Raw genomic sequence first — 62,269 nt, 5'->3', positions numbered from 1 at the left:
TCGCTAGAATATGCTGAAACGGATTTGTTCCAAAGAGATTATTTCGACTAGGCACGTTTTGGCCGTATCAAGTGATATACTCTCTGTAGCCATATGGCTGAGGGTATAAAAATAAGTTTAGTTAATAAGGGTTTTTCACTTCAAAAAATTTTGCATGCAAACGCACTGTAAACATACTTCAAATTGTTCAAATACAACCTGCTTTAAAAATATTTATTTGAAGTATGAGTAGTGGATATGACAATTTTAATCCAAATCCAGTGGGTTAACCCATTTATATGTAAACGTACTGTAAGGGTACATTACAAAACATGGTAGAAGAATACAGGTAGTCGCATCGAAACAGCTGCTGGGACAATGAACTGTCAAACTAATTTTAGAATTGAAAATTTTAAATGAAAAATTATTCAAATTTGTAAAGATTATTAAAAAATTGCATATTATAACCTCCGATTGGGGTCCTATAGGAAAACATATACAAATCTACTTCGTTTTGAAGAAACATTTTAAAAATTTTGTCACATCAATGTTCCCAAGCGTTGATGCATCTACCTATATTCTTCTACCATGATTACAAAACATGTAATAATACGAACATATTATTGCATACAATTTTGTAATTGAACTACGTTTTTTTTTCATTTTGGGGCTCAGTTACAAAGCAACTACACAATTTTTTGTCGTATATATAGAAATAGAAAGGGTTTGAAGTTATTGCAAAATATTTTCAAACATTTTCGTTGGAATTTCATAGAAATGTCTTGAAATTGCAATCACAATATGAAGATGTAAAAGACATCATTTGTCGTTGTGTTCATTTCACATTGCAGTGTTATTAAAACAAAGAAATGGTCGTGTGTTAAGACTTTTCAAAGGATTATAGTCATTGGATTTTTAATGGCTACTGTAACACGCACTGAATGTTGGATAAGAAACACACACCTATTAACAAAGACACATATGGATAAATGTGAGAATGGGTAATAGAATGGGATCATTAAAGATTGAAAAAAATATTTTAAGAACGTTTTATATTAAAGCTTTTTTACAAGTATTTAAAGAGCCGCAGGTGTATGACCCAGCCAATGCCCATTTGGTTGGCTGGCTTCTTCGTAGATGAACAAAGGAGTTTTAGCTTGCCTTAGTTCTATTTTGGCCCTAGGATCCTTTGTTCATTTCCGAAGAAGCCAGTCGATGACTTAAACCAGCCAAATAAGCGCTTTATGTTTTCCCACCTTAAGTGTGCGCGACTTCTGGCAATTTAGTGTATGTATTTATTGATTTAAAAAATGAAAACAGAATAATTTCAAAATCCATGATTGGAAGATACGTACATTGCAGCTCGCGCATTAATATCTTTATCCATGAAATTGGCAGATTTAACAGTTTGGATCATATGTTTCACAGAAAAACCAGGCATTTCATTCATTTTTCGCGCTATTTAACTCATTTTAAAAATGAGGAAAAATATAAAAAAAGAAAGAAACGTGTATATAATTTTGAATGAGACATGAAGCGGGCATAGCCTCAGGGCTGTATTTTTGTAGTTAGGCGAAGCTGTTCTACCTTCTTATTGTACCAAGGCTAGATCTACTCAGCTCGGCGAGATAGGACGATCTATATGTTGAATGAAAAATTATTTAAATTTTTAAAAATTGTTGAAAAACCCTTATTATAATAACCTCCGAATGATACGACGTCATTCATATTTAAAAACATATTTAAACATATTTAATCTATTTAGTTTTAAAGAAACATTTAAAAAATGTTGACATTATCAATGTTCCGAAGCGTATGTATTCTTCTCACATTTGTTCAGAGTTGTGTTTTTTATATTTATTCAATCTGCCCTACCTTGTAATAATTACACTATGCATGGCTCAATAAGAAAAGTTGTTCAACTTCATAACATCAGGTTGTTCAACTTCATATTTTTGACGTTAATTGGGTATTAATTTTACAAGTTTTGGGATAAAACTATGATGCACTCATGGTAGAATCAAGGAGGTAAAGTCATGAAATCATATGTTTACAATTTTTTCAAAAATCATTTATATGACAATATCTCATTGCATGTAGAAGAATATAGGTAGACGCGTCGACGCAGCTGCTGGGACAATGAACTGTCAAACCAATTTTGGAATTCAAAATGTTGAATGATAAATTATTTAAATTTGTAAAAATTGTTGAAAAACGCAAATTATAATGGCCTCCGAATGACGTAGTATAAGAAAACATATAAAAATCTACTTATATTTGAATAAACATTTAAATTTTGTTGACATATCAATGCTCCCAAGCGTTGATGCATCTACCTGTATTCTTCTGCCATGTCTCAAGTTGTGTTCCAGTACTTTTTTAGTAGTAAAACCAGCAGAAGAGAGAACAGTTCGAAAAGTCATTCTCATTTAGGTTTGCTCAAAAAATAAAGGAACGGAAAATTAGCAGAAATGCGATAAAATGTCAAAATTCAATATTCCAAAAGTAAACAGCCTAAATCGGACTGGTGAAACCTTACTGAAAAGAGCGCCAACATTTAAAAAATGAGTATTGAAGACGATAAGTTAAAATTAATAATTTATAATAATAATTAATAATCTGATTCCTCATTCAGCCAGTCCTCTTCACTGCTGGAATCATCCAAAAGTGAATACATCAGTTGCTCCATATTTTCTCTTTTTGTTTTTTGCACGACAAATGTTAGTTTTTCCTTTAGTTGAAGTTGATCATTTTCTTTATTGAAATGTATCAATACATTTTTCAACCTTGTTAGCCCTGCCAATTCAATGTCAAATTTACAATATGCACATTTCTGCTCGGCCAAATTCATGTAGCTAAAACGAGCAAAAATGTGCACCACTCAGCGCCATTTTTTTCTCGAGAGAGCAGCAAGTTTTGCTAGTTTTTGGAGTACGGGAACGCGTTGTAGCAGAATTAGTGCTAATTAGTACTAATTTGCAGGTTCTGGAACACAACTTCATTGTCAAATTTTGTGTTTATAAATCCATTGCACATACATAAATCAGAGATGGGAACCTGTTTTTATGCAGTGAATTGTGACAAGGTAAATTACAGAAAATGCAATTGGATGTACAATTGGATCAAGATTACCATATGTTCCACCTGAAGATAAACGCTGTTTATTGTTCATTTGTCACATCTACCTTATGGCAGTCTATGAAGCAGACGATAATAAGGGATATGTGATTGATAATATGGTTAGCTCTATTGTAATTATTCATAATTTTTCAACAATTTTAAACATATTACTTTCTAATTACAGAATAACAACATACGTTTCTATTGTGACAAGGTAAATTACAGAAAATGCAGATACGGGAATGCTTTTTTAAAATCATTTTATTTGAAATGACTTTACCTTTCTCAGTTTACCCTTTAAAAACATATACACAATTTGCATATGTCTGTGTACTGTTTTTAATAAAAAATAATTTGATATTTGGTCTGTTTTTTTTTACTACGATCACGGATTTTCTCTTTATGATATCGAAAATAACTGCAAAACTAGTAGATTCTTACAAGTTTTGGAACAGAACAATTATTTCAAATTTTGAAGCAAGATAAATGTATATTTGCTACGTTAATGGGCAACAAAATGCATAATTTTGGAATGAAACAATATTTTCTTTCTATCTTGGATTCAATTTTGTGGAGAAAACACAATTTTCTATTCATGTTTTGTGGGTTTCCCCCATTTTGTGTTTTTTTTTTTTAATGTAAAATAAACAAAACCAATTATTACATGTTTAAAAGTCTATTTGACACTTTAAGACTCTGAGACAGAGTTGAATTTTTCTAATTTTATTGAAGTTGAAAATCCTTTCTTATTGAGCCGTTTATTGTCCTGTAAGGAATATAATATTGTGTTTGAACCCATATTTTCTATTCATGTTTATTCGCAAAATTCAAAAAATTTGTGAAGATATTGTCAAATAATTCAAACAAATTGTTGCATCCCTTAAAAGTTTATCTAAAAGAATAAGTTTCCAGAACAGAGGTGCATTTTCCTTAGTGCCTTTGATATTTTTTAAATTTAATATAAAATTTAATAATAATAAAAAAATTACCTTTTTCTGAAGAAATAATTTCTTTAAGTCTTACGGCATAAGATGGGGTAAAGAAGCATTGATCAGAATCTGCAAGTATCTATTAGTTTTTATAAATTGTCATTTATTCAAAAAATCATATAAACAAAATATTCTGTTGTTGTTTTTTTTTTCAATTTCTTGACTTTCTCAAGCGTATCTTACCTTTGATGCACTGTATTTTATAAAATTTTACAATCAGTAGATACTTCATTTGTCGTAGCTGATTTACCGGACTAGTGAAAGAACTCATTTTGATTAGAATCACGGTATGAACGATAAACAGTAAATAAACGTAAAGTTTGACATTTTCTCTGATCTGGTACAACACCTTATTATTCCGTCACGTTACAAATCAAGTGGATTTGATTAACATGTAAACAAGATTTATAATCATGGTAGAAGAATACAGGTATATGCATCAACGCTTGGAAACGTTGATATGTCAAAATTTGTGAAATGTTTTTTCAAAAATAAGTAGATTTTTTATGTTTTCGTATACGATGTCAATCGGAGATTGTTATGATATTCGTTGTTCAACAATTTTTCCGAATTTGAATAACTTTTCATTCAAAATTTTCAATTTCAAATTTAGTTTTACAGTTCATTGTCCCAGCAGCTGTGACGATGCGACTACCTGCATTCTTCTACCATGTTTATAATAAAATACATATTACACGTTTATGTTGAACCAACATACCCTTCCTTGTGAATACCCCTTGTTGTATTTGAGGCTTATGAACATATTGACAACACTGTTTGTCAAAAACAGCTGAACATCTGTTTATATTTAGTCGGCGTCCTTCCACGGCAAAGCAGAGAAAATTATTAACAAATTGCTATTTTCTATAAAATAATGAGATTTTCCCATAAAATAAACGAAATAATCAAATAAAATGGATGTCATATTGCCGTTCAAAGTCAAGAACGAGAAAGATTTCTTCGAGTGGGCCTTTAAAATGGGCATTGATGAAATGTCGGCGGTAAGGGTGCATACGAAAATTTGCACATACAAATATTTTATTTATGGAGCGGAACAAAATACTAAAAAACAATTTAATTTATTTCAGCACAAATTCCTCTTTATAATACACAAAAGTGATGTTGATATATTCCCCAAAATGGGAGAGGAGCGTATCAATATTTTGCTATACTATTGGGAAATGTGTGAAGATTACAAGCTGAAAATGAAGGATGATGAATATGAGTTGCCGGAAGAGTTGGAGTCTATTGTAAAGATACTGGTTGCCTGGAGTTTGGATATTTGGTTTAGTAAAGAGTGGGATCGCTGCAAGCTATTGTATAAGCATGCTCTGATACATTGCCTGAATCGGGCGCGCACGTTATTTGCCCGTATGCCGGATATGTTGCAAATTAATTGGGATTTTTTGCTCTTGTTCAACACAACACCCTGGCAGGTTACTTATTTGAAAGCGCTGAACGTAAAAAAAGAGAAAACACTGGAGGATGGTGCTTTGACTATTGAAAAGGAGGAACAAATGGCAACAGATGAAGGTATGTATACTTGTTGTTAAAGTGTGTGCTAAATTTTTTAATTGTTTAGGGTATTACAATACACTATACCTTGGGTTATCATAGTTATAAGGTAAATGCCTCTGAGATAAATTTCGATTTCTGAAAAAAAAAACTAATTTTGATTTATTAAATATTTTTCGAAGTCATGCTAATCTTACAAGTTTGCATCCCATCTACCTTTGGAATTAGTAAACCTAAAGGCCTACTACTTGTAGCAGAAGTAATATCAATATTAGAATGTCTGAATTTGTATAACATTTTTGAAATCTTGCAGGAGATTTTTGGGGCTCATTGAATTTTTTCAAAACCTATTTTTCGTTTTTTTTTCAGATATGGCATATCTTAAAATGGAACAATTGCCATTAATTGTATTGCGACTAGTTAAACTTTTTGATCAGAGCTCCATTGATATGGTTAAAACGCTATGCATGAAAGTTATTGCCGCTTGGAATAAAGTCTATTACAACGAAATGAGTCAAACAATTGGATCAAGATTACCATATGTTCCACCTGAAGATAAACGCTGTTTATTGTTCATTTGTCACATCTACCTTATGGCAGTCTATGAAGCAGACGATAATAAGGGATATGTGATTGATAATATGGTTAGCTCTATTGTAATTATTCATAATTTTTCAACAATTTTAAACATATTACTTTCTAATTACAGATTAACAACATACGTTTCTATAGTCAGGGATTACAAAATTCATATGCCGTGGAAAATATGAAATACACACCGGCACGCTTTATAGCCTTAACATGTACGCACTTGCGTGTACAAAAGAAAGAGTTTTTCGATTTCTTCATATGGAATCCATTGGAAATTTCACCGGTTAATCTATTCGGTGTCATAGCCCAGACATATAAAAGCTATCTGTTGGGAAATATTTTAATGGAACTAAATAATATGAACAATGAAGATTTCGCTTTAAACGTGGCTCTATACAAAAGGCTTATGAATGCCTACATTAATGAACGTGAAAGAAGTGAACAGTTTATTTTGGATGAACTGCAGAAACAGGAGGCCCAACATTATGCACACAATATAATTCAAACTGTTACAAATATGACAGATTTTAAAAGTAAAATATGTAAGGGAAATCGTATGAGTAACATTGGAAACTATGAAAATACAGATGAACGCATTGATGGCAGTATTGAAGTTCAAAAGGCTTTGAAGGAAGAAGAACAGGATGATTTGCGTGCAGATCCAATTTTTCAAAATATTCCCAACAATGAGGAAATATTGTATTATGTCTATGAGGCTTTGTCAAAGAAGGTAATTATCCGCTTTGTCAAGATTCATGTTAAGATGATTTTAAAATTATAATTTTTATTTTTCGTTTTACAGACCTTCCATGGTTGGCATTTTGCCAAAATTGTTTTGCTTTTCAAAATCATAAGTCATGAACTGAATATGATTGAAACCTGGCGCTATCATCCAGGATTGACAACCAATTTTATGTTAAATCTGGAAACAAAATTGTCGCAACATTACACAGATATGGCGAAAATATTTCTAGATCATCCATTTATTGAACAAGAATTTTGGTTAACAGCCTTCTATTTGAACCCGACCAATTATAACTATGAAGCCATTAAACGACTTGGCATACGCAACAATAGAAAACGTACCGATGAACAAGGTAGATGGGTAACGGGTAAAGATAAAATCGAGGCCAAGTATGGACTTTTGAGTTCAACAATTGATGTTAAGGCCATTAGCAGTCTGTCCAATCATGATGAAGAGAAACGGGATTATGAACCGTTGTTTCAGGCTTTGACTTTGCTACGTTTACCATCATCGATGATAAAGGATCTATTGACGGTGATATTTTTGGCACGCAACAAAAGTTTTTCCTGGGCCGTTGAATGGAATGAGCTACGGCGACGCTGTAAAGCTCTAATGTCAAATGCTGAGGAGAAGAAACGTTTCGTCGAGCTGAATATGGCCGAAGCTAATGATCGTTTGAAATATTTACACATTGATTATGAGAAATATAAAAATAGGCCACAGTTGGACTATGGTTCCATTGAGCAGGGTTATGAAAATCTTATCAATGCAGCTGATATGGATGATGACACTGAGGAGAGTGAAGAAGAAGATGACTTTGAAGACGATGAAGATGTCTATGAAAATAAACGTGGTAGAGGGAATAAAAAATCAACAGAAGTTATAGAAGGTAAGGAAATTGATCCATTTAAAAATATGAAATTATTTATATTTTGCTTTTTTTTCAGATGACAATTCCCAGGAAGATGATCCATACTTAACGGGTAAAAGACGTACACGAGCCACTGCAGCTGCTGCATTGGCCAGTTTTCTTTACAACTCTGAATTGGGTCGAGGGAAACGTAGAAAAAAAGCCGAGGAGGAAGCGAAAAAATTGGAAGAAGAATCCAAGTTACAGGAAAATGAGGAAAAATCGAATGAATCCAAATCTGTAGGCGAATCTGAATCTACAAATATTTCCTCAACGGCAGCTGTTTTAGAGGACGACAATTCCAAAACATCAGACATGATAAAAAGGAATATCAAAGAATGTCTCAAAGAACGGCCGGTATTAATAAATCCCACATATGGATTTCAACCGCTTATTGATTTGTGGAATATGGAAAAGGCCGATTTGGATACAGTAGATAGTGAATGCGTTTCCCTAGTGGAGAGTTCAAAAGTTCTAAATCGTTTTTCTAAACTGAAAAATATAACAAGAGAATTAAACCCATCAGAAATGTGTGTGGAAGATGATGTACGGGAAATGCAAATGTTTACAGACTATAGAGACATAACTGAGGAAATATGTCAAACATCTAAACCTGCCACTGCAACATTTAAAGCCATATGCCTGAGGGCTAAACCAATAGAAGAACAAGAGAAAGATGAGAAGAAATTTGTAATGGATATTAAGATTGAGGATAATCCTGTAAAACTGGAACCCAACGAGGGAAAGGGTAAGATCAACATTCTTATATTAAATTCATGTTTATGAAGTTTTATTATTTTTACTGCAGTTACCAAAGGAGAGAAAGAAAAACCAGCATTGCAACAGTCTCCGAAAGCTGCCACAGGTCCGAAAGGAGTGGAAGAATTAACAGAATCGAAAAAGTCTCAAAATGTCGTCACTGGATCACATCAGTCTGAAGAAGCAATAGATAAAGCAATAAGTAGCACAACGAATAAAGAAAAATATATAAAGGAAAAGGAACGTGTGCAAATAGACACTGAAATAGCGAGGCAAAATGAAATTTTAAATCAAGATTTAACAGAAAAGACTACCCGCCCTCAGGAAGATCTTTCTTCATTATTATCTAAAGCTCAAACTGATGAACGGCGGTATGTAATTGATAACAAGTCTGCAGAAAAGGAAAACAATATGGACAGTGAAAAAATTTCTGATAACGATACCAATGAAGAATGTATGGACAAAAGTGATAATCAACCAATTGAAGGTTCAGATGAAAGCAATCCCAAACCAGTTGAAGTTAATGATGAAAATTTATGTGAAATGCTTGATCAAGTTAAAACTCAGGATCCTAATAGTTCTCAAACGATTGTGTCACATACTTCTTCTTCTTCCCCCTCAGCTGAGAATTCAACAACACAACAAGGGAAACATACTGCCACGGAAAATGTACAAGATCCGAGTGAACATATTCTAACATCTCCTAAAATAGATGAAGAGAAGATCATCATTAATGAAATCTTATCATCTAACACCTCTCTGGGAACAAATATTGTTGAGTTATTGGATACCAATCATGAACATATTTCAAATACTTCTAAAAAGAACTCTGAAAATGTTTTGAAATCGAAGGAGCCGGAATGTGAGAATGATCAAAATATGGAACATAATGAGGAACCAAAAACAAAACCAAAAAATGATTGTTCATTGGAAACTATGGGAAAGTCGATAGAAAGTGAAACTGAAGTAAGAGGAAACCAAGAAACAATAGAGGACATGGAACACATTCAACCCGTCTCAGGCAATGATGAGAGTAATGAAGAATGTATTGCGAAACAAGAAGAACATGATGAAACGAGATTTATTGATGAAAGTAACACATCATTGGAGAGTGAAAGCAAACCAGACGTCAATTCAAAATCCAATAAGTTGGCTCAAATGACAGATAATGACTACATTTCAGAATTTAAAGGATCATGTGAAACGCAGAACGATGATACAGCAGATGAAAAGAAACGTACATCTAACGAGTCCTTAGAAGTGTTCAACATCAGTTCTTCAGATAGCAAAGATCTAGAAAATAATGAAATAGCAACTCCCATTATACTCGAAGAAAACCTGCCCACTAAATCTCCAAAAACGTGTACAAAGGAAGCTGATGGCGAAACGAAAATCACGTCTCAGAATGAGAGCGATATTGTTAAATGTTCAGATTTTAAACTAAACAATGACACGGAGAAAAGCTCAAACGTAAAACAAAGTAAAAATGAGCGAGGTGCAAAAGATGGAGCATGTCCCGACTCAGATATTATTAAAGACAGCATTTGTGACACTACAACAAAAACAGCTGTTCACGATTCATTTATGGTTATCAATGATATGCCGGAATTAGATGATAACTTTAGCAATTCAGGTTATCTACATGATCCTGATATGCCACTTTTGGACTCACAAATTTCGGATGGTGAGTGTGACAAATATGAGAGGCCAGAGTGTTCTACAAGGCCTTGTAAAGTACTGATACGAAAACTGAAACCATCTGATGTCGCCAATTTGCGACAGCCAAAAGTCAAGGTGAAACGCATAAGAGATCCTGAAATGTTCCTCAAAGAGTTTAATGCAAAACGGAGACGTTTTCATGCAAAAAGTAAGTAATTCAGTAAAATTCATCTATTTACTTTAATAAAATGTTTGCCATTTTCTTTTAGTCTTTATTGAGTTGGAAGATAGCTCAGACAGTGTTATGTCAAATTCAAGTTCATCCGATGCATATCGTCCACCCAAAGGATGCAAGACCAAACCATTGCCTAGACGGCACATTTTGCGAAAGACTCGTACATCAGAGTCGGAATGTGATTCTATTCCATCTCAATTTGATGGGAAAAGACGACGCCTAAGCACATTGAATACCTGCTCGCAACAATCAAATAATTCAAGTCGTTCCTCATCGCGTCAGCCATCTGTTGGTGGTGATTTGGTTGTAACGCCGCGCAGTGCCAGCGGTTTGAAATTACGTATATCACATGCATTGCGACAATCTCCGGTATTGCACACGAAATCCAATACAACATCTGCCGATGAAATTATACAATTGTCCTCCAGCGATTCGAATACAATGGATTCCATGGCAGAGGTAATTGAAATTCCCGAAGTTGGCGATCCACTGTTCGAGGAGGAAATTATCATATAGCATGGTTGGAAACATCATCGTTGTTAATACACAAACCCCCCACCCTTTAGACTAAAAATTCGCATAGTTTTTAACCTAGACCTATCATAAAACTCATTTTGTCCCACATGCTGACTGGTCAGCTTTACTGAAGTTACAGTATTTTCCTCATGTCATAAAATGTCATTTGTATGCCATCCTTTCGATCGAGGCCCCTTTTTGTTTTCATTTTAGAAATTCGCTGGTACTGCACTTGTCGTCTTTTTTAGATATTTATTAAACATTGTAAATATTGCCATAAATCAATCATCGTATTTTGTTTGACACAACTAAGAATAATAACAAATGTCAATCTCTATTTGAATTAAATTTTAGTTAGATTAAGGAATATAAGACAAATTAATTTACACAAATTAATAAATTTGAAAAAACAAAAAACAATTTAATAGTAAATTGTAGAGTTTCTCTTTTTCCAGAGGTTTGCACTAAACTAAGAATCAAAAATCCAAAACAAAAGAATCATGAGTGGAGAAATGTTTTGATTGTGAATGAAGTGTTTTATTTTAAATACCTTCAAAGGTTTATAAACCTGATGATGGGATCTAGGTCTGAGAAAAAAGTTAAAGTCTCCCACCTGCCAAATAGCCTATGTCTCTTGTTAGATAACAACTGCATGGTATATGGTGTAGGGTATAATTACAGTATGAATGTTGTCCTCGGAGTCCATTAACTAAAGAACGTCGGCTGTGTAGACAAACCAGGGAAGGAAAATGCAAAACCTACCAAAATTACTAAAGAAGATCTTTGGTCACAGTCCCCAATAGTAGCCGAATTTTCTAAACCTGGAGTTAGAACCGAATTACCAGAAATCAAACGAAACGTGTGAAGCTGTTACAACCACAACTGTTATCCAATCATGAGGTCAGTTATATGAAACTGCAGTGGTCAGCCGATATTAATACCGCGATTCTTAAGTCAGACCTACTACCTGATGTAAGGGAGCTTGTTCTTCTTCTCTAGCTTACCAGCCAGATGGCCTTAGATACCTTGCAACACGTTTTTAAGTGTCAATTTTTTCAGCTTCTACGATGAGAGACAGCTGACATAATAGCTCATTGGTGATTTAACAGTCTCATCAATCGATAGATCAATCGACTGGAAACCACCTCGAGAGAATTTACAGTGTGGCGCAAAATAAACACAGTCTTTGGCAAGTGTAATATTGAATTACATTGTCCATATCGCTTTCTGGTAGAGAGATGTCTTCTCCGAGACCATCGGAGTATTAAAATCCCTACTCAGTTCAAGGTCCAAAATGTCATGCAGACTTTCAAGAATTACTAACGTTATGTATTTAATGTATTTGAGCTTCATTATAGCAGCAAACAAGACATTAATGTTTCCCATAAACAAAATCGTTTTATTTTACAAACCTTAGCATACTTTTAGGCGCCCATTCCATTTTTCTCTTTACGGCTTTTAAGCAATCATTTACAATTTATTATAACAAATTCCAGGTATATCCATATGTTTTTATGATTTATTTACTTTTATTATACCTTTTTAATATCTCAAAATATTAGTTGCAGATCCCATAAACTGTGCTTTCTTGATCACCGTAAAATTCAAGTCAATTTAACTAAGTGAATGGCTTACTAATTCAGAGCATTTTTAAATTGCAGAGCGAGAGAGCGTTTTAACTAACTTTTTTAAAAAATTTTATACCTTGGTATTTGTAGGTCATAACGAGTCCCTGTGCGTGTGGCAAAACATTGCATGTATAGGTCCACGTTTTGGTATAGCCCCCATATAAAGGTACCTCCCGATATTCGGTATTTTGATTATTTTTGCCACATTTTTTCACGGATTTGTCTAAAAATTGGTATTTGTTGGCCATAATAGTTTCCAGCTCCGGTGACGAAACATTGCATGTATGGGTCCACGATTTGGTACAGCCCCCATATAACGGTATCTCCCGATAATCGGTATTTTGATGGTTTTTACCACATTTTTTCACTGATTTTTCTGAAAATTTGTATTTGTAGGTCATAATGGTTCTAGCTCCTTTGGCGAAACATTGCATGTGTAGGTCCACGATTTGGTATAGCCCCCCATATATACCTCCCGATATTCGGCATTTTAATGGTTTTTGCCACATTTCTTCCTTTACCCTAAGGTGGAGGGTATTAAAAGTTTGGCCCGGCCGAACTTAATGTTTTTTTAATAATTTTTGTATATCTACTGTAAAATTTATTAGTCACAATTATTCGTAATCTATAAATCATTATCTATGACAAATTAAAAATTTTAAATTAAATTCAACTAGACGCCACCTTAACGAATTGTGGCAGGCACACACACAAACTCACCAATACAATGCAAAAAGGACCAACGAATAAAATCCTGTTAAAAATTCATATCACTCAAATGTCCTTGTCATCCTTGTTAGTTAAAGGCCATTGTCATGCGGTGTCATAAAATATTGGCTATTGAGCAAATAATCCTACACCCAAAAATCCGTAAAGTAAATAAAATAAACAATCAATAGATGGATGGATAGAAGGAAGGAATGAATGAATGGATGAATCGGTGGATGGATGGAGAGAATGATAGAAATTTTTATTTGTTGACTTGTCATTTCTGTGTGTCTACTGTTTGCACAAATCGGGATAAAAATCAACTGAAAATCCTGAAAAGGGGGTTGTCTTTTGAGGGTGACGGAAAATTAGGTTGGAGCAAAATTAGGGTAGACGAATTAAATTAAAAATATGTACTTAAAATGTCGGAATTCCAATAAATCTCAATCAGAAATTTTCAAAAAAAAAAAAAAAAATAAAGTAAAATAAAATAAAATAAAAAATTATATTACTTTTGGGTGTAAACGTTCAAAACGACAGTGGCTTTTATTTTTTATACCCTTCACCTTGGAAAGGAGGGTATATTAACTTTGTCATTCCGTTTGGATTTGTCTAAAAATTGGTATTTGTTGGTCATAGTGGGTTCTAACTCCGGTGGGGAAACATAACTCCGGTGGGGAAACATTGCACGTTTTGGTATAGCCCCCAAATAACGTTACCTCCCGATATTCGGTATTTTGATGATTTTGGCCACATTTTTCTATGGATTTGTCTGAAAACTGGTATTTGTTGGTCATAATGGGTTCTAGCTCCGGTGGCGAAACATTGCATGTTTAAGTCCACGTTTTGGTATAGCCCCCATATAGCGGTACCTCCCGATATTCGGTATTTTGATGATTTTTGCCACATTTTTTTACGGATTTGTTTGAGAATTGGTATTTGTGGGTCATAATTGGTTCTAATGTTTCCATTACCCTAAGGTGGAGGGTATTAAAAGTTCGGCTCGGCCGGAACTTAATGTTTTTTTACTTGTTAGTTCTACTTTTATATATGATATTGTTTGTAATTAATTTTTTCGGTTGCACTGTGTTATGTTTAATTTTTTTCGAAATTTCTATCACTCCAGTGAAAAAATCGCTATTTTTCTATCTTTTATATATGGGACACATTTAGGTAGAATTGAAAATTGGCCAAGTAGAGAAATTTATTTTATTTATTTTATTCAAAGATTCACATACACACACATAGACACACACAAACAATGTTTTATCCTAACATACTGCCACCGATGTTCATTCAATGTGGATCTGCAAATAAGTCTGCTTAATCTTTGAATTGGGTAAACACAAATTGGAATTCCCAGTTAGTACGGCCATGTCTGCTGTAACTGTAGGAGGTTGAAAAGATGTTATTTTACAAGGTGGTAGTTAAACACAACAATATTGTGGATAATCATGTGTTGTGTGCTCGTGGTCCTATTGTTCGAACTGCTTTTGAGGGTGGTTAATCGCACCAGAGTCTGGGTAACATTAAAACTGTTTGGAGGAGGCATTTTGCACATTCAATATGCTGTAGGTTCTTTGCCATTCGGCAGCGAAATCATTTGTAAATCACGTACTTTTTTGAGGGGTTACATTGCATTTTTATAATAATTATTCACATTTTTTGCAAGGAAATGTTGATTCATTGCCAGACTAGGGTAGTTGTTTTATTTGGATTTTTTGTTGTTATGCAGACCACAGGCATAAAAAACTTCATTTAGAACCTTTCTTAACATTTTTTCCGTTATGAAGTAAAAATATAAAATTACGTACTAGAACCCTGAATATTGATTAATATCGGGGGGTACTATTTTTATGTTTTATCCGATTTCTACCATCTTTATAGCAGATCTTGGGTTGATGGAAATATTGAGATATACTAATTCTGAATGGGATGAGATCTTGACTTCGTATTTTGTGAGCTGCTGGATATTCAAAGTTTTGCCCCTTTGTGTATAAGGTACCAGAAGGAGTGGACTGATATATTCCATCTTCATAGCAGATCTTTTGTTGGTAGAAATAATGGGATGTGTGATATATGAAGAAAACTGGATCTTTATTTCGCATTTTATTATCGTTTTGGTTATTCAAAACTTTGACCCTTGTGGCGGAGGTACCAGAAGAAATGATCTGATCTCTACCATCAACATAACATATCATGTGTTGATGGAAATGTTGAAATGTATCAAGTCTGAAAGGAATCGGATGTTAATTTCGCGTTTTATGAGCTTTAAAATATTGATCCTTTGTGGGAAAGGTACCAGAAGCAGTGGACCCAATGTCTTCCATCTTCACAACAGACCATGGGTTCATAAAAATATTGTGATGTGGTTAATTTGAAGACAAAAAAATGTATGTATTCTGGATCAGCGTAAAATTCTAAGACGATCAGACGATGCCCGTCTGTCTGTCTGCCCGTCTGTTGTAATTACGTTATCTTTCGAAAGAATTGAGATAGAAGGCTAACATTTGCGTACATGCATAGTTTACCAGTAGGCAGGTTAAGTTCGTAAATGGTCCATGTCGGTTCACGTTTTCGTATAGCACCCATATAACGGTACCTCCCGATATTCGGTATTTTCATGATTTTTGCGACATTATTCATTCGTATTTGAAATTCGTAACGGGTACTAAAGCCTTTATTAAAAAAAAAAAACGTAAGCAGGTCCTTTGTATAGTCGCCATTTTTGAAAATTTTCAAGTTCCTTCCAAATGGTAGAGGGTATTAAAAGTTCGGCCCGGCCGAAGTTGGCTTTACTTTTTTTAAATTTCGACTTTTTGTGAGTGAGGTACCAGAAGAAGCGTAACGATATTATGATATACAGGGTAAGATGAAAAATTTAATGGCCAATTTCAGACTGCTGTCATTTCTAAGCCACTCGTCCGACAGCTGTTAAAATTATTCCAGTGACAGCTCGTTATATTATTTACAAGCGTACAAACGCATTTTGGTGAGAATTTTCCAGAGTTATTCCAAAAGTTATTCGTGATGGAATTCAAGCGTGATAGTGTGATTTCTTTATATTTGGCTGGAAAACCACAAGTGGCTATCGCTAGAGCACTCTAGCATTTAAATGCATTTAAATCTTTTGTGTCTCGTACCATCGCTCGTTACCGTAATACTGGTAGCGTAGACCGACGTCAAGGAAGTGGACGGAAGAAAACAGCAACATCAGCAGAAATGGTTCGAAAATTAAAGAATCAAATTGATCGAAATCCGCGTCGAAGTCGAAAAATGGCTCGTGAGCTGAACATATCGCAATATTCCATTCGGCAAATATTGAAAAATGAGCTCGGAGTAAAGCCATTGAAATTCCAAAAAGTGCAAGAACTTACACCGCAACAGAAAGAAAATTGACTCAAAAGAACTAAAGAGTTGCTTCGCTTGGCCGAAATTGGTGAACTGTCGAATTTGGACTTTTCCGATGAGAAAACATTCGTTGTCCAGCAGTTTGTAAACAAACAAAATGATCGTGTTTACTTGCCAAAGAAGTCAGCTGAAAATGTTCCCCTTTCGGTTGGCCACCAGAACTCAAGCACCGGCCATGGTGATGTTGTGGGCCTACATAACAGGCGATGGTGTCACTCCGCTCGTATTAATCGATCGAAACCGTGGCATAAGAATAGATTCCGAATATTATCGCGAAAATATTCTGGAGGGAGTATTAAAGCCTTGGGCACGCAAACATTTTGGCCGCATACCGTGTACATTCCAACATGACTCAGCATCATCGCACTCAGCACGCGCCACCCAAGAATGGTTACAAAATCAGGTTCCTCGCTTCAGTTCCAGCGCACAATGGCCATTAAAATCTCCGGATACCATTCCGTTGGACTATTGCGCCTGGAGTATTTTGGAAAGCAAGGTTTGCACTAAAAAATACCAAAATACCGCAGAGCAACATTCGGGCAGCGTGGGACGGTTTCATTGGCCGTTTGAAGGCCGTAATTCGTGCAAAAGGTGACTAATTCGAACAAATCTAAACTTATTCTTAAATTTGAAGGTATTTCCGACATTTTTGCTTTCATTCAATAAATTTTTAAAAAAGTAAAAATTATGACGTTTGTTGCAGTTTTTTTATATCACCCTGTATATACCCCTGTAGCCATATGGCTGAGGGTATTATTACTATGTTCCAAGTTCAATATATTGATATAGCCATAATATATAGACATAGCCATAAGAACGAGGATATAATATAGAGGTTCCTAGGGGTTGCGAAAACTATTTCGAAAAATTAATACTCATACCCTGAACGCTGTAGAATGATGGGAAGAATGCTTTGTTTAGTTTCATTTCTAGATTTGGTTTTTTTTCTCTCTAAATTTAACATACCCTTTCCAAATAAAACTTTTTTGTAGTTTTTTTTTTAATTGTTTCATTGCTGCATATTTGCTAAAATTCAATTAAGTACTTTCTTTGTGAAAAAAAACCTTACAACAAATATCTTGAGGCGATTTCTTCCCATAAAAAAGGTAAAACCTGAAATTCTTTACTCCAGATTGAAAGTAAATAATTTATTCATTAGAGTAATTATTCAATAAATAAAATCTACACATTTGCCGAGTGCACGATGCATCCCCCGTATTGAGTTCGTTCAAGCACACAAACGAATTTCCATTTGTTCAATGTCCTTTTCGTCCTTCCGTCCATTGTTTTTTTTTTGGTTCTATGAATTTGGGAAATTTGCCTTGAAGCTAATTGCATTCTAACAAGGCACATCAAATTGAATTCGTAGCGCTCCTTATGTTTGTTTTACACATTCGTTTGTTCCCCTCGTGCTGCAGGAGTTCGTTTTGTGTTTTGTTTACATGGATTTTTGGGGTAGGGATGCCAATGTAGGAAATATATTGGATACAAGTGAGGTAAAAAAACAAAGAGATTTTTTTTTTGAATTTTTTAAAATAATAAATCTTCCGCCGTTTTTATACCCTCCACCATAATATGGAGGGTATATTAAGTTTGTCATTCCGTTGGTAGCACCTCGAAATATACATTTTAGACCCCACAAAGTATATGTATATATTCTTGATCAGCATAAAATTCTATGTCTAATTAGCAATGTCCGACCGTCCGTCCGTTCGTCTGTGGAAATCACTCTAGCTTCCGAACGAAATGAAGTAGGTTGATGAAATGTTACTCAAATGAGTTTTTGGTCTGCGGGACTTTGGGGATTAAAAATGGGCCAGTATAGCCTCCATACAATGATACTTTCATATTTTCGGTATTTTGATGATTTTAGCGACATTATTCACCGGAATTGTTTCTAATTTGGTATTTGAAATTTCTAATAGATTCTACAGCCTAAGGCAGAAAATTGTTTGTGCAGGTCCACGTCTTCGTGTAGCTTCCATATAACGGTACCTTCCGATATTCGGTATTTTGATGATTTTCGCGACATCATTCCCCGGAATTTTTTCAAATTTGGTATTTGATATTTATAATGAATACTACAGCCTACGACAGAAAATTGTCTGTGCAGGTCCACGTCTTCGTATAGCCCCCAAATAACGGTACCTCCGGATATTCAGTATTTTGAAGATTTTAGCGACATTATTCACCGGAATTGTTTCAAATTTGGTATTTGAAGTTTGTAATGGATACTACAGCTTAAGACAGAGAATTGTCTCTGCAGGCCCAGTTCTTCCTTTGGCTTCCATATAATGGTAACCGGTATTTTGATGATTTTAGCGACATTTTTCACCGGAATTGTTTTAATTTCGTATTTGAAGTTCGTAATGGATACTACAGCCTATAACATAATATTGTTTGTGCAGGTCTACGTCTTCGTATATACTTCATATAAGGGTAACACCCGATATTCGGTATTTTGATGATTTTAGCGCCTTAATTCACCGGAATTGTTTCAAATTTCGTATTTGCTATTCACAGCCTGTCTTATATTCGTTATTTTGACGATTTTAGCGGAATTAATCACCAGAATTGATGTGGTGTCCGTTGGAATTGCAGTTTTCGAAAAAGGAAAGTTGTGCTGAATTGTGCTAGGTTTTGCACAAATGTGCCGTTTTTTTTTCGAAATTCGAAAAAAATTCTGAGATATTCGAAAAAACGACAAAAATTCGAAAGTATGCTAGAATTGCAATTTTCGAATTTCGAAAAATTAGGAGTTGTGCTGGGTTGCGCTTAATTTGTGCCGTTTATTTTTTTCTCAGAATCTTTAACCATTTTCGATATTTGGTAAAAACCAGTATTTTCCAGAAAAATCGCTGTAATTTTTTTTAGCAATTCAAATATCGAGATACTTTGAATTTTCCTGAGTTGTGCTCAAGAATTGTGCTCACAGCACAATTTTTCGTCAATACAAAACAAATTTCCACCTTTACTCGTTACGTGCTAAAAATTTAAAAACGTTGGTTCCTCTCCTATCGAGCTAACGATCTCATCACTTGGGCAAAAAAAGTTTTTTGTCATAGAAGTTATTTTTAAAATAACTCCTGGAGGAGAATATCCCAGACAATAACCAAGGGAACTGATGAGGATTGGTGGCTCTTTTCGAAACCTAGATATTCCCTGCCTTACCCCCTGGTAAACATTGCCATCTTTCACAGCTAACAAACAAACGTTGTTTTTTTTTTAACAACAATAATGGGATTAAGCCTTACTATTTTTCAACAACAAAAAAAATCTGTTTTCAAATATCTCAGAACATTTTTCAAATTTCGAAAAAAAATTGGCACAAACCTAGCTTAATTCAGTTTAACTTTCCTTTTTCGTTATTCGAAAATGGCAATTTCACCGGACACCACATCCAGAATTGTTTCTAATTTCGTAATTGAAGTTCGTAATGGGTTCTACAGCCTATGATAAAAAATTCCTTATGTAGGAACATCGTATAGCCCCCACATAAGGGGTTTATTTTTTTATGGATTTTTTTTTGGAAATTTAAAAGTTCTGTCAAAATTAGCTGTTTTTTTTTTACTTATTATCAGTAATATTCCAACATTACATACCTCAAACGTAGGGATAACTTGCTAGTCTTAATCCGCAATTTTCAAAAAATGTGGAATAGGGGAAATTTTCTTCCTCTACCTAGGTTACTTTGCAATGTAAACTTCCAACACGCCAATACACATGCCTTCCTCTAAGTTCATGATTTACTAAGTTTTTCCTTCAATTATTTTTTTTGCGTTGCACAGTGTAATGATCGTTTATGTCCCACTCTGTAATTTTGTATAAAATTTACTTTATTCCAATTCGACATCCCTAAAATAATAGTTTATTGTTGCTGTTATTTCCCTCATCGTCATCCTGTCGTATCGACTTCTTGTCAGTTAAAGAAATGTTGAAATTTGATATTTCACTTCATTATTGTTTGGTTGACGAGCGTATTTCACATGTGAAATGTGATTTTTTTTGTTTTTGCATTCGAATTCGTTGTCCCCTCTGTCGAAGACTTCTCTCCCTTTGCTTCCCTTATTTTCACCCCCATTTGATATGAAAATAATTCATAGTTTACCACCAGTCGTTGTCCTTAGTCATTAAGTCTGCCACTATTTCGTTTGGTGTAAGTGCGTGTTATTAAGGACTGATTCGGCTCGCCAGTCTGCCAGTCCTTTTTCGTTCAGGCGGTGTGTCTGCCTGCTTGACTGCCTGTAGATTTTATGGGATTTTGACTGCACCTGGAATTTGATTTGGTTGTTTTGTTGTTGTTCGCCTTTTACTAAAACATCAGCTATGGCTATGGGATTGTTTGATTTCGTTTGGTGGTCAAGTTGAATTTGTTCTGCCCATGTTCCTCGTGTTAGTTGTGAAATTGATTTTTTCCTAATAAAAACAATTTATTTATTATTAAGATGTTGTTTGTTTTGGAGTTTGGAAGCATGCTTATAATGGCTATGATGTAAAACATGGTATTAATCCATATATCTACCAAGAAATGTGGCAAAACATAGCCCTTAACTTGGACCTTTTTTAAGTATTTATGAAGAAGCTTTGAAAGTATGAAGAAGCTTTGAAAGTTGGAAATAAAGCATCAAATTACGCCAGATTTTGGGCCCTTGGCCTTCGTATAAATCTCCGATACAATGATCTTTGCTGAAGTTGCAAAAATTTTAATGAGGTTCATGAGATGGAAAACAAGTTGTGTTTGTGGACGAACTACATTTTGAACTTTTTGTTAAAGGAGTCACGTATGATCCCGCCTTGGTACAATATGGTCCGGTGCATTTTCTCCCAAGTTAAAAGATCATTTTTAGTAAAGGTTTAAGAAAATTAAATGGCCCAAAAGAGTGGGCTCAGACGTCTTTACAAATATTTTTGGAAATGGACATCAATTTATCCGAACTAGTCCTAGATTATAAAAGTTTTAACGTCGTTTTAAAAGTGTACATTGCAAAGTAACCTAAACAGAAGGGGCAAGATCCTCCATTTTCCACACTTTTGGTGGTTCGGATGAAGATTCCTCGGAATCCATGCATTTTATCAATAGAGAAATATTTTTGTTGAAAATCTTAGCCCTCAAGTGGGTCACCAAAGAGGTCTATTTGGTCCTTGTTATACCCTCTACCATAGTATGGAGGGTATATTAAGTTTGTCATTCCGTTTGTAACACCTCGAAGTATACATTTTCGACCCCACAGCATAAAATTCTATGTCGATGTCCGCCGGCCTGTCCGTCTACCCACCTGTGGAAATCACTCTAGCTTCCGAACGAAATGAAGTAAGTTGATAAAAATTTACTCTAATGTGTGTTAGTCTGCATTACTTTTGGTATTGAAAATGGGCCATGTAGGTCCACATCTTCGTATAGCCCCCATATAACGGTACCTCCCGATATGCGGTATTTTTACGATTTTAGCGACATTATTTACCGAAAATTGTTTCAAAATTGGTATTTGAAGTTTGTAATGGATACTACAGCCTAAAACAGAAAATGGGACTGGTAGGTTCACGTCTTCGTATAGCCCCCATATAACGGTACCCCCCGAATTTCGGTATTTTAATTATTTTAACGGCATTATTTACCGGAACTATTTCAAATTTAGTATTTTAAGTTTTTAATGAATACTACAGCCTATGACAGAAAATTGTCTGTGCAGGTCCACTTCTTCGTATAGTCCACATATAACGGTACCTCCCGATATGCGGTATTTTGATGATTTTAGCGACATTATTTACCGAAATTGTTTCAAAATTCAGTATTTATTTAGGTTCCGTGTATTTTCCCACTTGTTTTATGCAAATAATACACCAACCGCTATAAGTTTGTCTAATTTGGTTTGGCAATACTATCAAGTTTCGATTAAAATAAAGTCTGGTATGTAAGAACCAATTCGGAAATAAAGCTTTCTCCAATGTAGCAATAATATTTGATACGAGATTCACATTAAGATACAGCTCTTAAAAATTAATTTCAACCGATTTTAAAGTTCAACCGTTCTAAAATCATGAATGCCCCAATACAAACGTATTTTTCCTATAGAACTGCTTAATATGTATAGAGGTGTAGGGAAATATATGGTCGGCCTCATTTGTTTTTCACAATTGTGTTTTCCTTACTGATTTTTTAGTCATATTATATCATTGATAGCAGTAAACAGTTTTAATGCGAAATCTATGATTATACCCTCAGCCATATGACTACAGAGGGTATATATCATTTGATACGACCAAAACGTGCCTAGTCGAAATAACGGTTTTAGACCCTAGGTCTCTTTGGACCAAATCCGTTTCAGAACATTTGGAGTCGATCTAGCGATATCCGTCCGTCCGTCTGTGTGTTTGCCTGGTGCGCACGATAACTCTCGAAGAGATTATCCGATTTGATCCAAAGTTTGTAGATCGTAATATTATTGTCAAATTTAGATCGAGTTCAGAGATGGACCACTCCTTCTGGTACCTCCCACACAAAACGTCAAAATTTTCAAAGAAAATAATTTATTGCACAGAAAAAGAAAGGATAATCCGATTTTGCTCCAACTTTGCAAATCCTAATATTTTCATCAGTGTTAGGTCAGGTGCGAAAATGGACAATATCGGTTCACTCCATCAGGTACCTCCCCCACAAAGGGTCAAAATTTGAAATAATTACAACTCTTATAAAATGTGATGTAAGATGCCGATTGTCTTCAGATTTCACACATTTCAATAATTTTATTAACCTCTCCCTCTGGTACCTCCCACACAAAATGTCGAAAATTTCAAAAAATACAATTTCTGCACAGGAAAAGAAATGATAATCCGATTTTGCTTCAAGTTTGCAAATCGTAATATTTCTATCAGTGCTACGTCAGGTGTGAAAATGGTCAATATCGGTCCACTCCATCAAGTACCTCCCCCACAAAGCGTCAAAATTTTAATAAATAATTACAACCTTTATAAAATGTGATATAACAGTCCGATTGTCTTGAAATTCCACACATCCCAATATTTTTATCAACCCAAGGTCTGGTGTTATGATGGAATATGTCGGTCCGTTCCTTCTGGTACCTCCCATACAAAAGGTCGAAATTTTCAAAAAATATATTTTGCACAGAAAGAGAAACGATAATCCGATTTAGCTTCAAGTTTGCAAATCGTAATATTTCTATCAGTGCTACGTCAGGTGTGAAAATGGACAATATCGGTACACTCCATCAAGTAACCCCCCCCCCCCCAAAGGGTATAAATTTTGAATAATTGTAACTCTTATAAAATGTGGTGTAAGGATCCGATTGTCTTAAAATTTCACACATCCCAATATTTTTATAAACCTAAGATATATTGTTAAGATGGAATATTTTGGTCTACCCCTTCTGGTACCTTTCCCTCCTAGGCTCAAAGAAAGCGAAATAAGCATAAAATTTTGCTAACACAAGATCTGTTGTGCAGATGATCTATATCTATGAACCCCTTCTGGGTCACAATTTTCAACACTTTTATCTGTCATAACTTGCGAAACAAGTCAGCGATTCTTATATATATTTAGATATAAATATCTCTCTCTTTGCCAGAAACCTGAGATGAATATGAAATTTAGGATTTTCCATAAATTGGATGTAAATGTTTGATTTCCCAATATTTTTATATGTATTAGATGAAACATGAAAATGGAATATTTCAATCGACTATATCTGGTAGGTCACGCACATGTTAACATTTTCTAAAAATTATCATATATGTCATGTAAAGTTAAGGAAGTTACCAATATAGTCTAAACCTGACACATCGCAATATTTATATTATATTTATTTAGGTCTGATACGAAATGTCCAATATTGGACCATTCCATCGGAACCTACTCCATAAGGGGTTAAACATTTGACTAATCATAACAGGAGTCAAAATGTTTTTAAATAATCGTACATGGCTGAGGGTATACATCTGTCGACAAAACCGACAAATACTCTTTAACTAGTTATACCCTACAACACTATGTGTTGGGGGTATTATAAGTTTGATTGGGCCAAAAATTATGTAACACCTCGAAATATTTGTTTCCCACATAGGAAAGTATACATGGGTCTTCCTAGCTCGCCGAGACGAGTCGATCTAGCTATGTATGTCCGTCCGTCCGTCTGTCCGTCTGTCCATGATAATTTGTAATCAAGGTACAGGTCGCAATTATGAACCGATCCTCACGAAATTGAAAATGGAGGTGGGGTTAGGGTCAGAATAGAACCCTATTGTTTTTGGAGATGATCGCACGATATTTAGGGGTTGAAATGGAAATGGAAAAACAGAAAATTTTCCTGATTTTGCAGTTGCTCTATAGGCCACAATTATGAACCAATCGACGCGAAAATTTACATGGAGTTAGAGTTTGATACTGGGCAGAAACCTACCAATTTGAGCGGCCATCGGACAATATTAGCGGGTAAAATAGACCCTAACTTTTATGTTAGAAAATAGGAAAAATTCCACAAAACCGCGAATATTTTTAATTCCAGCCAAATCACAAATACATTAAAAGATCACTTCTGACCATTACAGTGATGCTAATAGTCAAGAAATAGGATATATAGCAAAATAGGTACAATTTATATGTAAAAGAATTGTTCTTTTTTATTCTGCTTATAAATCAAGAACCGTTGGGCCGATTTTCACAATTCCCATCAATTCGGAATGGTCTCTTGCCAGAAAAGAATAAAATCTGAGAAAATCGCAGGATAACATACCAATAAAAAAGTTATATCTTTTGTTTAATTTTTTTCCATATTTGTCATATTTTTTTATCGTATGCGATTTTTTCAATTTAACTTACAATTTTGGAATTTTAAATTTTTTAAATTTTTACACCCCCCAACACTACGTTTTGAGGGTATTACATATATGTCGCAATTATCGTCCGCTCCTCACGAAATTTTGCATGGGCCGGAATTGAAGCCTATAGTTCTTAGAATGTGTATTTAGAGGTTTAAGTGGCTAAAAAAATTTAAATTTTTCTAATTTTGTAGTCGTTCTATAGGCCACAATTGAAAACTAATCGACTAATAATTCTCCGGGTCAAAAACCTAAGGGTAACCGTTAAGCAGGACTCTTTAGCATTATTTCAAAAACGAAATCTTTAAAAATGGATGGATGGAAAATGGATAGTGTTGTAGGGTATCACATGTTCGGCCCCGCACGACTATAGCCTTTGCTTACTTGTTATACCCTACACCACAAGGTGGTCAGGGTATTATGTCTTTATGAATTTGTTTGTAGCAGGCAGAAGGAGACGAGATAGACCCGTAGTTCCTTTTGATGATCTGCATAGAATCACATTCTGAGTCGATTTATGCATGTCCGTCCGTCCGTCTGTCCGTCTGTCCATGTATTTTTGTAAACAAAGTACAGGTCGCATTTATTGCCCGATCCAGATGAAATTTTGCAAAGATCTTTTGTTTGGCCCAAGGACGAACCCTATTGAAATTGGAGATAATCGGTCAAAATTTAAATATAGCTCCCATATATATCTTCGTCCGATTTGCATTTTATTGTGCACCAAACGTGTAATATCAGCCCGAATTGTATGGAATTTTGCATATACAGAGAGCTATGGCTCTCATATATATTGTTCATCCGATTTGTTATTTTTGTCCACCGCCACCGTAATATGCACTATGCAACAACAATATTTGGGGAAATATATCAAATACAGCTCAGAAATACATTTGCTAAATTTTATCGAAATCGGTTCAGATTTGGATATAGCTCCCATATATAACTTCGTCCGATTTAACTTTTATTGTGCACCAAACGTCTAATATTTGTCCAAATGGGATGGAATTTGGCACTTACGACCGAATTGAGTCTAGAAGCTAGTATGTCAAATTTGGTGAAGATCGGTTCAGATATAGTTATAGCTTCTATATATATTATTCATCCGATTTGTTATATTTGTTACCCACAACCGTAATATGCACTCCGTAACAACGATATTCAGGGAAATATATCAAATACAGCTCAGAAATATCTTTGCCAAATTTTATAGAGATCGGTTCAGATTTGGATATAGCTTTGAACTTTAAATTATAATTATAATCATAGCGTGTATGATTGAATTCTCCCATAAAAACTTTTAATTGTTATGTGGAGCTCCACTTAATTAGCAAAGTTTAGGGTATCACATGGTCGGCCCCGCACGACTATAGACTTTGCTTACTTGTTTTTCAAATACCTTTCTCCGGTTTTAAAGCTCTTAGTGCCGAATCGCAGGAAAATCAGTTGACTGTAATTGATAAAATAGTTATATCCTATTCTCTGTGTTCCAATCTTATTGATCCAAAATATCTTAATATCTTATTAATCCATAAGACTTAACTGTGTAGCTCAGAAATAAAAAAAACATTTTTGCTAATGGATTCAAATTTGGTAGGATAAAGAAAAAAATGTTGTTCAAAATAAAAATTCCCAAGGGTGATAGTTTTTTAAAGCACTCACACATGTGAGAAAAAAATTGACCTCTTGAAATTCTGTAAAAAAAATAAATCCTAAAGCGCTTACGAAACTATCTCTCTGAAATACAAACTTCTTTATTAGACACACGTGACAAATACCCATTTATGATTCTTTCCGAACAGTTTAACAACATAATTTGTGGTCAAAAAGCCCAACTGATACCCACTGCCAAACAACTGTTCGGATAATATGTTATTCTTCCTCAGAATTGTTTATGAATAATCAAACAAATTATTCAAGTGCGGACACACGTTTGGTTAGTAATACCAGTTAAAGGACTACTCCCACCACACACACCAAAGGAAGGAAGAAAGTGTTAACACGCTTCGAATATCACTTACCACGCCGGGCTGTCAACACAAATGCATTGCGCTTAGCACGTGACTCTCTCACTGGTAAACCATTGGCGTTGTGGGGGTGGGTGTTTCGTGGGTGCTTTTTGCTGTCTATGTCGATAGCTTTGCTTAGCCGCCAAATTTCTTTTTTGCGGCATACCGCTGACGTGTGCCGGTGTTTAGTGTAGTAAAACGCTTTTAAGCGGTATCATCAAGCGAACAATAACACTTCAAGTGGCCACCGACCGCCGTTATGGCTTTTGATCATGTAATTAAGTTATTATGATATGTTTGAATAATTTTCCAGTTGGCGCCTCCGGATGACACGTGTGGGTATTTTGTTTGTTGTCACATCTGTTGTCACTTGCCGCACTTAATTGTTGTTGTTGTTGTTGTGCGTAAAAAAGTGTGAAATCCTATGGTGATCTATTTGATTATAATTTCTTCCATTTTTCTTTTTTTCTATGGATTGTTATTTTTAAAAGCGTGGAATCGGGATGGATGGAAGAATAAAAATCTTCAAGTATGATTTAATTGGCTTATGGTATAGCAGATTTATATTAAATGTAAAAAAAATCACTTATCGAGCGTGAGAAATAGTTTGACGATAATTTAGTTTTTTATTTTATTATACAAGATCGTGGGAAAATATTAGGTCTAAATTATAGGGAAAATATCAAATATAACAATTAATATATACAATTATTATCACCTTTCCTGGTATTATTGTTTTTATGCCATCCACCAAAGTATTGGGGGAATATTAAGTTTGTCATTCCGTTTTTATACCCTACACCACAAGGTGGTCAGGGTATTATGTCTTTGTGCATTTGTTTGTAACAGGCAAAAGGAAACGAGATAGACGCATAGTTCCTTTTGATGATCTGCATAGAATCACATTCTGAGTCGATTTATGCATGTCCGTCCGTCCGTCTGTCCGTCTGTCCATGTATTTTTGTAAACAAAGTACAGTTCGTATTTATTGCCCTATCCTGATGAAATTTTGCACAAAATCATTTGTTTGGGCTAAGGACGAACCCTATTGGGTCGATCAAAATTTAGATATAGCTCCCATATATATCTTCGTCCGATTTGCCTTTTATTGTGCACCAAACGTGTAATATCAGTCCGAATAGTATGGAATTTTGCACGTACGATCAGATTGGACCTGAAAATAAGTATGCCAAATTTGATCGAAATCGGTGCAGATATGGCTATAGCTCCCATATATATTGTTCATCCGATTTGTTATTGTTATCCTCCGCAGCCGTAATATGCACTCTGTAACAACAATATTTGGGGAAATATATCAAATACAGCTCAGAAATACCTTTGCTAAATTTTATCGAGATCGGTTCAGATTTGGATATAGCTCCCATATATAACTTCGTCCGATTTACCTTTGATTGTGCACCAAACGTCTAATATTTGCCCAAATGGGATGAAATTTGGCACTTACGACCGAATTGAGTCTAGAAGCTAGTATGTCAAATTTGGTGATGATCGGTTCAGATATAGCTATAGCTCCCATATATACTGTTCACCCGATTTGTTATATTTGTTACCCACAGCCGTAATATACACTCAGTAACAACGATATTCAGGGAAATATATCAAATACAGCTCAGAAATAAGTTTGCTGAAAATGGCATAAAACTGTCTATGCAAGTTCACGTCGTCGTACAGACCCCCCTGAATCGGTACCTACCTATATTCTGTATTTTGATGATTTTAACGACATTATTCACCGTAATTATTGTTTATTTGAAGTTCCTGATAGGTAATATAGCCTATGACATAAAATTGTCTATGCAGGTTCACGTCTTCTTATAGTCCCCTATATCGGTACCACCCAATATTCGGAATTTTAATGATATTAGCTTCATTAATCACGGGAATGGAATGGTTTAAAATTTCGTATTTGCACTTCGAAATGGGTACTACTACCTATGACAGTAATTTGTCTATGCAGGTCCATGTATTCGTAAAGCCGATACAGGGTGAGATGAAAAAATTGCAACCAATTTCAGACTGCTGTCATTTCTAAGCCACTCGTCCAACAGCAGTTAAAACGATTCCAGTGACCCATCATTATATTGTTTACAAGAGTACAAAAGCATTTTGGTGAGAATTTTCCAGAAAAAAAAGTTATTCGTGATGGAATTCAAGCGTGATAGTGTGATTTCTTATATTTGGCTGGAAAACTACAAGTGGCTATCGTCAGAGCACTACAGCATTTAAATGTGAACAAATTTTTGGTGTCTCGTACCATTGCTCGTTACCGTGATAATTGTAGCGTAGCCCGACGTCAAGGAAGTGGACCGAAAATAAAACAGCAACATCAGCAGAAATGGCTCGAAAAGTAAAGAAGCGACTTGATCGAAACCCGCGTCGCAGTGGCCGAAAATTGGCTCGTGAGCTGAACATATCGCAATATTCCATTCGGCAAATATTGAAAAATGAGCTCGGGGTAAAGCCATTGAAATTCCAAAAGGAGCAAGAACTTACACTGCAACTGCCGAATTTGGGTTTCTCCGATGAGAAAACATTCATTGTCCAGCAGTTTGTAAACAAACAAAATGATCGTGTTTACTTGCCAAAGAGGTCAGCTAAAAATGTGCACCTTCGGTTGGTCACCAGAACTCAAGCGTCGGCCATGGTGATGGTGTGGGCCGCTATAACAGCTGATGGTTGCTCTCCGCTCGTATTAATCGACCGTGGCATCAGAATAAATGCCGAATATTATCGCGAAAATACTCTGGAGGGTGTATTAAAGCCTTGGGCACGCAAACCTTTTGGCTGCAGACCTTGGACATTCCTACAAGACTCAGCAACATCGCACTCAGCACGCGCCTCCCAAGAATGGTTCCCAAAATGAGGTTCCTCGCTTCATTTCCAGCCCACAATGGCAACCAAAATCTCTGGATACCAATCCGTTGGGCTAATGTGTCTGGAATGTTTTGGAAAGCAAGGTTGGCACTAAAAAATACTCAAGTGTCGATCACTTCAAGCAAGCGCTTCGCCGGGAATGGGCCAAAATACCGCAGAGCAAAATTCGGTCAGCGTGTTACGGTTTCATTGGCCGTTTTAATGCCATAATTCGTGCCAATGGTGACCAATTCGAACAAATCTAAACGTATTCAAAAATTTGATGCTATTTCCGACATTTTTTGCTTTAATTCAATAAAATTTAAAGGAAAGTAAAAATTATGCCGTTTGTCTTTGTTGCAGTTTTTTTATCTCACCCTGTATATTGGTATTGGTCTACCATGTAATCCCCAATTTTTCCCCATTATTTTAGTTTTTACATATCTGTAAGGGCCTACAGAAAATTTATCTGTATTGTCCTACTAAGATGTTCTTGAAATTTGGCAATAAAATCATAAAAAAATTCAGGATCTCCTTTGATTTTTTTGTTGTCCAAATTAAAAAATCTGCTCCCCGAATAATTATGTCCAGATAATGATGCTACACTTCAGTTCCTATGCCAAATTGTAATTGGTGTAAACAAACAGGTTGGCAGTTAGTTTAAACAAATGTTCAGATTTTGCCACAGATTTTCAACAGGTTCTGGCCGACTGAAATCGAATTCTTTTGTTTTTTAAATGTTAACAAATGGCTGCGGTATATTAGCCCATCGACATATTGCCCCCGAAGAAACGCACCAGAAGGCCATTGTGTGTCAGAGGGCCAACAATTCAGGACAACAATTAAAAAAAAAAAAACAACAAAAAGATGCAATTTTGTGGTTAACTGATATCAGACTCCGGCCATAACACTTAGGATGGATGGTAGACAAAATAAGCACATGTAGTCGGAGATGGGAGGGGGATGACTCGCTAAGAGGATGTACAGCATACTAAGCGAACTTTGGAACAATAAGTCCATTTGATGAACGAGCAGAAGAGCTGGGTCGGTGGTTATAAAAAAATGAAAGCGAAAACAAATAAGGAAATCGCTAAACTTGACATGGCTAGCAGGAAAGCGGCACAACAATAATCACCCACCACCACCACTACGTGTTTGGGTAGATAAGGGAGTCAAATCGAAACGGCAATGATTGTCATGATGATGACGATAATAATTATAAGCCTCAGGGCGACATTGCCAATGCTCTCCGAGCGAGAGCATTTTAATTCCAGTCTGGTCTAATTGGAAGGGAAGAAAAACTCTTTGATCGCTGGCACGGTGCGTAGAACAACATTGCTTCCGATTGGTGGTTCGACGCCAGTGGATGAGTGCAGAGATTATAGTTCCAGTTGAGTAACAACGAGCACAACCCTTAACTGAGAACAACAACAACAATAGCGCGAGGAACCGGTAGAAGGGCGAGAGGATTTGAAATGGCGCCCTTGTCACGACCACTGCCAATATTTTGGGGGTTGGTCAAGTGATTTACGCAAGGCAAGGTCGATATAAAATCTAACAGCGCGATGCAGTGTGCGTTTAGTTGGTACAAAAGCGTGTTACGGGCAACAACAGCAGCAAAGCGAGACTAGAAAAAATAATAACAACAAAAAATGTCACAACAACAAAGCGTGGAGTAAAAATAAAGGAACACGAAACTAAAACGAGCGAAAAGTGAAAAGGCGAAAGAAGACGAAAAAAATTTAAAAAATAACCGTTATAACCGAAAAAGAGTGTAAACGAAGCATTCGCCAAAATGTCGTGTTATAGTGGTTACGAGGATCGTTCTTTCGACTTTGAGGAGGATGATAACTCCTCCTTTGACAGTGGCTATGAAAAAAGTTTCGAAACTGAATTCAATTGCAAACGGCGCAAGCTTGTGTTCGACAATGCCATGGATTATAACAACACAACGGCCGGCAGTGGTGCAACAATGCCGCTGAATATCTCCTCCAGTGGGGGTTATATGCCCACAACATCGTTGAATTTGCCCATGGGCATTTCGGGACTCTTCGATAGTAACAGTAATCACAGTACCAGAAGTGGAAAAACTCTTGTCGAACATATCATCAGCAAAGCCCCGCCCGAGGAGTTGGAATTCGCCCCTAAATTGGGAAGCCAAACATCCACGCCCACCAAGCGGGTGACCAGCAGTGGGGAGAGCAGCGATGAAAAACCAACTGAACCAAGACCCAAACGTAAATATGCCGTCGGTCAGAATCGCATGACCCGTTCGCGCAGTCCCAGCCAAATAATGCGCATTAAAAAGTTTCGGCGCGTCAAGGCCAACGATCGCGAAAGGAATCGTATGCACATGCTCAACGATGCCCTGGAACGTTTGCGTGTCACCCTGCCACAGCTGCCCGAGGAGACGAAGCTGACAAAAATCGAAATTCTACGTTTTGCCTATAATTACATTTTTGCCTTGGTCCAGGTACTGGAGAGTGGCGGTACGCTCAACTTGGATTTGGAGAAATTGCAGAACTTTACTCTTAGCGGAGAGCGTATAACGAAAGAGTTGTTTGATGCTCTCTTTGTAAATCCCCAACCGGGCGTCTGGGGTATGTTGGGTTCCGGGATGTTGGGTCCGAGTTTTATGGGTTATGGTCGGGTGCCACAACATCCCATGCATCCACATCATCCTCATATGGCGTTTAATGCCGGCCCACCGCCGCCTGGACCACCTGGTTATGTTCCAACGGCGAATTACAATATACACAACAACGCACCGCCATGTCCTAGTGGCCCACCTCCAGCGGCACCTGGTTTCACATCCCAGGAGTTCTTTAGCAGCATGCGCCACTATACCCAACAACAACAACAACAGGAGGCCCAAGCGCAGACGCCAACGGATCATAAACCAGATTCGAATTTCTGCCAACAAAAATATGATCTCTTTAAGGATACCTTTGAGGCAGCTGCTCAGCTCAATGGTAAAACAACACCACCCTCGCCACCATCCACAGCAAACTCCAGTGCATCGACTCTCAATTGTCCAGGATATGCGGGTTATGATACGGCAACCCACACAACGCAACACCTAAACGTTAATCAAACAGCTGCAGCGTATGGACCGCAATCTACGAATTTCCATCAAAATAGCAGTTATTTCTCGCAGACACCACCATGGAAAGATTTCAATGAACAGGTAATGAATACGGGACCCCCCAAGGGCTATGTTGCCTATCCAACGGCTTAGAGCGTTGTTGAGGGAGGATAACGCTCATTAGAAGACTTCAGTCGGGGGATAATTAATAATCCTTTAAGCGAAAATTTTTTTTCTGCCATCGAAAATTTCGAAAAATGGGGTTTCTCAAACCATCCGAAAATAGGCGTGATATATAGGATATAAGGTAGGTTAAGTATCAAAAATAACATTTCAATTAGGGATATTATTACGAATTGCTTGATATCGGAATTATTTGCAAATTTTACAAGAATACCCAAATTCGAATTTTTTTTTTTTGGATGTCTTTCACTCATACTACAGGGTGAGATAAAAAAACTCCAACAATGTCAAACGCCATAATTTTTACATTTTTTTTTTAAATTTTATTGAATGAAAGGAGAAAATGTCGGAAATAGCATAAAATTTTAGAATAAGTCTAGATTTGTTCGAATTGGTCACCTTTGGCACGAATTATGGCCTTAAAACGGCCAATGAAACCGTCACACGCTGCCCGAATATTGCTCTGCGATATTTTGGCCCATTTCCGGCGAAGCGCTTACTTGAGGTGATCGACACTTTGGTATTTTTTAATACCAAAATACTCCAGATACAATAGTCCAACGGATTGGTATCCGGAGATTTTGGTGGCCATTGTGCGCTGGAAATGAAGCGAGGAAGCTCATTTTGTAATGTTTGAGTGTCCAAGGCTTTAATACACCCTCCAGAATATTTTCGCGATAATATTCAGCATTTATTCTGATGCCACGGTCGATTAATACGAGCGGAGAGTGACCATCGGCTGTTATGGCGGCCCACACCATCACCATGGCCAGCGCTTGAGTTCTGGTGGCCAACCGAAGGTGCACATTTTTAGCTGACCTCTTTGGCAAGTAAACACTATAATTTTGTTTGTTTACAAACTGCTGGACAACGAATGTTTTCTCATCGGAGACGGAGAATACCAAATTCGGCAGTTCAGCACTTTCGGTCAAGCGAAGCAACTCTTTAGCTCTTTTGACTTTATTTTCTTTCTGTTTCGGTGTAAGTTCTTGCACTTTTTGGAATTTCAATGGCTTTACCCTGAGCTCATTTTTCAATATTTGCCAAATGGAATATTGCGATATGTTCAGCTCACGAGCCATTTTTCGGCCACTGCGACGCGGGTCGCTATTTTCTTCCCTCCACTTCCTTGATGTGAATTCCATCACGAATACGCATACGCTTGTAATCAATAGAATGAGCTGTCACTGGAATAATTTTAACATGTGTCCGGCGAGTGGCTTAGAAATGACAGCAGTCTGCAGTTCGTTTCAGTTTTTTCATCTCACCCTGTTTGTTTACATTATAGTTTTTGCCGGGTTTATCTGGTCCCCTTTATGAGGATTCATGGAATTGGCAATTTAAACCTACTGGTTTACTAAATCCGGCAGAAATCCGGTAAACCGTAAAGATACAATTATATTTCCCCTTTAAAAGAAATTTTTAAATTATTTTAAAAATTTCAAAACGTTTCCGAAATTATTTTAAAATTTTCAAAATGTTGCCGAAATTTTTGAAAATTTTGAAAAAAAATTAAATTCCTATCTTCTTGATTGGTTAAGTCTGGAGTATTCTTCCATTGGAATATTATTCTCTATTAAAGAGAGCAATATTCTTCAAAACGATACCTATAGCTTTGCAATATTTGATGATCGCTACCAATATCAAAATTTCATTCCGGCAAATATTCCGATAACAATCAATTCAATTTTTTCAAACTTTTTCTTTTATTCTAAAATGGCTTGGTTGTAGGTATACTGCTTGAAAATCAAAATAGTTGTGTTATTCAGTATTTTCAGGTCTATATGTGCAACCAACCTGTTTTCCAAAAAATATATATATTTTATACAACTCTCTTAGATATTTGACAAAACCTAAAATCAAGAAGCGTTTATTAAATCCCCTAAAAGAGTTGTATAAATTTTAAACAATATTAAATAATTTTTTTAAATGATCTATCTAATTTGAAAAAAAAAAATAAAATAAATCATTTTTTAAATTAGCGACATCATTTTCTTTCTATTTTTAAATACAAAAAGTTTTCAGAATAATGTTGAAATTTGCTTAATTCTACAACTGCAAGAATATGAAAATTGTTACTATGATAAGCGATTTTTTCTTTATAATACTGAAAAAATGTTAAAATAGTAAATTCTTGCAGGTTCTGGAACACACAGCAATAACCTACAAACTCAACATTATTCTCTAAAACTTTTTCTCTTTTACTTTTTCTATAAGTATATGGATCTCCAAAAATATATATTCTTTTTTGTAACAAAACAAAGGTTGTTCACTGACCAATTAAGTACCTTATATAAAATGTTTGTGAATATTTACTAAGTCTATATATATATTTTTTATATACATATACATAATAACAAAACATATATTTTTATAAAATATTTAAATAGTTATTTAAGAGAAGAGGGAAAGTAAAACAATGTTGATAAATCACGAATTTTTGTTACGCAATCAGGTAAACTAAAAAAACTAGTCATGTTTGTTCAAAGAATTGTAAATTTTTAATAAAATTTAGTTTTGTATTATTTTTTGTCGCCTAGTCATAAGACCACCATTTGTAAATTGTATTGAAGTGATTTTGATGGAAATAAAGTTGAAACTACAACACAAAGAACATGAATTTTTAATGATTTAATAACCAATAATCCAGCAATAACTTTGTAAGTGTTTGTGTCACTTTCAGCATTACTAGTAATGACAACCGCATATTCTCAGGCTTATTAGTATCCAAAAATAATGACAACTATTTTAGATTAATTTATGAGTTATGCCTTAATTTACAAGGCAAAATAACCTAATTTTATTATATTAAGTAATGAGTAACGGCTAAGTATATAGGCCGATGAGTAACGTAAAGTCGCTGATTTAGTATGTTGGTCCTTAAAAATATTCCTTAAAAATCCACGTTTATATCTTTGATGGTCCTTAAAAAATATTCCTTAAAAATCCACGTTTATATCTTTGATGGTCCTTAAAAAATATTCCTTAAAAATCCACGTTTATATCTTTGATGGTCCTTAAAAAATATTCCTTAAAAATCCACGTTTATATCTTTGATGGTCCTTAAAAAATATTCCTTAAAAATCCACGTTTGTGGTCCTTAAAAAATATTCCTTAAAAATCCACGTTTGTGGTCCTTAAAAATATTCCTTAAAAATCCACGTTTGTGGTCCTTAAAAAATATTCCTTAAAAATCCACGTTTGTGGTCCTTAAAAAATATTCCTTAAAAATCCACGTTTGTGGTCCTTAAAAAATATTCCTTAAAAATCCACGTTTATATCTTTGATGGTCATTAAAAAATATTCCTTAAAAATCCACGTTTGTGGTCCTTAAAAAATATTCCTTAAAATCCACGTTTATATCTTTGATGGTCCTTAAAAAATATTCCTTAAAAATCCACGTTTGTGGTCCTTAAAAAATATTCCTTAAAAATCCACGTTTGTGGTCCTTAAAAAATATTCCTTAAAAATCCACGTTTATATCTTTGATGGTCCTTAAAAAATATTCCTTAAAAATCCACGTTTATATCTTTGATGGTCCTTAAAAAATATTCCTTAAAAATCCACGTTTATATCTTTGATGGTCCTTAAAAAATATTCCTTAAAAATCCACGTTTGTGGTCCTTAAAAAATATTCCTTAAAAATCCACGTTTGTGGTCCTTAAAAAATATTCCTTAAAAATCCACGTTTGTGGTCCTTAAAAAATATTCCTTAAAAATCCACGTTTGTGGTCCTTAAAAAATATTCCTTAAAAATCCACGTTTATATCTTTGATGGTCATTAAAAAATATTCCTTAAAAATCCACGTTTGTGGTCCTTAAAAAATATTCCTTAAAAATCCACGTTTATATCTTTGATGGTCCTTAAAAATATTCCTTAAAAATCCACGTTTGTGGTCCTTAAAAAATATTCCTTAAAAATCCACGTTTGTGGTCCTTAAAAAATATTCCTTAAAAATCCACGTTTGTGGTCCTTAAAAAATATTCCTTAAAAATCCACGTTTGTGGTCCTTAAAAAATATTCCTTAAAAATCCACGTTTATATCTTTGATGGTCATTAAAAAATATTCCTTAAAAATCCACGTTTGTGGTCCTTAAAAAATATTCCTTAAAAATCCACGTTTATATCTTTGATGGTCCTTAAAAAATATTCCTTAAAAATCCACGTTTGTGGTCCTTAAAAAATATTCCTTAAAAATCCACGTTTATATCTTTGATGGTCCTTAAAAAATATTCCTTAAAAATCCACGTTTATATCTTTGATGGTCCTTAAAAAATATTCCTTAAAAATCCACGTTTATATCTTTGATGGTCCTTAAAAAATATTCCTTAAAAATCCACGTTTGTGGTCCTTAAAAAATATTCCTTAAAAATCCACGTTTGTGGTCCTTAAAAAATATTCCTTAAAAATCCACGTTTGTGGTCCTTAAAAAATATTCCTTAAAAATCCACGTTTGTGGTCCTTAAAAAATATTCCTTAAAAATCCACGTTTGTGGTCCTTAAAAAATATTCCTTAAAAATCCACGTTTATATCTTTGATGGTCCTTAAAAAATATTCCTTAAAAATCCACGTTTGTGGTCCTTAAAAAATATTCCTTAAAAATCCACGTTTGTGGTCCTTAAAAAATATTCCTTAAAAATCCACGTTTGTGGTCCTTAAAAAATATTCCTTAAAAATCCACGTTTGTGGTCCTTAAAAAATATTCCTTAAAAATCCACGTTTATATCTTTGATGGTCATTAAAAAATATTCCTTAAAATCCACGTTTGTGGTCCTTAAAAAATATTCCTTAAAAATCCACGTTTATATCTTTGATGGTCCTTAAAAAATATTCCTTAAAAATCCACGTTTGTGGTCCTTAAAAAATATTCCTTAAAAATCCACGTTTGTGGTCCTTAAAAAATATTCCTTAAAAATCCACGTTTATATCTTTGATGGTCCTTAAAAAATATTCCTTAAAAATCCACGTTTATATCTTTGATGGTCCTTAAAAAATATTCCTTAAAAATCCACGTTTATATCTTTGATGGTCCTTAAAAAATATTCCTTAAAAATCCACGTTTGTGGTCCTTAAAAAATATTCCTTAAAAATCCACGTTTGTGGTCCTTAAAAATATTCCTTAAAAATCCACGTTTGTGGTCCTTAAAAAATATTCCTTAAAAATCCACGTTTATATCTTTGATGGTCATTAAAAAATATTCCTTAAAAATCCACGTTTGTGGTCCTTAAAAATATTCCTTAAAAATCCACGTTTATATCTTTGATGGTCCTTAAAAAATATTCCTTAAAAATCCACGTTTGTGGTCCTTAAAAATATTCCTTAAAATCCACGTTTGTGGTCCTTAAAAATATTCCTTAAAAATCCACGTTTGTGGTCCTTAAAAATATTCCTTAAAAATCCACGTTTGTGGTCCTTAAAAATATTCCTTAAAAATCCACGTTTGTGGTCCTTAAAAAATATTCCTTAAAAATCCACGTTTATATCTTTGATGGTCCTTAAAAAATATTCCTTAAAAATCCACGTTTATATCTTTGATGGTCCTTAAAAAATATTCCTTAAAAATCCACGTTTATATCTTTGATGGTCCTTAAAAAATATTCCTTAAAAATCCACGTTTGTGGTCCTTAAAAAATATTCCTTAAAAATCCACGTTTGTGGTCCTTAAAAAATATTCCTTAAAAATCCACGTTTGTGGTCCTTAAAAAATATTCCTTAAAAATCCACGTTTGTGGTCCTTAAAAAATATTCCTTAAAAATCCACGTTTATATCTTTGATGGTCATTAAAAAATATTCCTTAAAAATCCACGTTTGTGGTCCTTAAAAAATATTCCTTAAAAATCCACGTTTATATCTTTGATGGTCATTAAAAAATATTCCTTAAAAATCCACGTTTGTGGTCCTTAAAAAATATTCCTTAAAAATCCACGTTTATATCTTTGATGGTCCTTAAAAAATATTCCTTAAAAATCCACGTTTATATCTTTGATGGTCCTTAAAAAATATTCCTTAAAAATCCACGTTTATATCTTTGATGGTCCTTAAAAAATATTCCTTAAAAATCCACGTTTGTGGTCCTTAAAAAATATTCCTTAAAAATCCACGTTTGTGGTCCTTAAAAAATATTCCTTAAAAATCCACGTTTGTGGTCCTTAAAAAATATTCCTTAAAAATCCACGTTTATATCTTTGATGGTCATTAAAAAATATTCCTTAAAAATCCACGTTTGTGGTCCTTAAAAAATATTCCTTAAAAATCCACGTTTATATCTTTGATGGTCCTTAAAAAATATTCCTTAAAAATCCACGTTTGTGGTCCTTAAAAAATATTCCTTAAAAATCCACGTTTGTGGTCCTTAAAAAATATTCCTTAAAAATCCACGTTTGTGGTCCTTAAAAAATATTCCTTAAAAATCCACGTTTATATCTTTGATGGTCATTAAAAAATATTCCTTAAAAATCCACGTTTGTGGTCCTTAAAAAATATTCCTTAAAAATCCACGTTTATATCTTTGATGGTCATTAAAAAATATTCCTTAAAAATCCACGTTTATATCTTTGATGGTCATTAAAAAATATTCCTTAAAAATCCACGTTTGTGGTCCTTAAAAAATATTCCTTAAAATCCACGTTTATATCTTTGATGGTCATTAAAAAATATTCCTTAAAAATCCACGTTTGTGGTCCTTAAAAAATATTCCTTAAAAATCCACGTTTATATCTTTGATGGTCCTTAAAAATATTCCTTAAAAATCCACGTTTATATCTTTGATGGTCCTTAAAAAATATTCCTTAAAAATCCACGTTTATATCTTTGATGGTCCTTAAAAAATATTCCTTAAAAATCCACGTTTGTGGTCCTTAAAAAATATTCCTTAAAAATCCACGTTTGTGGTCCTTAAAAAATATTCCTTAAAAATCCACGTTTGTGGTCCTTAAAAAATATTCCTTAAAAATCCACGTTTATATCTTTGATGGTCATTAAAAATATTCCTTAAAAATCCACGTTTGTGGTCCTTAAAAAATATTCCTTAAAAATCCACGTTTATATCTTTGATGGTCCTTAAAAAATATTCCTTAAAAATCCACGTTTGTGGTCCTTAAAAAATATTCCTTAAAAATCCACGTTTGTGGTCCTTAAAAAATATTCCTTAAAAATCCACGTTTGTGGTCCTTAAAAAATATTCCTTAAAAATCCACGTTTATATCTTTGATGGTCATTAAAAATATTCCTTAAAAATCCACGTTTGTGGTCCTTAAAAAATATTCCTTAAAAATCCACGTTTATATCTTTGATGGTCCTTAAAAATATTCCTTAAAAATCCACGTTTGTGGTCCTTAAAAATATTCCTTAAAATCCACGTTTGTGGTCCTTAAAAAATATTCCTTAAAAATCCACGTTTGTGGTCCTTAAAAAATATTCCTTAAAAATCCACGTTTATATCTTTGATGGTCATTAAAAAATATTCCTTAAAAATCCACGTTTGTGGTCCTTAAAAATATTCCTTAAAAATCCACGTTTATATCTTTGATGGTCATTAAAAAATATTCCTTAAAAATCCACGTTTGTGGTCCTTAAAAAATATTCCTTAAAATCCACGTTTATATCTTTGATGGTCATTAAAAATATTCCTTAAAAATCCACGTTTGTGGTCCTTAAAAAATATTCCTTAAAAATCCACGTTTATATCTTTGATGGTCCTTAAAAAATATTCCTTAAAAATCCACGTTTATATCTTTGATGGTCCTTAAAAAATATTCCTTAAAAATCCACGTTTATATCTTTGATGGTCCTTAAAAATATTCCTTAAAAATCCACGTTTGTGGTCCTTAAAAAATATTCCTTAAAAATCCACGTTTGTGGTCCTTAAAAAATATTCCTTAAAAATCCACGTTTATATCTTTGATGGTCATTAAAAAATATTCCTTAAAAATCCACGTTTGTGGTCCTTAAAAAATATTCCTTAAAAATCCACGTTTATATCTTTGATGGTCCTTAAAAAATATTCCTTAAAAATCCACGTTTGTGGTCCTTAAAAAATATTCCTTAAAAATCCACGTTTGTGGTCCTTAAAAAATATTCCTTAAAAATCCACGTTTGTGGTCCTTAAAAAATATTCCTTAAAAATCCACGTTTATATCTTTGATGGTCATTAAAAAATATTCCTTAAAAATCCACGTTTGTGGTCCTTAAAAAATATTCCTTAAAAATCCACGTTTATATCTTTGATGGTCATTAAAAAATATTCCTTAAAAATCCACGTTTGTGGTCCTTAAAAAATATTCCTTAAAAATCCACGTTTATATCTTTGATGGTCATTAAAAAATATTCCTTAAAAATCCACGTTTGTGGTCCTTAAAAAATATTCCTTAAAAATCCACGTTTATATCTTTGATGGTCCTTAAAAAATATTCCTTAAAAATCCACGTTTATATCTTTGATGGTCCTTAAAAAATATTCCTTAAAAATCCACGTTTATATCTTTGATGGTCCTTAAAAAATATTCCTTAAAAATCCACGTTTGTGGTCCTTAAAAAATATTCCTTAAAAATCCACGTTTGTGGTCCTTAAAAAATATTCCTTAAAAATCCACGTTTATATCTTTGATGGTCATTAAAAAATATTCCTTAAAAATCCACGTTTGTGGTCCTTAAAAAATATTCCTTAAAAATCCACGTTTATATCTTTGATGGTCCTTAAAAAATATTCCTTAAAAATCCACGTTTGTGGTCCTTAAAAAATATTCCTTAAAAATCCACGTTTGTGGTCCTTAAAAAATATTCCTTAAAAATCCACGTTTGTGGTCCTTAAAAAATATTCCTTAAAAATCCACGTTTATATCTTTGATGGTCATTAAAAAATATTCCTTAAAAATCCACGTTTGTGGTCCTTAAAAAATATTCCTTAAAAATCCACGTTTATATCTTTGATGGTCATTAAAAAATATTCCTTAAAAATCCACGTTTGTGGTCCTTAAAAAATATTCCTTAAAAATCCACGTTTATATCTTTGATGGTCATTAAAAAATATTCCTTAAAAATCCACGTTTGTGGTCCTTAAAAAATATTCCTTAAAAATCCACGTTTATATCTTTGATGGTCCTTAAAAAATATTCCTTAAAAATCCACGTTTATATCTTTGATGGTCCTTAAAAAATATTCCTTAAAAATCCACGTTTATATCTTTGATGGTCCTTAAAAAATATTCCTTAAAAATCCACGTTTGTGGTCCTTAAAAAATATTCCTTAAAAATCCACGTTTGTGGTCCTTAAAAAATATTCCTTAAAAATCCACGTTTGTGGTCCTTAAAAAATATTCCTTAAAAATCCACGTTTATATCTTTGATGGTCATTAAAAAATATTCCTTAAAAATCCACGTTTGTGGTCCTTAAAAAATATTCCTTAAAAATCCACGTTTATATCTTTGATGGTCCTTAAAAAATATTCCTTAAAAATCCACGTTTGTGGTCCTTAAAAAATATTCCTTAAAAATCCACGTTTGTGGTCCTTAAAAAATATTCCTTAAAAATCCACGTTTGTGGTCCTTAAAAAATATTCCTTAAAAATCCACGTTTATATCTTTGATGGTCATTAAAAAATATTCCTTAAAAATCCACGTTTGTGGTCCTTAAAAAATATTCCTTAAAAATCCACGTTTATATCTTTGATGGTCATTAAAAAATATTCCTTAAAAATCCACGTTTGTGGTCCTTAAAAAATATTCCTTAAAAATCCACGTTTATATCTTTGATGGTCCTTAAAAAATATTCCTTAAAAATCCACGTTTATATCTTTGATGGTCCTTAAAAAATATTCCTTAAAAATCCACGTTTATATCTTTGATGGTCCTTAAAAAATATTCCTTAAAAATCCACGTTTGTGGTCCTTAAAAAATATTCCTTAAAAATCCACGTTTGTGGTCCTTAAAAAATATTCCTTAAAAATCCACGTTTGTGGTCCTTAAAAAATATTCCTTAAAAATCCACGTTTATATCTTTGATGGTCATTAAAAAATATTCCTTAAAAATCCACGTTTGTGGTCCTTAAAAATATTCCTTAAAAATCCACGTTTGTGGTCCTTAAAAAATATTCCTTAAAAATCCACGTTTATATCTTTGATGGTCCTTAAAAAATATTCCTTAAAAATCCACGTTTGTGGTCCTTAAAAAATATTCCTTAAAAATCCACGTTTGTGGTCCTTAAAAAATATTCCTTAAAAATCCACGTTTGTGGTCCTTAAAAAATATTCCTTAAAAATCCACGTTTGTGGTCCTTAAAAAATATTCCTTAAAAATCCACGTTTGTGGTCCTTAAAAAATATTCCTTAAAAATCCACGTTTATATCTTTGATGGTCCTTAAAAAATATTCCTTAAAAATCCACGTTTATATCTTTGATGGTCCTTAAAAAATATTCCTTAAAAATCCACGTTTATATCTTTGATGGTCCTTAAAAAATATTCCTTAAAAATCCACGTTTGTGGTCCTTAAAAAATATTCCTTAAAAATCCACGTTTGTGGTCCTTAAAAAATATTCCTTAAAAATCCACGTTTGTGGTCCTTAAAAAATATTCCTTAAAAATCCACGTTTGTGGTCCTTAAAAAATATTCCTTAAAAATCCACGTTTATATCTTTGATGGTCATTAAAAAATATTCCTTAAAAATCCACGTTTGTGGTCCTTAAAAAATATTCCTTAAAAATCCACGTTTATATCTTTGATGGTCATTAAAAAATATTCCTTAAAAATCCACGTTTGTGGTCCTTAAAAAATATTCCTTAAAAATCCACGTTTATATCTTTGATGGTCCTTAAAAAATATTCCTTAAAAATCCACGTTTGTGGTCCTTAAAAAATATTCCTTAAAAATCCACGTTTATATCTTTGATGGTCATTAAAAAATATTCCTTAAAAATCCACGTTTGTGGTCCTTAAAAATATTCCTTAAAAATCCACGTTTGTGGTCCTTAAAAAATATTCCTTAAAAATCCACGTTTGTGGTCCTTAAAAAATATTCCTTAAAAATCCACGTTTGTGGTCCTTAAAAAATATTCCTTAAAAATCCACGTTTATATCTTTGATGGTCCTTAAAAAATATTCCTTAAAAATCCACGTTTGTGGTCCTTAAAAAATATTCCTTAAAAATCCACGTTTGTGGTCCTTAAAAAATATTCCTTAAAAATCCACGTTTGTGGTCCTTAAAAAATATTCCTTAAAAATCCACGTTTGTGGTCCTTAAAAAATATTCCTTAAAAATCCACGTTTGTGGTCCTTAAAAAATATTCCTTAAAAATCCACGTTTATATCTTTGATGGTCATTAAAAAATATTCCTTAAAAATCCACGTTTGTGGTCCTTAAAAAATATTCCTTAAAAATCCACGTTTATATCTTTGATGGTCCTTAAAAAATATTCCTTAAAAATCCACGTTTGTGGTCCTTAAAAAATATTCCTTAAAAACCCACGTTTGAGGTCCTTAAACAATATTCCTTGAAAATCCACGTTTGTGGTCCTTAAAAAATATTCCTTAAAATCCACGTTTATATCCTTGATGGTCCTTAAAAAATATTTCTTAAAATTCACGTTTACATCCTTGATGGTCCTTAAAAATATTTCTTAAAATCCACGTTTATATTCTTGATGGTCCTTAAAAAATATTTCTCAAAATCCACATTTATATCCTTGATGGTCCTTAAAAAATATTTCTTAAATACAATATTTATATCCTTGATGGTCCTTAAAAAATATTTCTTTAAAATCCAAGTTTATATCCTTGATGGTCCTTAAAAAATATTTCTTTAAAATCCACGTTTATATACTTGATGGTCCCTAAAAAATATTTCTTAAAAATCCACGTTTATATTCTTGATGGTCTTAAAAAAATATTCCTTAAAAATCCACGTTTGTGGTCCTTAAAAAATATTCCATTAAAATTCAAGTTTGTGGTCCTTAAAAATATTTCATAAAAATCCACGTTTGTGGTCCTTAAGAAATATTCCTTAAAAACCCACGTTTATATCCTTGATGGTCCTTAAAAAACATTCCTTAAAAATCCACGTTTGTGGTCCTTAAAAAATATTCCTTAAAAACCCACGTTTGAGGTCCTTAAACAATATTCCTTGAAAATCCACGTTTGTGGTCCTTAAAAAATATTCCTTAAAATCCACGTTTATATCTTTGATGGTCCTTAAAAAATATTCCTTAAAAATCCACGTTTATATCTTTGATGGTCCTTAAAAAATATTCCTTAAAAATCCACGTTTATATCTTTGATGGTCCTTAAAAAATATTCCTTAAAAATCCACGTTTGTGGTCCTTAAAAAATATTCCTTAAAAACCCACGTTTGAGGTCCTTAAACAATATTCCTTGAAAATCCACGTTTGTGGTCCTTAAAAAATATTCCTTAAAATCCACGTTTATATCCTTGATGGTCCTTAAAAAATATTTCTTAAAATTCACGTTTACATCCTTGATGGTCCTTAAAATATTTCTTAAAATCCACGTTTATATTCTTGATGGTCCTTAAAAAATATTTCTCAAAATCCACATTTATATCCTTGATGGTCCTTAAAAAATATTTCTTAAATACAATATTTATATCCTTGATGGTCCTTAAAAAATATTTCTTTAAAATCCAAGTTTATATCCTTGATGGTCCTTAAAAAATATTTCTTTAAAATCCACGTTTATATACTTGATGGTCCCTAAAAATATTTCTTAAAAATCCACGTTTATATTCTTGATGGTCTTAAAAAAATATTCCTTAAAAATCCACGTTTGTGGTCCTTAAAAAATATTCCATTAAAATTCAAGTTTGTGGTCCTTAAAAAATATTTCATAAAAATCCACGTTTGTGGTCCTTAAGAAATATTCCTTAAAAACCCACGTTTATATCCTTGATGGTCCTTAAAAAACATTCCTTAAAAATCCACGTTTGTGGTCCTTAAAAAATATTCCATAAAAACCCACGTTTGTGGTCCTTAAATAATATTCCTTAAAAATCCACGTTTGTGGTCCTTAAGAAATATTCCTTAAAATCCACGTTTATATCCTTGATGGTCCTTAAAAAACATTCCTTGAAAATCCACATTTGTAGTCCTTAAGAAATATTCCTTAAAATCCACGTTTATATCCTTGATGGTCCTTAAAAAATATTTCTTAAAATTCACGTTTACATCCTTGATGGTCCTTAAAAATATTTCTTAAAATCCACGTTTATATTCTTGATGGTCCTTAAAAAATATTTCTCAAAATCCACATTTATATCCTTGATGGTCCTTAAAAAATATTTCTTAAATACCATATTTATATCCTTGATGGTCCTTAAAAAATATTTCTTTAAAATCCACGTTTATATACTTGATGGTCCCTAAAAAATATTTCTTAAATACCATATTTATATCCTTGATGGTCCTTAAAAATATTTCTTAAAAATCCACGTTTATATCCTTGATGGTCTTAAAAAAATATTCCTTAAAAATCCACGTTTGTGGTCCTTAAAAAATATTCCATTAAAAATCAAGTTTGTGGTCCTTAAAAAATATTTCATAAAAATCCACGTTTGTGGTCCTTAAAAAATATTCCATTAAAAATCAAGTTTGTGGTCCTTAAAAAATATTTCATAAAAATCCACGTTTGTGGTCCTTAAAAAATATTCCTTAAAAACCCACGTTTATATCCTTGATGGTCCTTAAAAAACATTTCTTAAAAATCCACGTTTGTGGTCCTTAAAAAATATTCCTTAAAAATCCACGTTTGTGTTCCTTAAAAAATATTCCTTAAAAACCCACGTTTGTGGTCCTTAAATAATATTCCTTGAAAATCCACGTTTGTGGTTCTTAAGAAATATTCCTTAAAATCCACGTTTATATCCTTGATGGTCCTTAAAAAACATTCCTTGAAAATCCACGTTTGTGGTCCTTAAGAAATATTCCTTAAAATCCACGTTTATATCCTTGATGGTCCTTAAAAAATATTTCTTAAAATTCACGTTTATATCCTTGATGGTCCTTAAAAAATATTTCTTTAAAATCCACGTGTATATCCTTGATGGTCCTTAAAAAATATTTCTTTATAATCCACGTTTATATACTTGATGGTCTTAAAAAAATATTACTTAAAAATCCACGTTTGTGGTCCTTAAAAATATTCCTTAAAAATCCACGTTTATATCCTTGATGGTCCTTAAAAAATATTCCTTAAAAATCCACGTTTATATCCTTGATGGTCCTTAAAAAATATTCTTTAAAAATCCACGTTTATATCCTTGATGGTCGTTAAAAAATATTTCTTTAAAAATCCATGTTTATATCCTTGATGGTCGTTAAAAAATATTCCTTAAAATCCATGTTTATATCCTTGATGGTCGTTAAAAAATATTCCTTAAAAATCCTTGATGGCCCTTTAGAAAATCTTCTTAAAAAATCCACGTTTATTTGTCTTCGGGTCCCTGAAAAGATCTTCTTTAAAGATCCGCGTTTATATCCTTGATGGTCCTTGACAAAATCTTCTTAAAAAATCCACGTTTATTTGTCTTTGGGTCCTTGACAAAATCTTCTTTAAAAATCCACCTTTATATCCTTGATGGTCTTTGACAAAATCTTTTTTAAAATCCACGTTTATATCCTTGACAAAATCTTCTTTAAAAATTCACGTTTATATCCTTGATGGTCCTTGACAAAATCTTCTTTAAAAATCCACGTTTATATCCTTGATGGTCTTTGACAAATTTTTTTTAAAATCCACGTTTATATCCTTGACAAAATCTTCTTTAAAAATTCACGTTTATATCCTTGATGGTCCTTGACAAAATCTTCTTTAAAAATCCACGTTTATATCCTTGATGGTCTTTGACAAAATTTTTTTAAAATCCACGTTTATATCCTTGACAAAATCTTCTTTAAAAATCCACGTTTATATTCTTGATGGTCCTTGACAAAATCTACGTTAATATCCCTGAAGTAGATTTCCAAAATCTTCTTTAAAAAATCCACGTTTATATCCTTGATGAACAATCTAGTTCCTTATCGAAGAAGTACTTCTGACCTTTTCATAGTAACACCCTTCTGGCCATCAGTTTTCTTCTATAGAATGTGAATTACCCGTCATCTTGAAAGAAAAAATTTAGCCTTCAATTAAAAAATGGTATTTTATAAAAACAAGTATTTCTATGAAAGTATTTGAGAGAAGGCTTGCTGCTCTTTTCTAAAAGTAGAGTTTATGTGTTCGGGGTGTAATTTGCCTTTAAATATTCTTTTATAAAAGGACATTCTAGTCTTGTACAAAGGTAGTCCTTTGGTTTTATCTATTGAAATTCTCCTCACCCAGCTTTCGTCCTTATGGTCAATAAGTTCCCAAAATTACAATTTCCTACCATTACGCTATGTTTCCTTGATTCAATCCGGGAGATAAAATGTATAACAAACAAGTTTACATTTCATTGAATAATCTGCAACAAAAATCTACAAATTCAAATTACCAAACTCATCCATCCAGCTACCTTTTACGACTTCCACAACTACCCTTATTGGCATTTTTGTTTGTGATATGACTACTTAAACAACATTTCGATGGTAATTCAAATCAATATCCTTCTGATAATCTGTGAAATTCAACAAAAACAAAACAGAAAAAAAAGAGAAACAATAGTAGCAACAGTAATAATCCAAAAGGGAAAGGTAGATGCGGAAATATAACCAACAAGTTATCGGAAACCCTTGGCAAAAAAGCATAAACTCATCCACTCCACTGGGACCCAGTGGCTGTAATGAAATCTCTTCAATTCCCCGATGATGTATGAAAATCATGGAATAAAGTGCGGGGATAACAATTTGTTGTAACATTGCATCGTTTTTTTCTGTGTGTATTTTTATGTTATTGTTGTTGGGATGTGATTTTCTTATCATAACCTACAAATCGGAAAATTGTTTTTAGTTGGCAGTATGTTTTTGCCGCTTTTCTCTTTTGGTTGGCTGGCAATGAAATAGAAAATTCATATTCATCATGGCAAACCGTAGCTGGAGCAGCGAAAAGCAAGCTGAAGAATTATCATCTGTAAGTATTAAATACGTTGATAAAAATCTACCCTCAGTGTAGCATTCATATATATTTGAAGTATAATAAACGCACATTCTTATATAAAAGCATTTGTGCGCAAGAGAAAAATATTTTCAAATACCCTACCAAATGCATTGAAGAAATCTTTTATAAAATTTTTTGAAGAAAACATAACATTATGAGGTCTTCTAGAGATAGAATGCCAAAAGGAGATTTTCTTTAAATAATGATGCTATGATAAAATTAAGTTATTTTGTAAATATAAGGAAAATTTATTATTTTTTAGCTGATTGGTAATGCAGAAGGTAGGTAATTATCACTATTTTTGCACAAATGGCTGAGGAGTATTACAAAAGAGTAGAAAAGAGGGAATAACTTTATATCGGATAGGTATGTAATTTTATAAAAGAAGGTAAGAGAAAATTGCCGAATATTAAAACTCAACTTTCATAAAAGAGCTGCAAGTCTTCTTTCAAATAAGAGCAGAAGATTATCTTTCAATTTAGGGCTAGATAAAAAATCTGTAACAAATTCACACGCTATAATTTTTACATTTTTTTTTTTTAATTTTATTGAATGACAGCAAAAAATGTCGGAAATAGCATCAAATTTTAGAATATGTTTAGATTTGTTCGAATTTGGCCACCTTTGGCACGAATTATGGCATTCAAACGGCCACTGAAACCGTCACACACTGCCCAAATGTTGCTCTGCGGTATTTTGGTCCATTCCCGGCAAAACGCTTGCTTAAGGTGATCGACACTTTGGTATTTTTTAGTGCCAACCTTGCTTGGCCATTGTGCGCTGGAAATGAAGCGAGGAACCTCATTTTGTAACCATTCTTGGGTGGCGGGTGCTAAGTGCGATAGTGCTGAGTCCTGTTGGAATCCCAAGGTCTGTGGCCAAAATGTTTGCGTGCCCAAGACTTTAATACACCTCCAGAATACTTTTGCGATAATATTCGGCATTTATTCCGATGCCACGGTCGATTAATACAAGCGGAGAGTGACCATCGGCTGTTATGGCGGCCCATACCATCACCATGGCCATCGCTTGAGTTCTGGTGGCCAACCGAAGGTGCACATTTTTAGCTGACCTCTTTGGCAAGTAAACACTATCATTTTGTTTGCTTACAAACTGCTGGACAATTCTGTTTTCTCATCGGAGAATACCAAATTCGGCAGTTCAGCACTTTCGGTCAAGCGAAGCAACTCTTCAGCTCTTTTGAGTCTATTTTCTTTCTGTTGCGGTGCAAGTTCTTGCACTTTTTGGAATTTCAATGGCTTTACCCTGAGCTCATTTTTCAATATTTGCCGAATGGAGCCATTTTTCGGCCACTGCGATGCGGATTTCGATCAAGTCGCTTCTTTACTTTTCGATCTATTTCTGCTAATGTTGCTGTTTTCTTCCGTCCACTTCCTTGACTTCGGGCTACGCTACCAGTAACACGGTAACGAGCGTTGGTACGAGACACAAAATATTTATTCACATTTAAATGCTGGAGTGCTCTAACGATAGACACTTGTGGGTTTCCAGCCATATATAAAGAAATCATATCACGCTTGAGTTCCATCACGAAAAACTTTTTTCTGGAAAATTCTCACCAAAATGCTTCTGTACGCTTGTAAACAATATAATGAGCTGTCACTGGAATAATTTTAACAGCTGTCAGATGAGTGTCTTTAAAATGACAGCAGACTGTAGTTGTCGCCATATTAGGGATACTGGTAATGAATAAATAAGTGGGTCCAACTCCTCTTTCGACAAACAAAACGACAGATTCTCGAAAGAGGAGTTAGACCCATTTATTCATTTATTTATTCATTACCAGGATCCCAGAAGAGAAGTTAAGTCTACTCCTCCAGTTCTGGAAATGTAAAGACTCGTTTTTTAACTTATTTATTGTTTCTTGGTGGCATTTCGGTAAGTACTTACTTCTTATTACAAGCCCTTATCAAAATAAGCGGTAAGTTGGCTGTCCTCTAAGTATGTTACTGGTGCCGAAATGTACTTTTTAAACCCAGTATTTGGTAACGAAATATTTCTCTGGTATGGTTAGTTTCCTCCCCAGTCGTCTATTACCACCAACCTTATGATTATTTCAATCTAACTTTCTTCATAGCATTGCAACCCTCTCTGCAAGCCGCTTTGCAATAACAATAACACCAACAGTACACTCAACACTCATAGTTTTGACCCGGCACTACTCCGTCATTCACTGCCATGGAGCACAAAATGAAAGAAATGTAAAGCACAAAGGCCCATGCTTATACAATAATATCCTGCTGGGTATTTAGGATTTTCTCTTGTGTTCCCCGGGCCTGCCCTATTTGTCAAAAGACTGACTGACTGGCTGGCTGACTGCCACACAAATGATGGCAAAGATAAATCTTAACACCTCCAACAATGGTGAACAGCAACGACACATAAATGACATTCTTTGGATTAAACCGTTGGGTGCCATCGCATCCCTGTGTTGTTTGGTATTCCAGGGACATCTTTAATGTTAGTTGTTGTTGTTATTTTTGTTTGATTTGGTTGCTGCCATCAGATATTCATTTTTCCATTCGTAATGTGGATTAAATTATTTCAGCTTAACAAGTACCAACCAACAAATGGGCCATACTGGTTATTATGCCTTATGTGTCTCTAAATTTGTGTTGGTATTAGTTGTGGGCTATGCCAGTTACTTGGAAGGTTAATCCAAAATTGATTTTTAGAGATAGGAAATCCTAATGGAATGAGTTTTTGAAGGGAGATAAGGGAATGCATTAGTAGATTAATTACAAAATAATAAAATACATACTAGGAGTATTTTTGGGGCATAACATGCTAGTTACAACATTTTTCTATAAATAAAAAAAATATTTATTTATTTATTTTTTGTTGTAAAAAATAGCTTTGATATACATTTTCCTGGTATGGTAATATACTAGGCCTAAAAATTTAAAACTACTCGGCCGATATCGTATCTGCCACCATTAATGTATCCCATGGTACAATAAAAAGGTAAGGTAGAGCTAGCAGATGATTATAATTTTTTTCTGAGTGTGCCCGACTTCTGCCAATTTTGTGTATGTATTTATTATTTTGAAAAAATGAAAAAAAGAAATATTTTCAAAACTAATGATTGGAAGACACCTACACTGCGGCTCGCGCATCAAAGCTATAAACCAGTTTAGCCATGAAATTGAAAGATTGAACAGTTTGGATCGTATTTTTGAGAGAAAATCCATGCATTCCAATCATTTTTCGAGCTATTTAACCCATTTTAAAAATGAGGAAAAATATGAAAAAAGAAATGAAAACAACATTTTGTATATAATTTTGAATGAATCTGACAGGAAGCTGGCATAGCCTCAGGGCTGTATTTCTGTAGTTTTGCGAAGCTCTTCTACCTCCTTATTGTACCATCATGTATCCTAACCAAAGGGTTATTGAAAATTCAAATTTTAAAGTTACGAAAAGCTCTAAAATGTATTTGAAATTTGATATGAGAATCAATTTTGGAAAATAAGTGTAATAACTAAGTGTGCGAACTGTACTAAATTTGGTTTAGGGGGAACGGATGAAGCTTGAATTCTGGAAATTTTGTACTGGGGTTCCTGTTGGTGGTCGGTTTTTTGTAAAAGTGCACGAAAAGTACTAAATAGTATCATATTTTGCACAGTTTGGTATTGTGTGAATAGATTGTGCTTGAAAACTGATTATGTTGGAGATGTGGTGGCGGTTCGGAAATGCGTCCTATATTTGTACGAAAAGTACTAAATGGTACTAAAATTATGTTAGGTTAAGGGGTAAAGCTAATACCGTGAAATTTTATGTAGCCATAACTGTTGGTGTCCCTGAAGGAACGATTTTGCAAATAAGTGCTAAAATTATACAAAAAGTACTAGGTGGTACTAAATTTGGCATTGGGTGAGGGTGTCTGTTGGTATCTGGTTTTGAGATCTGGTGATTGTTTTAAAATGTACAAACTAACTTTGCATCACTGTTGGTCTCTAGGATGGAGAAATGGAGAGATTGTTTTGGATATTCGTACTAAACGTTACTAAATTTAGTTGAAGGGATAGAGCTGAAATCCTGAAATTGGATATTGAGGTTATTGTTGGTTTATAGGGTTTATATATGGAGACGTTGATATAGTTTTGGACAGAAATATCGGATATGGGTTCATTGTTCAATGGCTTTACTAATACTCTCACTGGAAAATATACAAATGAAAGATTTTGTTGAACAATTAAATAATATTTAAATAATATATCTATGAAGGTTCGATTAAACAATGTGGTTTAACTGAACAATTCTAATTAATATTTGATTTATAAACCAGTAAAAAAGCATTTAAATTCGACCGGGCCGAACTTTTAATACCCTCGACTATTTGAGAGGAACTTGAAAAATTAAAAAAAAAAATTGTCGAAAAATATAAATAAATGAAAACTGTTATACGGGGGTTCTACGAAGACAAGGACCCTGCCTTCAAATATGAAATTTATAACAATTGTGTAGAATAATGCCGCTAAAATAATATAGGGAGGAATTTTATATGGTGGCTATATGAAGACGTGGACCTGAATAAACAATTTTCTGCCATACATTGTGGTACCCATTAAGATCTTCCAATATGAAATTTGAAATAATTCTGGTCCATAATGTCGCTAAAATCATCAAAATACCGAATATTGAAAGGTACCATTGTATGCGGGCTATACGACATGACCCATTTACCTACAGGCAAAATACACATTTATACAAAATGTTAACCTTCTATCCCACTTCGTTTGAAATATAGTGTGATTACAACACATAGACGGACAAATAAACAGACAACGCTAAATCGACTTAAAATTTTATGCTGATCAATTTACAAACGGAATGATAATGTTAATATATCCTTCATAGCATCGAAACTAAAATTTTAGGGTTGACTTTTCGCTGACGAAGTAGCGGACAGTTGCCAGTATTTTTATATTAATGAATTTAAGTGCGACTTAGAGTTTAAATGTGGTCAAATGGACAAATAATTTTTTCCTAAGGCAGTTTTTTAATAATTTGTTGAAAAAAGGACAAAAGAGAAGTCTTTGGTGACAAATATGATGGTTACAAATTTTAACCACAATAATCCTTGTACGCATCAAAAATGTTTCCGAAGACACTATATTCCAAACATGTAAGGATTTCAGAAATCTAATTTCGAATATTTCAAAAAAAAAAAAAAAAAAACAAGTTAAAAGGTCGGTATTGCCGCCAGAGATATACCCTCAGCCTATGTTCGATTATCTAAATATATTTTGACTAGTGTTAAGGTTATTCAAACGTTTGACCCTCTATGGAGCAGATCCCGAAGGAATGGGCCAAAAGATGATATAAATATTTCGACAGATGTGCCAAGTCTAAATGGAATCGGATGTTAATTTGGCGATTTATGAGCTTTATGGGTACTCAAAATTTCAATATTTTGTGGGGGAGGTACTTGATGGAGTGGACCGATATTGTCAATTTTCACACCTGTCCTAGCACTGACGCAAATATTAGGATTCGCAAAGTCGGAGCAAATTCGGATTAGCCTTTCTTTTTCTGTGCAAAAAATTTGTTTTTTTTTTTTTGAAAATTTCGACCTTTTGTGGGGGAGGTACCAGAAGGAGTGGGCCGATATTGTTCATCTTAACACAACACCTTGGGTTAATATAAATATTGGGATGTGTGAAATTTGAAGACAGTCGGATTCTTACATAACATTTTATGAGAGTTGTAATTATTCAAAATTTTGACCATTTGTGGGGGAGGTATTTGATGGAGTGGACCGATATTGCTCATTTTCACACCTGACCTAGCACTGACGCAAATATTAGGATTTGCAAAGTTGGAGCAAATTTGGATTATCCTTTTTCTTCCTGTGCAAAAAATATATTTTTTGAAAATTTCGACCTTTTGTGGGGGAGGTACCAGAAGGAGTGGACCGATATTGTTCATCTTAACACCAGACCTTGGGTTAATATAAATATTGGGATGTGTGAAATTTGAAGACAATCGGACTCTTACATAACATTTTATGAGAGTTATAATTATTCAAAATTTTGACCATTTGTGGGGGAGGTACTTGATGGAGTGGACCGATATTGCCCATTTTCACACCTGACCTAGCACTGACGCAAATATTAGGATTTGCAAAGTTGGAGCAAATTCAGATTATCCTTTCTCTTCCTGTGCAAAAAATATATTTTTTGAAAATTTCGACCTTTTGTGGGGGAGGTACCAGAAGGAGTGGACCGATATTGCCCATCTCCGAACTCGATCTAAGTTTGACAAAAATATTACGTTGTAGCCAATTTGGACCAAATCGGATACTCCCTTCGAGAGTTATCGTGCGCACCAGCCAGCCAGACAGACAGACAGACAGACGGACGGACGGACGGACGGACGGACGGACATCGCTAGATCGACTCCAAATGTTCTGAAACGGATTTGGTCCAAAGAGACCTAGGGTCTAAAACCGTTATTTCGACTAGGCACGTTTTGGCCGTATCAAATGATATATACCCTCAGTAGCCATATGGCTGAGGGTATAAAAAGGAGGATTGGTGAATTGGCCCCCTCTATTTAGGTTTCTTTATCAAAACGCCGATACATTTGTCTTCTCTTTTTGGCTCTACTTTCATAATTTTATAATAATCATACCTCTAATTTAAAAATCGCAAAATGTTACTGCATGATTCAATTCGTGCCATTAATAAATATATATGCAATTGCAATATGTTTCTCAACGATAAGAGTCTCTAAATAGAATTTGGTACCCATTGCGGTTTTTCAGATGATCGCATTGTGTTCTAACGCCATCGTGAAATTGACACCTTTATTACTTTCTTTGTGTTTTTTGTTGCGATTTTCAACGTTTTGGCTTTTGTTTTTGCTCTACATCCAGCACGACGAGGAACATCGTAAATTTCTAAAACACATTTATTTCTCCATTCCATTGTGGCACATTCGTTCGTTTGTTCGTTCATTCAACGATAATGGCAGGTGACATGAAATCATTGTCCTTTGTTCATTTTTATTTCTCTCTCTCTCTTTCTCTGTGATTCTAAATTCCCTTGTTCAAATTTCTTTTTCCATCGGCTTTGTGCAATTTCACCCTCTGTCAAAACTCGAGGACTTTTATGGCCATCGGAAATGTAGAAATACCTCCTTCGGGCTATGACAGTTTTATGAAAGATTTTAGCTGTTGTTGTTGGTGGTTGCAGAGTTTGAATTGTTCCGCCGCACACGTGTGTGTGCACTTTTGTTTGGTTTATGAGTTTGATCTCTCGTTTACGGAGTGATTTATATTCTTTTGAACCGTTAGCGCTTTGACATTTCGTTGGAAACTAGCAATTAATTATTGCGAAAATTCCACTATATTCTTGTAAATTATTTTTGAAAATTTGGCGATCGTAATTAAATGGGAAATCGATTAGGCCCATATTCCGAATCGGGCAAAATCATAGTTGAAAGTAAAGAGCAATGTAAAAAAATATGTTCAAAAATTATTATTTTTTTTTAAATATACAAAAAAACAGTAAGGAAAGGTTAAAAGTGGGGCGGGCCGACTATATGATACCTTACACCACTATGCGTATTTAGTAGAGCTCCCATAACAAAAAAAAAAACGTTATATTGGGAATTTATGTGAAGTAGATCATACCAACTATGAACTGTATCATGGTTTTAAGGTAGTCACAATTTGGGAACTATATCCAAATCTGAATCGATGTTTAACAAGCATTACAATATTCAAATACGAAACTTGAACTAATTCCGGTGAATAATGTCGCGAAAACATCAAAATGCCGAGTATAGGGAGGTACCGCTATATGGGGAATATACGAAAACCTGGACATGCATAGACGATTTATGCATTTTTTTGTCATAGACCATTACAATATTCAAATGCGAAACTTGAAACTTGAACTTGAGGTACCGATGTTTAGGGACTATACGAAGACCTGTCATAGACTGAAAAATATTCCCATTAGGGACATCAAATACGAAATTTGAAATAATTTAGGTGAATAATGTCGCCAAAATCATCAAAATACCGAATATAGAGAGGTACCCACATATGGGCGCTATTCGTAGACCTGGACCTGAATAGATAATTTTGTGTCATAGAATGAAGTACCCATTAAGAACTTCAAATACGACATTTGAAATGATTCGGGTGAATAATGTCGCTAATATCATCAAAATACCGAATATAGCGAGGTACAGTTATATGGAGGCTATAACTAAACGTGGAGCTATACAGGGTGAGATGAAAAAAACTGCAACAAAGTCAAACGCGAAAATTTTTACTTTTTTTTAATTTTATTGAATGAAAGCAAAAAAATTTCGGAAATTGCATCAAATTGTAGAATAATTTCAGATTTGTTCGAATTGATCAGCTTTGGCACGCATTATGGCCTTCAAACGGCCCATGAAACTGTCACACGCTGCCCGAATGTTGTTCTGCGGTATTTTGGCGCATTCCCGGCAAAGCGGTTGCGTCAAGTGATTGACACTTTGGAATTTTTTAGTGCCAACCTTGCTTTCCAAAACACTCCAGACACAGTATTCCAACAAATTGGTATCCGGAGATTTTGGTGGCCATTGTGCGCAGGAAATGAAGCGAGGAACCTCATTTTGTAACCACTCTTGGGTGGCGCGTGCTGAGTGCGATGTTCTGTTGGAATGTCCAAGGTCTGCGACCAAAATTTAATATAATATAGATAATATTCGGCATTTATTCTGATGCCACGGTTGATTAATACGAGCGGAGAGCGACCATCGGCTGTTATGGCGGCCCACACCATCACTACGCTATCAGTATCACGGTAACAAGCGATGGTACGAGACTCAAAAGATTTATTCACATTTAAATGCTGGAGTGCTCTAACGATAGCCACTTGTGGTTTTCCAGCCAAATATAAAGAAATCACGCTTGAATTCCATCTCGAATAACTTTCCTTCTGGAAAATTCTCACCAAAATGCTTATGTACGCTTGTAAACAATATAATGATCTGTTACTTAAATAATTTGAACAGTTGTCGGACGAGTGGCTTAGAAATGACAGCAGTCTGAAGTTGGTTGCAGTTTTTTCATCTCTCCCCGTATATGGAAGCTATAGCTATATATGAACTGATTTTCACCAAATTTGATGTACTTGTTTCTAGACTGAATTTGTTCGGATGTGCCAAAATTCAAGTCATTTAAACTGCTTTTGGCCATTTGGTACATAATTAACCCGAAATCGATTGAAGATATATATGGGAGCTAAATCTAAATTTGAACCGATTCTCATAAATTTCAATAGGGGTCGTTCTTGGGCTAAGCAAATATTGTTTTGAAAATTTCATCTCCATCGGTTAATAAATGCGACCTGCATATGTGTAGGGTATAAATATGGCAAAAGAGTAACCATTTGAGTACTATCTGGGGTCTTGCAAATAGACTGACAGAGTTAAAATCACCTCTATCTTATGGTAGACGGTTTTCAGGCCTTCTATGAGAAATAGACGACTTTCAGGTTTTCTTTGAGAAAAAGAAAATCTTAAGGTCTTTAATTTGCCGATGTGGTATATTTTGAATATTAGGACAATATTAAAGTAAATTATTATTAACAATTTATTAATTTAACAAATTTTCCTATTTTGGATTTTTTTCCATAACAGAGACGTGGGAAAGGTTTGCCTAATTTTAGTTTTATAATCCATAAAGAATATTATCTTTGCTTCATTTAGTCGAAAATTCAAATTCACCTACCCGTTTAATCCTTTTGTAAATTTAGTGACTTCATTATGTTAACCACATTTGCAAACAATTCACGTTTTAAACTTTTCGAAGAGAACATGAAAATATTTGTACAGTATGACATAAATCCTTCTAAATATTGGCTAAAGCGATTTTAACAGATTAAAAATCATCTAATTTTTAAATGCAGCAGCTATGCCCAAAATAGAAACAATCCGCACGCGAACACGCATAAACATAATAACATTGTGACATCAAAGGGGTTTTAAAGAAGATATTCCTTTTGCTGTTGTTGTTTTTTCTATTTTAAATACTTCGGCCTTGTTACAAAATAACGAATTCAAAGTCATGAAACGGAAGTAGGGGAAGACGAAGTAAATTCTGAACTGTTTGTTTATCCCGTGTTTATTTGGTTGAAAGGATACAACAGGGTGCATATACACACACAAACACATCATGGCACATGAGTGCAGCTTAAGGATCACAGGATATGAAGGAATAACAAAAAAAACAGCAGCAGCAAAAACAAATGAATAACAAACAGTGTAACAATGCTTTTAGGATTTTCTTTCCATTGCTGGATAGTTATGATGGAACAGAAGAACATCCACCATCAAGAAGATATGTGCGTATGTATGTATGAAGAGGTAAAATGTAACAATGTTCTATTAATAGAACGGATGCCATCAATCGAAAATCCTTCTAACTACCTTTGTAGCACACAATCTGTCAGGTTCAATAAAGAGTTGGACAGTGTTCTACAACGGTAGAAAATGTCTCCCATGGAAATTCATTTACCAAAAAGACATGAAAGACCTGGAGGTCGTTTATTTGTCATAGAAGACGGGGAGAACATATTTTAAATTGGCCATAACTCCATAAATATTGAGTTTTCGGCGTTTTTAGCTATTATTGGTGATCACTTTTTTAGGTACGAATTGTTGCATTTTTTAAAACGGCCATAACTCCTTAAATATTGAGTTTACGGCGTTTTTAACTAAAATTTGTGATCACTTTTTTAGGCATGAATTATTACATATTTTAAAATGGCCATAACTCCTTAAATATTGAGTTTTCAGCGTTTTTTAGATACTATTAGTGATCACTTTTTGAGGCTTGAAATATTGAATATTTTAAAATGGCTATAACTCCTTAAATATTAAGTGTTTGGCGTTTTTAGCTATTATTTGTGACCACTTTTCTAGGCATGAATTATTAGATATTTTAAAATGGCCATAATTCCTTAAATATTGGGTTTACGGCGTTTTTAGCTATTATTTGTGATCACTTTTTAGGCATGAATTATTAGATATTTTAAAATGGCCATAACTCCTTAAATATTGAGTATACGGCGTTTTTAGCTATTATTTGTGATCACTTTTTTAGGCATGAATTATTACATATTTTAAAATGACCATAACTCTTTAAATATTGAGTTTTCTGCGTTTTTAACTATTATTTGTGATCAGTTTTTTAGGCATGAATTATTACATATTTTAAAATGGCCATAACCCCTTAATATTGAGTTTACGGCGTTTTTAGCTATTATTTGTGATCACTTTTTTAGACATGAATTATTACATATTTTAAAATGGCCACACCTCTTAAATATTGGGTTTACGGCGTTTTTAGCTATTATTTGTGATCACTTTTTTAGGCATGAATTATTAGATATTTTAAAATGGCCATAACTCCTTAAATATTGAGTATACGGCGTTTTTAGCTATTATTTGTGATCACTTTTTTAGGCATGAATTATTACATATTTTAAAATGACCATAACTCTTTAAATATTGAGTTTTCTGCGTTTTTAACTATTATTATACCCTACACCACATAGTGGTAAGGGTATTATGTCTTTGTGCATTTGTTTGTAACATGGAGAAGGAAACGAGATAGACCCATAGTTACTTTTGAGAACCTTCATAGAATCACTTTCTGAGTCGATTTATGCATGTCAGTCCGTCTGTCCGTCCGTCCGTCCGTCCGTCTGTCCATGTATTCTTGTGAACAAAATGCAGGTCGCATTTATTATCCGATTGAGATGAAATTTTCCAGACAATACTTCTTTGGCCCAAGGACGAACCCTATTGAAATTGGTGAGAATCGGATCAAATTTAGATATAGCTCCCATATATATCTTCATCCGATTTCGGGTTAAATGTGCACCAAATGTCCACTATCAGTCCAAATTACCTGAATTTGGGCTCACCCAACCGAGTTCGGCCTAGAAGCAAGTATATCAAATTTGGAGAAAATCGGTTCAGATATAGCTATAGCTCCCATATATATCTTTCATCCGATTTGATCTTTAAGTCCCTCACATTCCTACTATACACTCCACAACCGTGATATTTGGTATCAGGTATTAGATGGAGCACAGAAATAGCTGTTTTAAATTTTATCGAAATCGGTTCAGATTTGGATATAGCTCCCATATATATCTTCATCCGATTTCGGGTTAATTAACCACCAAATGGCCAATATCAGTCCAAATGGCCCGAATTTTGGCACATGTGACCGAGATTAGCCTTAAAGCAAATACAACAAATTTGGAGAAAATCGGTTCAGATATAGCTATAGCTCCCATATATATGTTTTATCCGATTTGGTGTTTAAGCCTTTCACATTCGTAATATGCACTCCACAAGAATGATATTTGGTACCAGATATAAGATACAGCCCAGAAATAGCTGTT

The 62,269-nt window shown here is 33.9% G+C and overlaps 2 protein-coding genes across 2 annotated transcripts; both read left to right on the top strand.

Moving 5' to 3' along the window:
- Window positions 1–4,891: 4,891 nt before the first annotated feature.
- On the top strand, window positions 4,892–11,260 carry LOC101898300 (uncharacterized). The gene is made up of 8 exons (XM_005178734.4): window positions 4,892–5,089; window positions 5,177–5,621; window positions 5,973–6,247; window positions 6,313–6,924; window positions 6,997–7,828; window positions 7,887–8,597; window positions 8,658–10,475; window positions 10,537–11,260. The coding sequence occupies exons 1-8, from the start codon at window positions 5,003–5,005 to the stop codon at window positions 11,016–11,018; spliced, it is 5,262 nt and encodes a 1,753-aa protein (XP_005178791.1). The 5' UTR covers window positions 4,892–5,002; the 3' UTR covers window positions 11,019–11,260.
- Window positions 11,261–32,068: 20,808 nt separating this feature from the next.
- Window positions 32,069–33,752, top strand: LOC101899054 (basic helix-loop-helix neural transcription factor TAP). Its single transcript, XM_020035143.2, has one exon. It carries the CDS (start codon window positions 32,276–32,278, stop codon window positions 33,716–33,718), a length of 1,443 nt encoding a protein of 480 aa, XP_019890702.1. The 5' UTR covers window positions 32,069–32,275; the 3' UTR covers window positions 33,719–33,752.
- Window positions 33,753–62,269: the final 28,517 nt, after the last annotated feature.

Source organism: Musca domestica, unplaced genomic scaffold (genome assembly GCF_030504385.1).
Source record: "Musca domestica strain aabys unplaced genomic scaffold, Musca_domestica.polishedcontigs.V.1.1 36, whole genome shotgun sequence".
NCBI classification, from domain to species: domain Eukaryota; kingdom Metazoa; phylum Arthropoda; class Insecta; order Diptera; family Muscidae; genus Musca; species Musca domestica.
The sequence above is the reverse complement of the archived record's forward strand: the minus strand, read 5'-3'. Positions and strand labels throughout refer to the sequence as shown.

Coding starts and splice junctions, on each gene's coding strand:
- LOC101899054 (XM_020035143.2), top strand. CDS start 32,276: ATGTCGTGTTATAGTGGTTACGAGGATCGTTCTTTCGACTTTGAGGAG.
- LOC101898300 (XM_005178734.4), top strand. CDS start 5,003: ATGGATGTCATATTGCCGTTCAAAGTCAAGAACGAGAAAGATTTCTTC. Junction 5,090..5,176: donor GCATTGATGAAATGTCGGCG/GTAAGGGTGCAT, acceptor AATTTATTTCAG/CACAAATTCCTCTTTATAAT. Junction 10,476..10,536: donor GAGACGTTTTCATGCAAAAA/GTAAGTAATTCA, acceptor ATTTTCTTTTAG/TCTTTATTGAGTTGGAAGAT.